The sequence below is a fragment of the Apium graveolens genome, chromosome 6 (assembly GCF_009905375.1).
Source record: "Apium graveolens cultivar Ventura chromosome 6, ASM990537v1, whole genome shotgun sequence".
NCBI classification, from domain to species: domain Eukaryota; kingdom Viridiplantae; phylum Streptophyta; class Magnoliopsida; order Apiales; family Apiaceae; genus Apium; species Apium graveolens.
Genome location: NC_133652.1, coordinates 291,635,818 through 291,703,888, shown reverse-complemented (window position 1 = coordinate 291,703,888; position 68,071 = coordinate 291,635,818). Strand labels below are relative to the sequence as shown.

Sequence of the window (68,071 nt, the reverse complement as noted above, 5' to 3'; positions counted from 1 at the left end):
TCAATATCAGTTAAACTTGTATATTATGCTAATTTACAAGTTGGGGGAGATTGTTAGATATATTTGATAATGTCATGTCTAATATGATTTGTGTTTAGTTTTCAGATCTTACTTAAACAGGACAAATCAGTACTTAACTGGAAATCGACACTTATACTGAAGTCAGAACTTAAGTTGTCAGAACTTAAGTTATCAGGAGATATATATCAGGAGATAATATCAGGACTTAAGGATACTTTCAGATAAGGAAGACGGTTGATTGAAAGGTGTTAGGAATGTATGTGCATTAGTTTGATGATATGTTTAACAAAATCCTTAAGTAGAAATTTAGTGTCTGTAGCCTCAACGGATAAGACCACTTTGGCTATCCGTTGATGGTGTAGCTTTACTTAGAAATAAGTCTAGTGTTGTAGCATATTTCAGTCTCTGTATTTAAAATGTAATTCTTGGAAGTTGAGAGAAACTATGAGTCATGTTGACTACTAGATGATATGCAGATAGGAAGGCCAATTGTAAATACTTCATGCCTTGTAATTTTGTATAAGTGAAGTGGTATCAACGGATGACTTAAAGACCTTCAACGGATGAGAAGCTAAGCTTCAACGGATGTCTCTAAAGCTTCAACGGATAAAGTCATCAACGGATAACATCCTTCAACGGATGAGTGCATCAACGGATGAAAGCTTCAACGGATAACATCCTTCAACGGATGAGTGCATCAACGGATGAAAGCTTCAACGGATGTTCTGATGATTAGCCGTTGATAAGGGGTAGTTGTACCTACAAACAGAGGCACATGGGTTGATAGAGACAACTGAGATGTGGTAGCCGAATTTCAGGAACAACAGAAAAAGCAGCCGTTCTTCTCTAGTACAAAGATGCAATAGTCAACAAAGTACTGGAGTGAACAGGAAAAGAAGCAAGTGAAGATCTTATTTTATTACTGTATTTTATATTATTCTTCACTTGTACACTTGGTAATATAAAAACCAAGTAGAAGCTAGTAATTAGATGTGAGATTTTCCAGAGCTGTTTAGAAAAATATTGAGAGAAAATTCATCTAGTTTGTACTAGGATGCAGCTGTGATCAACATTGTTTAATCACAGATTTTCTAAAATACCATCTCTGGTGGAACAACAAATCCACCAGAAAAGTTTTTAAGGTCTGTTGTGTTCTTTACATTTGTGCTTGAATATATATCTGTCTGTATTAGCTTAAAGCAATTCACACACTTGTTCTTCTTGAACACACAACTTTCATAAACTGCCCAAACTTGAAAAAGTTTTGAGATTTACATTCAACCCCCCTTCTGTAAATCTCATTGTTAGTCCACTAGGAATAACAATTGGTATCAGAGCAGGCTCTTGACATACAAAGAGTTTAAAGATCTTGGAATCTAACAAAGATGAGTAAGAAGGATATTGGAGTAAAGATCCCAGTTCTTGACAAAGACTGTTATCACCATTGGAAGGTGAAAATGCACCTTCATCTACTCTCCCAAGATGAAGGTTATGTAAACTGCATTGAGAATGGTCCTCACATTCCCCACAAAGTAGCAACAGTTGCTACAGCCACAGTTGCTGTTGGTCAATCCATTCCAAAACCTAGAGCAGAATGGACAATGGAAGACACAGAAGAAGTCCACAAGGATAAGAAGGCTATGAACATTTTGTTTAATGGTCTTAACATGGATATGTTTGATAATGTGATAAATTGCACAACTGCCAAAGAGGTTTGGGACACAGTTCAACTACTGTGTGAAGGTACAGAACAAGTGAAAGAAAACAAAATGCAGCTTCTCATTCAACAGTATGAATACTTTCATTTTGAAGAAAATGAATCTTTAAATGAAACATTCAATAGGTTCCAAAAGCTGTTGAATGGACTGAAGCTGTATGGAAGAGTGTACCAGGTGAAGGATTCAAATCTTAAATTTTTAAGATCCTTGCCAAAGGAATGGAAACCCATGACTGTCTCCTTAAGAAACTCTCAAGATTATAAGGACTTCACTCTTGAAAGATTGTATGGAATCTTGAAGACTTATGAACTAGAGCTGGAACAGGATGAGGTATTGGAGAAGGGGAGAAAGAAAGGAAGTTCAGTTGCATTGGTAGCTGAAGATGAGAGGAAATGCAGACAAGAAACTGCGAGATCTACATCAAACTCCAAAGATGGTATAAGAAATCAGGAATCAAGCAAGGGGAAAGAGCAAGTTGCTGAAAATGAAGACAACTCCAGCCAAGATGACTCAGATGGTATTGATGAGCATCTTGCATTTCTGTCCAGAAGATTTGCAAAGATGAAATTCAAGAAAAACACTAGAGCCACTAAACCTCACAAAAACACTGTGGACAAATCCAAGTTCAAGTGTTTCAATTGTGGTATAAGTGGACACTTTGCAGGTGAGTGCAGAAAGCCAACTTCTGAAAAGAAGAAATTTGAACAAGTAGATTACAAAAAGAAATATTTTGATCTACTCAAGCAAAAGGAGAGGGCTTTCATTACTCAAGAAAGGGACTGGGCAGCTAATGGAGATGAAGAGGATGAAGATGTGGAGTATGTCAACCTTGCTCTCATGGCTGATTCTGAAGAAAATGAAGTTAGTTCATCAAGCAATCAGGTAATCACTACTGACTTAACACAGCTTACTAAAGAAGAGTGCAATGATGCTTTTAATGACATGTCTACCGAATTGTATCATTTGCGTGTGTCTCTTAAATCTCTTGCTAAAGAAAATAGTAGGATTAGAGAGAACAATCTGTTTTTAAGTAATAGAAATGCTTTGTTAGAAGATAAGATGATTGACCTAGAGAAAACAAAGTTGCATTGTATATCTGTTGAAAATGAACTAGCTGAATCTGTTAAGAAAGTAGAAATACTTTCCAATCAATTAGAGAAAGAGCAAGAGGTGATTAAAGCCTGGAAGACATCTAGGGATGTAAGTGCTCAAATTGCTAAGGTCCAAGGAATTGAATCATTCTGTGAAACTGCCTGGGATAAAAATAAAAAGAAACTGGAATTAATTGATGGGCTGTCAACGGATGTGGAATCAACGGATGATGAAAGTTATCCGTTGAAGGAAGAAAAGGAGCATCCGTTGAAGGTTCCTCAATCAAAACAGGCAGATGTTGAATCTAAAGAAACTCAACAAAAAGTTTGGTTCAACTTCAAAGAACTTTGTCAAAGAAGAAGCAAGCACATCCAAAGATGTCAGTAAGGTGAATGTAGGGCACATGACCTTAGAACAGTTAAATAATAGGCTCAAGATGGTTGAGGATAAAAAGGAATCTAAAAGAAAATCCAACAGAAATGGGAAGGTAGGAGTTAATAAACACAACAATTACACACCTGATAGGTATGCTCCTAGAAAAAGCTGTGTGCATTGTAGTAGTGTTAATCATCTATCTGCTAGTTGTAAATCCATTAAGAAGACTCCCATAAATGTACCCTCTTCTATGCCTAATATGTCTGCATCACCTCTGCATGCTATGCATGTTATGTCTCAACAAAATCCTTATGCACATTTTGTAAACATGCCATATTTTAACAATCCTTATCTTGCTGCATTTAGTATGCCTCAAATGCCATACAATATGCCCATATGGAATAACATATTTGCACAATCAATGCCTAATAATTTTACAAATGTGCTAAATGATTCTGTGACTAACCCTACACCTCAACCAACTACATCTAAGACCAAGGTTGACTCAAACTTACCTAAGTCTAAAGATGCAGGAGGAATGAAGTCTAGGAGAAAGGCTAACAAGAATGGACCCAAGGAAACTTGGGTACCAAAATCAAATTGATTGATTTTATGGTGTGCAGGGAAATGGAAGAAATCTATGGTACTTGGACAGTGGTTGTTCAAGACACATGACAGGAGATTTCTCCCTGCTCACAGAGTTCAAGGAGAGAGCTGGCCCTAGCATAACCTTTGGAGATGACAGCAAAGGGTTTACTATGGGATATGGCTTGATTTCAACAAGGAATGTCATCATTAATGAAGTTGCATTAGTTGATGGTCTCAAGCACAATTTACTGAGCATCAGTCAACTATGTGATAGAGGGAATACAGTTTCCTTCAATTCTGAAGCCTGTGTTGTCACTAGTAAGAAAGACAACAAAGTGGTTCTAACTGGAGTTAGAAAAGGAAATGTGTACATAGCTGACTTCAACTCTACAGATGCAGAATCCATTACTTGTCTCTTCAGCAAAGCAAGCACAGTTGAAAGTTGGCTATGGCACAAGAAGCTATCTCACTTGAATTTCAAGACAATGAATGATCTAGTCAAAAAGGACTTAGTTAGAGGAATCCCTCTAGTTGAATTCTCAAGGGATGGTTTGTGTGATGCTTGTCAGAAAGGCAAACAAAGGAAAGCATCATTCAAAAAGAAGCTTGAAACAACAATTGATGAACCATTACAGCTGCTACATATGGATTTGTTTGGACCAGTCAATGTATTGTCTATTGCAAGAAAAAGATATTGCTTAGTGATTGTAGATGATTTCTCAAAGTTCTCATGGGTCTATTTTCTTGGATCAAAGGATGAAGCAAGTGAAATCATTATCAATCACATCAGGCAAGTCAACAATCATCCTGACTTGAAGGTTAGAAATATCAGGAGTGACAATGGAACTGAATTCAAGAATTTAACATTAAGGCTGTTCTGTGAAGAAAATGGAATCATGCATGAGTTCTCAGCTCCAAGAACACCTCAGCAAAATGGGGTTGTTGAAAGAAAGAACAGATCTTTAATTGAAGCTGCCAGAACAATGCTTGAAGAATCAAAGTTACCAACATATTTCTGGGCTGAAGCTGTTAATTGTGCCTGCTTCACTCAGAATATTTCTTTGATCAATCAAGCTAAAGGCATGACTCCTTATCAGTTGTTCAAGAGAAGAAAACCAACTCTAAACTTTCTTCATGTCTTTGGATGTAAATGCTTTATACTGAGGAATCAATCTGACCATAAAGGGAAGTTTGATGCAAAGGCTGATGAAGGGATATTTGTTGGTTACTCAGCTGGAAAATCTTATAGGGTCTACAATCTAAGAACCAACATTGTTATGAAATCTGTGCATGTTGTGTTTGATGATAAAAAGATTGATGGACTAACAGATGAGGGACATAATGAGAGACTCAAATTTGACAACATTGAGATATATTGTGATGATAGTGAAGAGGAGACTGATGGAGATGACACTTCAAAAGGGATTCAAAACATGCCCTTGGATAATGCACAAAATACTGCATCTGTTGATAGAGGCAATGCAGTATCCGTTGAAAGACATAGTGCATCATCCGTTGAAGTACAAAATGAAGCATCCATTGATCATAGTTCATCAACGGATAATCGATTTACATCATCAGTTGATAGAACTCCAAGTTCCCTGCAAAGGACCAACAACTCAGGGGGAGTTTCAACTAGTCAACACTCTGTCTCACATCATGACAATACTGAGGCCACCTCATCTAGAGCACATCTTCCACCACAAAGGAAATGGACCAAGAATCATCCCTTTGAACTGATCATTGGTGATGCATCATCTAAAGTGCAAACAAGAAAAGCCACTCAAGATGAATGTCTGTATAGTAGTTTTCTGTCTCAGGAGGAACCTAAGAAAGTGGAAGAAGCTCTATTGGATCCAGATTGGATATTAGCTATGCAGGAAGAGCTGAACCAATTTGAGAGAAACCAAGTATGGAAGCTGGTACCCAAACCAAAGAACAAGAGTCCTATTGACACAAAGTGGGTATTCAGAAACAAGATGGATGAAAATGGCATTATCATAAGGAATAAAGCCAGACTGGTTGCTAAAGGCTATTCTCAGCAAGAGGGAATAGATTTTGATGAAATATATGCTCCTGTTGCAAGACTTGAAGCCATCAGAATATTTCTAGCCCATGCAGCCCATGCCAATTTCAAAGTCTATCAAATGGATGTCAAGAGTGCATTTCTAAATGGGAAATTAGAGGAAGAAGTCTATGTAAGTCAACCTCCAGGATTTGAAGATCCAAATTTTCCAGACTATGTGTATTATCTGTTGAAAGCACTCTATGGACTGAAGCAAGCACCTAGAGCCTGGTATGAAACCTTATCAAAATTTCTTTTGGAGAATCACTTCACTAGAGGTACTGTTGATAAAACTCTCTTCTTTAGGGATGTTAATGGCTCTAGTATACTTGTTCAAATTTATGTAGATGACATAATATTTGGCTCTATAGATGATAAACTTTGCAAAAAGTTTGCTAAGCTAATGCAAAGTAATTATGAAATGAGCCTAATGGGAGAACTAACCTATTTTCTTGGTTTACAAGTTAAACAAGTTAGTGATGGGATTTTCATTAGTCAAACTAAATATATTTATGATCTTTTAAAGAAGTTTGACTTAATGGAATGTTCATCTGCAAAAACTCCCATGGCCACTGCCACCAAACTTGAATTAAATAAGACTGAAAGGTCTGTGGATATTACAAGTTATAGAGGCATGGTTGGTTCACTTTTATATTTAACTGCTAGCAGACCAGATATAATGTTTGCTACATGTCTATGTGCTAGATTCCAAGCTGATCCTAGGGAGTCTCACTTAATTGCTATCAAAAGGATTTTCAGATATCTCAAGGGTACACCAAATTTAGGTATTTGGTATCCTAGAGAATCTGGCTTTGATCTAATTGGTTATTCAGATGCAGACTATGCAGGTTGCAAAATAGATAGGAAAAGTACAACAGGCTCCTGCCAATTCCTGGGAAACAAGCTTGTATCATGGTTTAGCAAAAAGCAAAATTCAGTCTCTACTTCTACAGCTGAGGCTGAATACATTGCTGCTGGAAGTTGCTGTTCTCAAGTGTTATGGATGAGGAACCAACTCCTTGACTATGGACTTCATGTTGATAGAATTCCTATCTTTTGTGACAACACAAGTGCCATAGCCATAACAGAGAATCCTGTGCAGCACTCAAGGACCAAGCACATTGATATCAAGTACCACTTCATTAGGGAGCATGTCATGAATGGTACAGTGGAACTACATTTTGTTCCAAGTGAACAACAAATTGCTGACATATTTACCAAGCCACTTGATGAATCAACATTCACAAGATTGGTAAGTGAGCTAGGTATGCTTAATTACTCTTAAAATTCATGTCTTTATTGCAATTTGAATTGAAGCCTGAAATATATTAGTTGCTAAGAACAAATTTGACTTTTAACATAGTTTATTCCATCAACGGATGTTCCCTATCCGTTGAAAGTCAAAATTGCTCTATCAACGGATAATCATTATCCGTTGAAAGACAAATACATTTCTGGAATTTTTATCCGTCAACGGATAAAACTGAAGTACCTTTCAACGGATGACAATTTGCCTTATCCGTTGAAATGTCACATCAATCAATTCAGGTGTTTAACAGCCGTTGATTCTATTCTCTTAACCGTTGATACTCATACATACATCTGTATGTATTGGTTTTAAAGGTAGTTTTTAGAATACTTACAGTTTATTCTTAAAACGGCTGAAATTCACTAACGCATATTTATTGATAAATCTTTATTTTATATTTTTGTTTATTAATTTGAGAAAGCATATAAGTCCTTCTGATTGTTCATTTTTACTTTACGCTTTCTTAAAATTTCAAGCATTTACCATTTTCTCTCTGCAAAAACTTCAAGTTATTCTCTGCAATTTCTACTCACAACAATGGCACCAGTCGTGAAGATTATGTCTCAATCTGGGTTCATCTATGAAAAGAACAATTTCATAGCTTTGGTAGAAAAGAATGAAGCCCACTCAGACTATCACAAAATGATGGACTTCATCAAAAACTGTAAACTTAGCTATGCAATGCTGGAAGCCCCAACAATTTTCTGTGAAGTAGTTGAGGAGATTTGGACAACTGCTGAGTTCAACTCCATGGATATGACTATCTCCTTCACTCTCAAAGGTAAAACTCACTGTATTAACTGTGATGATTTACAAGTATGTTTTAAATTGCCTGAGAACAATGCCATGACACCACACACTGATAGTGATGTATCCAGCATGTTAGATTCCATAGGTTATTCTCTTAACTCTGCTAATTTAGGGAGTATTAGAAGAAAAGGCCTTAGGAAAGAATGGAGTTTCCTTGGGGATGCCTTTATAAAGGTTTTCTCTGGGAAAGTTAGTAATTTTGATGCCATAACTTCATCTCTGGTTAATATGCTCTATATGCTTGTTTCTGATAGGTATTTTAACTTTAGCAACTATGTGATGCTAGAATTAGGTACTAGATTAGGTAACAAAGCTAATAGACCTAATAACATCTATTATGCTAGATTCTTTATGTTATTGGCTAACCATGTTGCTGAAGGTTTAGTCATAATCAATGAGAATAATAAACTCAAGTGCTGGGCACAAGAGAAAAGAGTTCTTGCAGACTTGATGAGAATGGATTTTAACAGCAGTGTGTCATTGGTATATTTACCAATCATGAATGCACCTCAGGTAGGTGAGGTAATTGCTTCTACAACTCCTACTTCTTCCAACCCCTCTATTTCTTTATCTTCTAGTGTGGCCATGAAATCTGTGATGCCCCAACAGATTTCTACCAAGGTCACCAAAACTAAACTTTCAAAATCAAAGACAAAGAAATCCACCTCTGTTGTTTCTCAAAAGACAACAGTTGTAACACCAACTATTAACCCTGAGGTGAGTGAACAGGGTGTGAGTGGTGAGGGGAGGGGTGAACATCAAAGAAACCCCCAGGATAAGGAAGGAAAGTTGAGTGCTTCCCAAGCTAGCCAAGCCACAGTTTCTCAAAAAGCTGTGGTGGTTGAAAAGGTATCTAGCACATCCCTAGTAGCATCCTCCCAAAAGGATGTTACTATTGAAAATAGTTCCAAACCAGGAACACAGAACAAACGAGGGAGGGACACTAAAGCCAAACACTCACCAACAAAAGCCTTTATTAGAAGAAAGAAGGCTAGAACCCAATCTTCTACACAGGGTGCACACACTACACAGATACATCCATCTGTATCTATGCCTTCTCAAACTCAGTTTGATGTGACTCCAATAAATGTGGAGTCACAGCCCCATTCTCTCACAATAAACACACATCAATCACCAAACACTTCATCACCATCTCTGGATGTGGATATGTTATTCCCATCAATTCCTGATTCTCCCTCTTTACAACTCAGGGAGAAGCCCCACTCAAATACAGGTGATCATCATCTCTTGGATGATTTGTTGGATCACCCGCAAATTCTTTCAGATATAATTGAAGGATCTGTGTCACCACATCTCAAATCAATCTACACAGATTCAACAGTTATATCACTTTCAATTTCAACTTCTTTTCCTTCTTCAACGGATATCACTCATCCGTTGACAAGTGGTTGTTCTTCAACGGATAAGCTTAACAGCAGTTATCCGTTGATAACATCAGTTTCACCTTCAACGGATATTCCACATCCGTTGACAGTCTCTACACAAATAACTGAATTAATCCCAAGTGTAGAAGACATGAATACTGTGCAATCACTCTTAGGATTGAGGGAAGGGAGTGACAATTTGAGTGAGAGGCTGGGTTGCTCCCAGGCAAAAGGAGAGATTGAGAGCTCAAAAATGCATGCTATTTCTTCCAGCATGGCAAAAGTAAGTGACTGGAGTACCACCTTAGTAGGTGAAGGTGAGGGAGTGAGTTGTGTGAGCCAGGGGGAGCCCCTGATGCAAGAACATAGAGAAAAAGAGAGAAAAGCAGGTACAGTAGATACAAGGGTGGAACCAGCCATTGCTAATGAGTCAATGATTGTGGATGATGCTGAAAAGGAAAGACAATTTCAGCAACATTACAAAGCTGTAATTGATAACATTTCCTTGGATGCTGACACTTTTACTCATCCTGTGACAGCCTATCAACTGTTGGCTGCTCAGGGCAATGAGAAAGCAGAAAGGTCACTACATCTAGTGCACACAACAGAATCTCTTCAAAGGGATAAAGCTGCCATTAACAAAATGCCTTCTACAGCTGGTGAGCCATCTGAGGAATTTGGAGCAAATTCTGATGATGATGACTCTATTTCTTTTTATGGAAGCATGAACTTAGGGGGAGATGAAGGCCCTAGTTCAATTCCAAATCTACCTGAATGGGCCTTGACTAAGGAGTACAGATCAGGGGAATTCAATGTCTCTTTAGTCAAACAAATCAACACTATTCAACAGGCCATTCAGAATACTTCACATGCAAGTATCAAGGCTATCCTTCAAGCTCACCTGGACTCACTGCATCTCATGAAGCTGCAGCAAGTGAAGCAGAATCTGAGTATGGATGATCTCAGGAAGGATATTGCTGACTTGAAAACCTATACTTCAGAAAAATTGGATTCAGTCATGCCCTATGGTACATTGCAGGACTTGGTTTTGAGATTGAAGAAAGAATCTGTTACTGAAAAACGGTTGGCCAAGTTAGAAGACAGAGTTCAAGTTATTGAAAATTCTGTGGCCACCATTCTTCACAATCAACAATCTCAAACCAGTCTCCTAATGCAGCTGGCAAAAGCACAAGGCTTGACCCCTCTCCTTGATGATAACAAAAAGGGGGAGAGTAAAAGGGAAGGGGAAGGAGAGCCATCTACAAAAGTCAACATATCTAAAGTGCTAGTTCCTGCCATCACTACTTCTCCAATCATTCAAATCAAGGGCAAGCCTGATGGAATTGATTTGATTCAGCTAGCAGCAGCTGAAATTCAAGTGAAAGAGCAAAGGAGGAGAATTGATGAAAGGTTGCAACTGTTGTTTGGTTCTACACAAGACAAATCAACATCTGTGAAATACAGCACAAAAATTGAACCAATCAACATGGAGCTCATGCCAGTAGGGAGTCATAAGGATGGAGAAGCTTCTTCCAAAGAACTACAAGCTATAATTCTCAAGCCCAATGAAAGATCCAATAAGGACTCAACAAAGAATCCTTTAAAAGAAGTGGACTTTCCTCCTCCAAAAGCTGATGAGAACAAAATTTTAGGCAGAAGTATTGCTTATCTCAAAAAGACCATGGATGAGGCTGTAAGGAGAAATAGAGCTATTATCATTAGAGAGGGAAAGAGCATATGTGTGATGCAAGGACATCCCAAATTCTCAATAGCCAAGAAGGAAGAAGACAAGCAATTAAAGGCTGACAAAAGAGCACAAGCAAAGCTTGAACAACAGCTAAAGTCAAGTCTAGTTGAAAAAGAAAAAGGGATTGAAGTCAGGGGTGAAGACAAGACTACAAACCTATATGAGGTTTTAGGGAGTATATTTGGTGAGAGTGTGGAAGAAAGAGAGGAATGGCAGAAGGGAAACAGAAGAAAGGCCAAGGCACATAAAAGGAGTGGAGATAACACTGAAATAACCAAATCTATATCTAAACCACTACCTTCCATACCTGAACCCCTTGTTGCTGATCCCACAATAAACATCCATGGTGAACCAATCATTCCAAAAGAGGAACCTATTGATTGGGACACTATCAAATTGCCTACCTTTCTAACCACTCTTCCACTACCAAAGAAACAGAAAAGAAAACCAAAATCTACACCTCCCTTAACCTCTAAGAAATTCACTCAAAAACAAAAACCTAAGCCTAAGTCACCCATTTCTAAAGATGATTATGTTCACATCTGTGACATAAAAGAAATTTCAGACATTGAACTCTATCTGGATGAGCTGGAGGATGTAAGGGCAATAGCTGCCTACAGACAGTTACCAGAGAGATTAGTGTTCAGATATAAAGGAGCTGGGGAAAGAACATGGCCTCTCCACAGGATTCTGGATGAAGGCTACTCTACCTTGATTAGAGTCTATTCAGCTATACAAAAGGATTCTGGCTTTACCAGAACTGCCAAGACTGAAATTCTCAACAAGATAGCCAATATAAGGAAAACTTGGAGGGAGCCCAATGCTTTACCCAGGACTTTACTCATTCAAGAAAGGGAAATGAAAATTCTCAAATCACCTCATTGGTTGATGGAATTTAGAGATGATAAAGGAGTCAGAAGATTTTTCAGACTTGAAGACCAACTCAAGATTGCCAGCAATGAAACTCTCAAAGAAATGCAATCTAAGTTGGATGTCAGTGTTGAAGATGAAGCTGAATTCTTCAGACAACTCCAACTCCAAATTGAGGAAAATGACAAAAGGCTAGGAAAGAAAACCAGGGAACAAAGAAGAAAAAGATGATTTGCTCAGACTAAAGGAGTGTCCTTGGAAACACTGTAAATCTTCAATTATCTCCTAGTACATACACTTTTGCAGCATTTTTAAATTTCTACTTAGTTTCAATTCATATATCTGTTAAGTGTTTTGTTATCATCAAGTTAACCCTGAATTTATGCCTACAATTCTTATAGACATAAATAGGGGGAGATTGTTAGGAATGTATGTGCATTAGTTTGATGATATGTTTAACAAAATCCTTAAGTAGAAATTTAGTGTCTGTAGCCTCAACGGATAAGACCACTTTGGCTATCCGTTGATGGTGTAGCTTTACTTAGAAATAAGTCTAGTGTTGTAGCATATTTCAGTCTCTATATTTAAAATGTAATTCTTGGAAGTTGAGAGAAACTATGAGTCATGTTGACTACTAGATGATATGCAGATAGGAAGGCCAATTGTAAATACTTCATGCCTTGTAATTTTGTATAAGTGAAGTGGTATCAACGGATGACTTAAAGACCTTCAACGGATGAGAAGCTAAGCTTCAACGGATGTCTCTAAAGCTTCAACGGATAAAGTCATCAACGGATAACATCCTTCAACGGATGAGTGCATCAACGGATGAAAGCTTCAACGGATAACATCCTTCAACGGATGAGTGCATCAACGGATGAAAGCTTCAACGGATGTTCTGATGATTAGCCGTTGATAAGGGGTAGTTGTACCTACAAACAGAGGCACATGGGTTGATAGAGACAACTGAGATGTGGTAGCCGAATTTCAGGAACAACAGAAAAAGCAGCCGTTCTTCTCTAGTACAAAGATGCAATAGTCAACAAAGTACTGGAGTGAACAGGAAAAGAAGCAAGTGAAGATCTTATTTTATTACTGTATTTTATATTGTTCTTCACTTGTACACTTGGTAATATAAAAACCAAGTAGAAGCTAGTAATTAGATGTGAGATTTTCCAGAGCTGTTTAGAAAAATATTGAGAGAAAATTCATCTAGTTTGTACTAGGATGCAGCTGTGATCAACATTGTTTAATCACAGATTTTCTAAAATACCATCTCTGGTGGAACAACAAATCCACCAGAAAAGTTTTTAAGGTCTGTTGTGTTCTTTACATTTGTGCTTGAATATATATCTGTCTGTATTAGCTTAAAGCAATTCACACACTTGTTCTTCTTGAACACACAACTTTCATAAACTGCTCAAAACTTGAAAAAGTTTTGAGATTTACATTCAACCCCCCTTCTGTAAATCTCATTGTTAGTCCACTAGGAATAACAAAAGGAAAGAAGATCAAGACAAACACAAGAAGAGATATGCATGAAGAAAGAATTTTATGAAGAATAGAATACTTGGAAGAAAAGATAACTAGTTGATATATTTTAGGAAGCAGTATATTCCATATCAATTAGCGATTATCTTGTAACTATGTAGTCTATAAACAAAGACATAGGGTTTACACTATAAGTGTTATCATTATCAAGAATAATATTCATTGTAACCGTAGCAGCTCTCGTGATATTTTGTTCATCACTGAGAGAGGACAGCTCCATATTGTAACAGAGTTTATTAAAGTTTGTTTTCTGTTACTTGTGTTCTTTAATTCGATTTGATTGTGCTAAACACTGTATTCAACCCCCTTCTACAGTACGTGTGACCTAACAGTTCGCGAACAAGTTCAATAACAATGTTCGCGAACCAGTTCATTATTATAGTTCATGAACAGGTTTGTGAGTAATGTTTGTGAAAATGCTCGTTGATATCACTCATGAATACATATATTAATTACTAGTTACACATACTCGTAAACATGTTATAGACACACTCTTATGACATATAATTTAATGAATAATTGCATTCATATTTATCTTATCAATTTTTTATTAGCTAATACATTTTTTTATATATAGTTAAACTATAATGCATGTTAGATGATAGATTTATAACTATTTAATTAATCATTTGTTCATGTGTCGAAGTAGTGTGTATATATCTTTATTAGGATAGAAATTATGTAATTTAATCAAAATATGAATAAAACACTCAAATTCATTTGTTTGGTGTATAAGATTTTCAAATTTTTGATATGATATAATTTATTTATTTTTTAGAAAAGAAATAAATAAAAATCATACAAAACTACGGAATCGTGATAACAAATTCGTAAACTGAGTTGCTTGTGATCAAAATTTCGTAAACAATTTTCATGATTTGTTTGTTGAACTAGAGTTCGTGAGTTGTTCGTGAACATGTTCGTGAACAACCTTTTTCTTAATGAGTCGATACACGAACAAAATTTTTGGCTCGATAAAAGTTCGAGTTTGAATTCGAGTTCGATACATTTTAAGGAGTTCAAACAAGAACACGGAAGAATTCAGCTCGGTTCGGCTCAGTTACAACCCTACTCACGTCACATTAAGTGCCCATAAAAATTACAAAGTGATAAACCAACATACTTCGCACAGTTCCCGAATTTTTTTTCTGAGAATAATGGATGCTCATCTATGTCATCGATTTGTGCTTATTTAATGCAGGACATTACCATGTATTAAAAACCTATAAATTTATTACAATAAACTAAATAGTTGGATCTCGATAATTTGTTCCTATCCGATTTAACCGGTATGATATTCAATAGATTCAAAAAACCGGCATGTTCATATTTTATAATTGGACCGGTTATCCGATTTTACTCACCCCTATCAATATTAAATATTATTAGTATATTGAATTATAGAAAAATGATAATTGATTTAAAAATAAAAGAAATAACTAAATTTATGTAAATTGTATTCATAAAATATTATGGCATAAAATTAATAATAATATTAATAATAATAATAAACTTTTTTTTAATTGAGATATGTTGATGTTTTTATGTAACTGTTTTATTACAACTCCTTACTATAGATCCAACCATTGAGATGTTGATGAATGAATACTGGAAGAGTATTCATGGTGTGCATAATAATTCATTATTGTGGATTCATGAAAATGCTAAGCATTCCTTCCATGATCCGAGTCGACAAATGCCAGATTATTTCCATCAAGTTGCTGCTATGGGAGGTCAGATAATTGTTTTGTTATGGAAGTTGGGCATCAAGCCAAATTGTTTCTACAAGAGGGATCATTTTTTAGGAATCTTGAAGAAAAGTCAAGGTGTTGATGTGTATCTTGACTTGGCTAAACATGTACCTACGGGAATAGTGTATCTTGAAATTTTTGGGTTTTTTTACGAAATGATGCTTTACGTGGAGCATATTAGATTAAGGTTGATCACCCTTCTGCATGGGTTCAAAGAAATGCTTATATTTTTCTAACCTACTGACTAGTGACTATTATTTGTAACATACTGACTACAATTTCTGTTATATTGTATGATTTTTATTGTTTTATCATATATTAATATTCAAGAATGAAAACACACAATGAGAACTTATAAAACTTATTTAAGGAGTTTCAAATAAAGAAAAATGGTTGATTCTCTATTTGTAAGAATAAGTGTTTGTTGCGGTTCAATTTCCTCGTTGGTGTTGGTAAATTTTTATTAGTTTCTGGGGTTATGTTCCAAAAGTTACCGTTGCACATAAACCATATTGAGGTTCATTGTTTATTTTTAGCTAGCATTCACTATCTAATTCATGAAAATAGTATGTAATCACAAAATTATGATATAAATATAACATACAAGTAAAATATTGTTTTTTGTCGCATTTTAAAACTATTTCAAATTATGGTAGAAGCTTAAATAGTAGTAACCTCCATACTATTATAAAAAATAACAGTCTCAACTTGAGACATTTATAATTAAGAATAAACGTCAAACATCCATATCCTAACATGATGGAAGATTCAAGGGAACTCATAAAAAAATGGGAGCTCTAAAAGTTACCGATGCACTTAAACCATATTCGGGTTCAATGTTCTTTATATTTCTAGCTAACATTTACTATTTTTCTTGTTTTTTATGAGGGTAGTCAAATTATAATATTTATTTATTCTTTTCTATCCACAAGAGCTAATGTGATAGATAGATATGAACTTAGAGTTCGCTTGTGCCGCTCACCCCCATAATTTAACAACATCCATGGGGTTTGGATAGTTAGTAAAGTGGAGGGGTCTCGGTTGTCCATTAGATTACTAGTTCTAAAAAACATAAGTTCAATAAAATTCTAACTGCACTTTAAATGTGTGTCGTCATGTTTCAGTTATATGTCTATATGCAGTGTCTAGTTTCATTTTCATGCGTATCTAGGGGTTTAGTGATGTTTTATTTCTAATGGTTTATTTTTTCTTATAAGTAGTGAATTTGCCAAAAAAAAATGTTTGAATTATATTAAATACTGTGAAATTTGAAAATGCTAAGTTTTGAAAATATATGGCATAAAAAAGTTATTATTTATAACTCTTACAAAAAAAGATTTTTAACTTTGTTTTTCAAAAAAGAAATAGTTATTTTAACTATATGAAACACAAACAAATAATAAAATAAAATTTAGATTAAATAACATGTATATTGATTGTATCTGAGATTATATTTTGTAATTATTATGGATATGATAGTAGAATTATAATTTTTTTCAAGAAAACAATTATTTAGAAAGAAACATATAATGAAGTTTCAATTCAATGATTTTAAAAATGTGAAAACATATAAATAAAATAAATAAAATAAAATATAGACTAAAAAGATGAAGAATGGTGTATAAAAATTTGAATATCGGATTATCTGAATTTTAAATCTGGTATACGGTTAAAAAAACCCGTAAATTTGAATATCCAGTCAAAAAAAGCGGACGGAATATCTGGTACAATTGTTTTTTCATAAATTCAAATACGAATCAGATCACATATTTATAATAAAAAGTAAATTTATTATCTATACTAGTATATAGTCTGTACTTTGCACCGAGGCACCTGAGTTTTATGTTTAATATATTTTTAATTTATTTATGTAAAATATTTTTTAGTTCTAAAAATGGTTGTGAAATAAAGTAATAAACTCCTCGAATGATATTGAATTAACAATAATTAGACACTAGATGATATTAAAATTGCAAAGGTGGCATCTCTTATTTTAGTCCAGCTACTTTTAGAAGATAAATTATTGAATTCATTAAATGATTACATAAAAGAAAATGAAACAAATTTTAGACAATAAATCACATTAAAAATTGAAAAATATATGCTCAGATATAAATTTGGGTTTCATGTTCTCAGAAAAGGAGTGGGTTTAATATTTCAGACAATAAGATTAAAATTCTACAACTTGGTGAATTATTGAAAACTTCTTTTTACACAATAATTTTTGTACTATTTTTATTATGTAGTTATGTCGCCCAAGAGGATATGGAGAACAGGTGGTCAAGTGACACATGATAGAGCAATATAAAGCTGGCCGTGACAGAAAGTATGACTGAAAAGATACACACCAACCTTTTTAAAAGACTGGCCTTGACTTTATTAATCGTCATTGTACAATATGTTAGTGTAGGTGCCCTAGATGCAATACATTATTCTTTTATAATCTTTATGTCAGTTGATCATTCAATAAATGTATTTATTTGACCTTAATTACTGCGATATTTTGTTAGCATAATAAATGTCCTTAGAATCATGATACAAATTGTATAGTTTAAGTACATGACTTGAATTTGAGATTATATAATATATCATATTCTTAAAGGTCCCTAGTCGGGTATTATTATATAGGACAATAATAATACATAGATAGACTAGTATGTTGTTTGACAAGATAACCACATCTCATTGGTTATAAGTATGGGGATACTAAAGTCAATACATAGGTACATGTGAGAGTACATGGTACTGGACAGACCCACAATGAGATTCTTCATGTTTAATAAAGTCATAAGAAAGACTCACAGTGATAATGGTGTAACGATCCTTTGACTTGAAATCATTATATTTCTATACGAGGATTAATATACTTTGACTACATTAAAAGTTACTTTTGATCGGGTGATGATAAAAGTGGACATCGGGTATATCATGAGTCGTATGAGAAATATGAATGATAGATAAAGGATTTAACCCTCCTATAATTAGGAGAGATATTATTGGCCTCTTGATTGAGTGAGATTATAAAAGCATGGCCATGCTCAAATAATGATTTGTCTCGATAATCTACTCATGGATCAAGTAAACCCGGATTAAATGTTGAAGAGGATGACTAAATACATGCCTCGAGTTTAATCTATAATATTTATGGTTAAAGGGATTATATTACACGAAAAACATTAATCACGAAAGGTTTTATCTAATCACGATTTAATTATTGTTTAATTGGGTAACAATGATGTATTACTAGATACCGCTCATTGTTTATAATTTTATTAGAGAATAAAATTATTGCCAATTAAATAATAGCCTATAGGGTCGCACAAATAGAGCACTTAATGGAATAGATAATTTAAATTATGGATTTAAATTAATTGATGATTATTTGAATTTTATTATAATTAAGTAAGACTTAATTGAGATAATATAAATTCGAATTAAAAGGAATATTTTTTGCCCATAATAATTAAGTATGACTTAGTTATTAATTAAATAATAGAAATTCGTTTTTATTATTTAATCTAATACCTACTAGGGTTGGGTTTTGCTGTTATGGGCCTTTTTAATCAGCCATTATAAATACATAATGATAGGTTAAAGAGGCTTGTACGTTTTTGAGAAAACCCTAGCAGCAAAGAGAGGCAGAGGCAATTCAGATCGTCAAGAAGGAGGCTAGTACATCCATTCTGTAGTCAAGTTCGTGAGACGTTCTTGAAGGTGCTCGTGTGGATACCATAGAGGTGTTTTTCCGAGAGGTAGACACAAAACGTGATAGCTAGGATCTCCGTTGAGTTCGTGAAAGTTAAGCTCTTGAAAGGTATGATTCGTTATCTCCATAATCTGCCCATAATTATACATGGATCCTGTTTTTGGGTTTCGAATTTTTTGTTTTATTTACGTTTATCCGCTGCGTTTTATGCCTTCGAAACCTAACACAATATACTTGCAACGACATTCGTCTCCTCTTAAAAATTAAAGGCCACTGTGGCATTTGCTTTCATTTGATGTTAGGGTAAACCTCGGAATAATATGCATAGGTTAAATATTTTAAATGCTGAATATGCTAACTTTTATATGTGATATGATTAAATTACCCTAATATAGAGGGATCTAGTCATTGTTCCATACATCAATTTGATTGATAATTAATTCTAAAGTCATTGACAAATATCTTGGTCATATATACTTTTCTAATTGAAGTTAAGTCATATAGGTGTTGTGGTTGTTTCTGAAATTGGCGCTTCTTGTTATATATAATATTATAGTTTCAGAATTATAAATATATCAAAGATGCCCATGTACCCTTAAACAGGTAGTTTGATAACGGATAATGTGCAATATAAAGAAATGAACACCGAAAAAGGCCACTTAGGGTTCAATTAGCAAATTTAATCATAAATATTCTAATTAATATCCATAAAATATTCATTTAAACTATAAGTACTAATTTATTATTACATATTTAATGCTTATATTTATTTTAACTCATTACTAAATTATAAATTTAATCATTAATACTTTCATTATTATTTAATAAAAAAATTCCAGAAATTAGTTTTATATAAAATTTATTTTACACTTATTCTCACAATTAACACATGTATATATATATATATCTAAATCATTTTATTTGATCATAAATACATATATTTAGTGCAAATCATTTAGATTACGTTTACATTTATTTCATCTTATCATTCATTTATTAAAATTTATTTATTATTTTTTTCAAACAAAAATGCAAGACTTTCATTAAATCATCGAATCAAATAGATTAGTACTAGAGTGAATCAAGTTCGCCACCTGCATTGCTGATCTACTAGCTTTGGCTGATTTCCCGTCTGTAATTCCTTTACTACTCCAATCCATAGCAACAACATGACTTACTATCTTGTTTTCCCATACTCGCTTATTTCTAAAAAACCATATTCCCCATAAAACTTTACTAATCTTGATAACCTCATCGTCTCCTGCTTTACTAGTTTGCTGAACAAGTCAATCAGGAAAAAAGTCTACATTCCCCATATTGTATCCACCACCTGCATAATGCCAACATTGTCGCGCAAAAGAGCAATCAAAGAATACATGTAACGGGATTTCAGCATCATGATCACACATGGGACAGTTTGTTAGAATAATAATACCTTTTGAATCCAACCTGCTCCTCATCGGGATGTTGTTTCTACAAAAACGCCAAAGGAAGATCTTGATTTTATAAGGGATAGAGAGTTTTTCAGATCATGTTCCAACCTTTTGACTGCAAGATATTTGCATAGCCCACATTCTTCTCAAGCCACAAGTGATAACCAATTTTGACATTGTACTGGCCATTCGTAGTCTTGGTCCAAGAAATCATGTCTCTCACTTCATGTTATGGGATTCGAATGGTCATAATTGCGCTACTATCCTCTTATTGTATTGATATTAGTTATATTTGTTGTTGTCAATCGTAACGAAAAGTATTGTACTATCGAGGGGAGTGTTAAAGGGTATGAGATAAGCAATGTCATTTTCGAAAATTTAAAAAAAATGAAAATCTTGTATGAAAAGAGTTGGAACCTATAATTTCGAAAATTCTACTAGTTGAAATTTTGATAAATATAAAGTACAATTATTATTCTATAATTTATATTTTAAATATATTTTTTAACAACGATAACTTAACTACATCAATTTTTTAAAAGTTGGAAAGAAAAGTTAGCCAATATTTTGATAATTTGAAAATTAGACCATTATTTTAAAAAAACAGTGTAAATTACAGACATCACTCTGTGATTTACTCTTTAAAAATATAATTACAATGAACTTCCGATAAATTTATCTAGAATCAAATGTTTTTTTGCATGCTTAAGAATAGTACAGGCTTAAGAATAGTATAGTAAAAGTAGATGTATGTAATTACACACGCACACAATTATTAATTAGCAAAAAAAAAGTAGATATATGTATTTTCGTTATCTTAACATGTGAAAAAATTAAATTATTCACGCTCAAATACGTCAAATAATTCTCTTTTTCTTTACGGCCTTGTGAAAACGTGACGAGAGATGCTCGACTTAAATTTATATTTTCTGGGCTCTAATTTCCGTTTTTTTTAAAGTCAAAATTTGAATTGAAAAAAATTCGAACATATAATTTCAAAAATTACAGTAGTTGAAATCTTGTGGTCAATATGCAGAATCAGGCTGAGGCGGATAGAGAAATGGTAAAATCTAATTGCTACGAATTACAGATTTTACATTCCGGTTAAATTTATTTGACAAGAACTCCAATATTATAACAATTAAATAAATATTTTATTCCGTTTATTTCTTTGTGAAATTAACGATTCTTATAAACTATATTGAGAAAAAACCATGCTTATAAATTTACAGGTTAATTTAGTAAATTAAAATTGCACATGCTTTCTAAGGATTGTAAATTTGAGAGTCCCTCAAAATATCATATTACTGTAAATGGACATGTAATTCGTGTTAAACATACAAATGAAACTAGAATGTTTGAGATCTAAATCTGGATTCTGAACTACCAGTATATCTCTCTACATACACTATAACAGGGAGGTGGGAGAGAGGGAGGGAAAGAGAGAGACGGGGGGAGAGAGGGAGGGAGGGAGAGAGAGAGAGAGAGAGAGAGATAGAGAGAGAGAGAGAGGGAGGGGGAGAGAGCAAGGGGGAGAGAGGGGGAGAGAGAGGGCTATCTCAAAATCTAATGGAGTCAGTGAGTAAGTCTCAAAAAGGTGGCCTCATCACAAGGCAGAACAATGCCTCTATCTCCACGAAATCCATATTCCTCAGCAGCCTTATCAAGCAGCTCTCTAAAACAAGGTTTGTTCAAATAAAAAGTAGGAACAACAAATCTCTTATAATGTTCCCCTACATACACCACAAAATGCCCTTTAGGTGCCGTTTCCCTCCTTTCCATTGCACGTACCTTTGCCATTATATGTCAAATTACTCAGGTGGAGAAAGACCCTTATCAGGATCTTATCACTATAGAAATAACAAATATGGTTGTATACAGAAAGATGAATGTGGTTTATGTCCTTTATATGAAAAAGTTTTGGGGAGCTTATCTATGAGAGTTTTGAATGGTTATCATCATCCTTTATACTATGCTAGAAGGACACAGAATTAACGTACATGATAAGAGAAAATTGTGTTCAAAACGTGCACCTGTTGAAAATGCTTGGTTTTAGAGCCGCACATGCATGCATCAATTATTAATCTACCTGTTTCATTTCTGGAACAGTAGTAGTTACTAGACATTCAAGGTATTTTGCTCGTTTAAGAAATCCGTATAGCCGCGTAAGAGTTTATATATATCAAAATATACTGTAAAAGCAGGCAGCATGACGGTTGGTTCATGTTAGGTATATATTTATATTATTAAACATACTCACATATTAATCCCGGTCTTCACTAGTAAATAACTTTTCATCCAAGATGACCGTTAATTTTAACGGAAGCAGAATTGAAACCGAAAAAAATAAGAGTAACTTGCATTTTATAACCCATTTTTTTGGGCATTTTTCCAATTCGGTTCTATATTACATTTATCTTGCAAGTTACACCTTTAACTTTGAATTTTGATTTATTTTACACCCCTGGACCGTTTTTAATTTTTATATCAGGGGTAAGATCGGAAAATTTTGGTCTCAAAAAATAAATCACCGAATCCTTCGATTTCGCAATCCAGACCTACAAATAAATACATAAATCAATCGCAAACAATAAGAAAAAGTTATATGTAATATCAAATTTTATGAAAAATGCCCGAAAATCAAACGCCCAATTCGAAATAAGAATCTAAGAATCGAGTTTAATTTTTTTTTTTGCGGATATGAATTGACATATTAAATAATCGATCTAGGATTCGATCCGATAAAAATATCCAATTATAAATGGAGCGAATATTTAATAGGCTGAAGCATATTCGCTAAAATAAAAAATTATACTCGATACTAGGATTATTATTTCGAATTGAGGTTTATATTTATGCATATTTCATGAAATTTTATATTACCGATACCTGTTGCTTGTTATTTACAAATGTGGCTGATCATTCGGTCGGTTCGGTCGAATAGCCCAAAAAATCGAATTATTATTTTTTATTGGACTGAACCAGACTGAAATTGTATTATGGACCGGACCGAACCGAACCGAAATAGTTCGGTTTGTTCCGATTTTGGACCGAACGGACCGGATTTTTTTAAAAAAAATAAAATTGTATTAAAAATTTCAAACCACAAAATATGAAATCTAAAATATAATTATAGTAAGGTGATATGTAGAGTTCTAAGAGTGTAATATATATATAATTACAAATTAATAATTATGATTATAATTTTTAAGATATATGTAAAATATATAATCTAAAATTATAGTATTTATGATTTGGTCTATTCGGTTTATTCGGTTCGGACCGAAATATTTTTTGGGCCGGGAAATCTAAGGATCCGGCGATTTGCAATTGATTCATGTATTTATTTGTTGGTTTGGACTGAGAAATCTAAGGATCCGGCGATTTGTTCTTGGATACCAGATATTTCCGATTTTACCCCTGATATAAAAGTTAAAAACGGTCCATTGGGTGCGCAAAACAAAGTGAAATTCAAAGTTAAAGGTGCAAATTGAAAGTAAACATAATATAGACCCGAATTGCAAAACGTCCAAAGAAATGAGTTACAAAGTGTCAATTACTCTTATTTTCTTCTGTTTTAATTAGTAATTTACTGAAGTGTCTCCGCTTCCGTTAATTGACAGTCATCTTGGATAAAAAGTCGTCAATGGGATGCAAATAGAAGCGAAATTAATTTTATGAGGTGTAAGTTGACAGAGAAAATAATGTAGACCCAAATCGCAATAATGAAAATAAAAGTGGATTACAAACTGCCAATTACTCTTATAAATAATTATATTAATATTTATTGTTGGCGGGATTCGAACATAAAACTTGAACAACATATAAACTTGAATAGCATATAAATAATAATATAGATACTCCCTCTGTCCCATTAAATTATCTACATCACTTTTTGGCACGTTTTTCAATGTTCTCTTAAAGTATAACTCCATTATATTTTTTTTAATTTTTTTATGTATAAAAGTTTTATATTTAAACTTTTATTAAAAAAAATTAAAAAAAATATTATGAAACTATATTTTATAAAAGTCTCGAAATGCGTGCAAATAGTAAACGTATCGAAATTAACGGGATGGAGGGAGTATTTGTTATTGGCGGGATTCGAATCTTGAAGTTTGAGTATTGTAAAATAATAATATAGATGTTTGTTATTGGCGGGAATCGAACTTTCAAACTTGAGAAGTGTATATTATTTTAATATTTGAATCTAACGGTTCTCATCACTTGATTAAAAAGATCCGGCAATTATAAATGGGGATAAACAAATCAATAAAAAAGATATATCAAAATATATTATAATATAATATAGATTCGAAAAATGTGGGTATCCCGTATCCTAAATTGTCTCCCAAAATCGTGTTCACAAATGGTTACCTGTAACATTCCACGTAGAACTAGAACGAGTGTTTAATTTAAAATTTGAAATAATAATATTTCAAATCATAGACATCTCATAGACAAAATAAGCGAAAAGGTAACACCGACTAAGAACAGGAGGTCACTGGTGATTGCTTACTATTTTCTTAATGACCTTTTTAAAGCAATTTAACATGTAATTAAACTGTCTAAAACAAAAATGGTTCTTGTGCAAAAACGGAAATTAAAGTTTCTTTTATACAAGTTTTAAAACCCTTAATTAGCTAAAGAGAAATTAGAATTTAGCTAGAAGAAGTTTTCAAACACTTCTACTTCCTAGGCACGCTGTTTTTTGGGATAAACACAAGATTGTCAAAAATAAAATTGCATTTTACATTTACTTAAAGGCACATTATTGAGGGGTGTATAAACAAAATGATTAGGTTGTCCATAATTTTAGTTATAAAAAAACATCCTGGCGTGGGAAATAAAACTTTACGAATCATATTATTTTTGACTTAATGTCACATAATTTTAGTTAAAAAGAAAATATACTTAGAGCATCTCCGAGATTAATAAAATATAAGACATGACTTTTCTTTATATTATTGATATTATTTTATTAAAGTTATTGGGATGTCATCAGGTCCCATCTTAATATACCAAAAGTTGGTATCAGATAAATTAGGGTATGAACTACATTTATGACTCTACTGAGGCAGAAAATTTCATTTTTTAATTTATTTAAATTAGGTAATTTTTTGTTAAATTAATGAAGTTGGTTTATTGGGATGTCAATTATTATTTTAATATTTTTAGAAAATAATTTGAAAAGAGGAAAAGATACTACCTCCATCTCAAAAAAATTCAAGTTCGTTTGATTTTTTACGCGTATTTTAAGGTGAATATGAAGGATAATTTCATAAATTATTTTTCAATTTGTTTTTTTTAAATAAAAATATACATATTAAATTTTAATTTAAGAAAAGAAATTTAAAAAAAATACACAAAGTTATAATTTTATAGAGCTTAAAGTATGGTAAAAATCAAAAAAACTTATATTTTGAGCAGAAGCTAGTCACAAATAATTTTAATTACGTGTTAAAGTTTCTTATTAACAAGCCTACACGCATGTGACTGCACATATGTTGATCACGTATGGCGTTCAATTATCAGCATAAGTAAAACGGATATATCATAAGTGGAACATGAATATGACACAACATGCATGCTTGTTGAAGTAAAACATGAATGATAAGAAATCATAAACAGTTTGCACTTTGTCACTTGCTAGGATACACACACATTTACTGGTCAATTCTGTATTAATAACTCACATGCATTCATATATAATTGGCGACTTCGGATTAATCTCGAAACAGGTCACTGTGGGAACTGGGAACCATATCGGAGGTTTATATTAGTAAGTAATTGATCGTACCAAAATTTTATGGTGGTAGACGAAGATCCGAACAGGATTTTAATATTTCTATCAATCGTATGATGCTTTCCGTACCAATTAATAACAATAAATATAACCGATATCAATATACCAACAATAAATATTAAATTAAATAAATTGGGGTGAGAGGATTGAAACTCAAATCTCGAATCTCTCCCTAAACCGAGTTCTGATATCATATTAAATAATCAGTTTATCTAAAATTTTAAGGTTATAGAAAAAGCTCCAAACAGGATCTTATATTCATTAACATATATGTCATCAGGTCATACTCGGATCGGATTTTTCAATTTTTTTCCAGAAAGGATCATACTCGAATCGAAACATACTGTTTTTGATTTTTAGATATTTTTTTAAATATAGATAATTCACAGCCGCTACCTTTCGGATACGCACTAGCTAAATCCTGTGGGCTCACGTAATCTTGCCTTATCTTCCAAACTCTCAGCCCGGTAAAAAACACCTACAAATTGTATACCAGGGCGGAGACAGAGATTTCTTATGCATCCAATATGAATCATTAATCCGGGCGATATTTGGTACTACTGCTATAACTTGGTTGCAGAACATCTACCTCGAAATCGAAATTTTCACCAAACAAGATGTCAAAAATGTCATGCTAGACTAGATTGAAATGACTGCAAACATGCTGTCACGGTCAATGGTTGAGGCTGATCTAACTTTATTACTTGATTGGACACTTCAATGGAGGCAGAACCAGCTATAACCCTCTAAGATATTGCATGTGATATATTGTAAAACATCAATCAAATATAAGTGAAAGAGATCGTCAATGCAAGTGGTTGCATTTAGTGAGTTCAATCTTGCGGAGATCTTACGAAATTAATGGCGTTCATACAAGAAGAAATACATAAAAACAACTTTGACAAGAGATTTTTTTTATTAGTTTTAAGGCTTAGGAGCTATTTTTCCGGGGGTTTGATAAAATATTATTATTATTAAAAATATGTTTTGCAACTTTTAATTATTATAAATTATATTGCACTTCGTAACTCTTAAGTTTGACAAAAAAAATATGTAAGTATTGATACTAAAGTTAGTAGCAGAGGGCCCTTTAATTTAGGAATCAACTTCAGTTAAAAACAATTCCGTCAATTCATTCTGTTATCGTTAATTTAATTTTTAGTACAAGGATATTTTTGTAATTGTATAATATAATTTTTTATTTTAATCAAAAAAAATATATAATAATTTGATTTAATTACCTAAAATATTTTTTTATTCAAATATTAAACTTTCAAAAACCAAATATAAATTTTGAGTAGAAAAGATTTGAGAGAAAAGTAGAAAAGTGAAGAGAAATATAAGATTTATGGTTCTTGTTCCCTGACAATCATGTGTCAGGAAACCCTTAACCAACACATTGTTTCATGGCCGTTGGATGAACAATTCAACGACCAGGATTTAAAAAAAATATTTATGTGGTCCGCGGTTTTTTTCGGCAGAAGGGAGTGGCCTCCGCGTTTATTATGCGCGAAACGGGTAAGGACATAATTAACCTTAATTACATTCCGCTGATAATATACGCGTAAAGACGGGTTCTCAGTTTTACCCGAAAAATGAACCCGTTTTACAGTATAATCACATAATCATCCAACTGAGTTTGAAACATAGGCGATTGATGCGATTTTCAGGCGATTACAACCCAATTCCATCCTTTTTCGTTGATTTCTCGTTCCAGGTTCGTAATTTCATTGTAATTAGGGATGATTTCGGGTTTTTAGGGTTAGGGTTCATGAACTGTAATTAGGGATGATTTCGTTGTATAGTTCCGTTTTGTGTGTATTATAATTCATTTTGTATGTATAATGAACTGTAATTGGTTCGTTTTGTATGTATAATCACATACGTTTATGTGTATAATCAGTTCCGTTGTGTAGTTCCGTTTTTATGTGATTGATTTATTTGTGCGAAAAAACGATTATAACGATTTGTGTGTATTCTGATTGTTTACAGTTGATCGTATACATATATTTTTGTGTGTATTCTGATTTGTTCCAGTTTATGTGTAATGGTTGATCGTGATTGTTTCCAGTTGATCGTGATTTGTTCCAGTTTATGTGTAATTTTTGTGTAAATATGTTATCGTTGATTGTTTCCAGTTGATCATGATTAGTTAACCGTAATGGTTGCGTTTTGTCGAATGTTGATGGTTGTGGTTGTGTAGGAACACGTAATGTGAGAATGTCTTGGTTGCGTTTTGTTGAATGTTGTTGATTGTGGTTGTGTCGGAATACGTAATGTGAGAATGTCTTGGTTCCGTTCATTGATATTAACTTTAGGATCCCTCATGTTGATTGATATGCGTTGGTTGAGATTTGAATTAACAAGGCCTAAATTTTGAATTTTGGTACATGTGAATGTGATTATACGGTCAATTTTAAATGTGGAAGTATCTAACGTTAAATTGTATGTATATTGTTTCAGGATGGATAACATATTGTCGGGTCCAGTTAGTCATTATCTTTGATAGCGAGTATCATGTGAGTTTGCATGTTTGGGAGGGACATGAGCGGGTCCTTTGGAGTGTTATTGTGGGAACAGGAACATGCGTATGTGGGTTTTGTATGATGCACAGAAGGACTTGTTGCATAGCATTGGTTTTGGTGTGTGGTTTTGCATAATGATGCGAGGCTTGTCACGACACTTGTGGAGAGGTGGCGTCCCGAGACCAACACCTTCTTCATGAGACAGGGGGGAAATGACAATGACTTTGGAGGATGTTGGCTATATCTTAGGTTTACCGGTTGCTGGACATGCGTTAGTTGGTGACGGCCTGGACAATGGTTTGGCATATTTTTCGAGACAGTGGTTTGAGCCGTTGGATGAAGAGGAGGTGAAGGTGGCATGGGCCATAGCCGACATAAAGTATACTTGGTTGTATCAGAGATATGGGAGGGCTGATCCGGGTCCTGATCCGAGGAGGATTGCTATCCACACAAAGGCATACTTGCTCATGGTCGTTGGTTCTGTTCTATTTCCTACCAGTAGTAGGAATGTGGTTCACCCAAAGTACATTGGGCACCTCCGCTATCTTACGGGTGTGCAAAGATGGTCTTGGGGTTCTACGGTTCTTTCATATCTATATAGGGGGCTTGAGCATGCAGCACAGAAAGGGGCCAAGAGGATTGCTTGTTGTATGTGGTTATTGCAGTTGTGGGCATATAAGCGGTTCTTGATTGGGAGACCTTTTCCTGATCCTATCTGGGATTCATAACCAGTAGCTGAGTTCTGGGCTAGGCTGGTAGATGAGGTGGTATAACTGAGGAGGAGGAGGAGGAGGAGGAGGAGGAGGAGGAGGAGGACCCAAGGGGAAGAAGGGGAAGGAGGTAAAATGGAAGCAGGGGAAGGAGGTTAGGGGGAAGAAGGTGACGGAGGTCAAGGAGGTTAGGGGTAAGGGTAGGGGAAAGGGAGGGAAGGGTAAGGTGCAAGATGATGTTGTTCCTGATGATCCTATGGATGAGGATGTTCCTGGCACTGGGATTGTTGTTAATAGGAAACGGGTTATAGGTAGGCGTGATAGTAGATTGGCGGCTCATCATAGTTTGCCACATTATAGAGGCGAGTTTGATGGAGTTGTAGCTGATATTGTGGCGTGGACGCCATATGCCCACTTTCACGAGGTGGAGGAGTATTTAGATTGGGATCATGACATATCGACTGAGGACTGGGAGGCTCATTACTTTCCAGGATTCCAGTGCTATGATATGATGTTGTAGAGTATCAACATTCTGATAGGGTGATGAGACAGTTCGGGTTCAGACAGGGTATCCCACGATAACCTGTTAACATGAAAGAGTATAAAAAAACCTATGATTCCTTTTAATCCCTATGACTGGCGGGGTATATGGTTTGCTGAGATTGGCGAGTGGAGCCGTTTTAGTTAGCACCCCGAGGTTGTAGTGGCTTATCAGCCAGACTCGATGAATGACACAGGCTACATGCAGTGGTACTCCCTATGACTGGCGGGGTATATGGTTTGCTGAGATTGGCGAGTGGACCCGTTTTAGTTAGCACCTCGAGGTTGTAGTGGCTCATCATCCAGACTCAGTGGATGACTCAGGCTACATGCAGTGGTACTCAGGTATTGCACGGATGCGTGTTAGGAAGCCACAACCATTGTCAGAACCATAGTACTGCACCCGGGAGTTGTTTAACAACTCTCAGGCATTTGACCTTATAAGTTTGTTATAATTGTTTCCCCCATATTTTTTTAAAAATATTTTCCCGAGGCGATGAGGCTTACAGTTGGAGAGACTCGAGAGGCCGATGTCATTGACATGACACAGCCGTCTTAGCAGGTGTCATAGGCCCCTACACAGGCATCTGTATTTGCATCAAAGTCGTCTTCGAGGGCTGAGAAGATGGATATCCACCGCCCTGTGGAAGAGAAATGGGAGATAAATAAGAGACTAAAGTGGGAGAGGATGGATGTTATTAGGAGGGATTGAGGATGGGGAGGTTTGCCCGGGAGTGGTCCTATTAAACACGATCTTATGTGGACCTTGGACACAGATGTTATGCAGAGTTTAGAACCCAAAGGATGGTTAGATGATAGGATCATATATGCCTACATGGTATAATCTTTGACCTTCTTTCATTTATGTTGTTCTTTTTATTTCATTTATGGTATAACCTGTTTCTTGTAGTGGTTGTTGCGTGATCGTAAGGAGGCCATAGCTGCCGCGGGGGTGTATCCGAGGATGCCATCATACTACTACATGGATCCACTTTTTATGGAGTTGGCGAAGAAAGTGGACTACTCACATCCCTATTCTACAAAGACCATGCAATTCTTTCTTACTTGGGCGAGTTGTGGGGTAGGTCCATCAATTAACTAGGTGGACTACATATTTGTTCCCGCGAACATGAACCAGAACCATTGGATTCTCATGGTATTTTCTGTGAAGGAATGGGGCGTGATGGTACTTGATCCCATGAACTACAACGCTAAATATCCCGAAGAGGAAGAGTGCGTGGTAATAGTTACTCGACGACACCTTATACTGTAATTTCTAAATCTTTCCTTATTACTTCCGTGAACTGATGTTGTTTTTTGTTGTGTGTTAGGTTAGAGTTGTTAATGGCATGCTTCATTATGTTGGAAAGAATAGAAATGCCCCAGATGAAGAGCCTTTAGTTCATGTTTGCGATGCAATGCCTAAACAAGATAACTACTCAGATTGCGGTATGTACGTGTGCAAATATATGTGTTAGTGTTTATGCCCTAGAGACAAGACTATGATGTTTTAGTTTAAGACATTAGGATTATTAATGTTTATGTTCTATCGATTATTCACTTTATAATTTATTAATTCTTAATTTACAGCGATATAAATGTTAGATTAATAAATGTCCTTGGAATATGATATGCAATTCTATATCTTTAAGTACGTGACTTAGAAATGAGATTATGAGAATAGTATCAATATTCCTAAAATTCCTTAGTCGAGTATTATTATTAAGGGACAATAATAATGCATTAAGACTGGTGTGTTTGTTGACTGATGATCACATCTCATTAATCATAGGTATGATGATACTAAAGTCAAAAACACATGCAGATGTATATGTACATGGTGCTGGACATACCCAATGTGAGATTCTATATGTATGTTGTATCATAAGTAATTCTCACAGTAATAATGATGTAATGGTCCTTAGACCTGTAGTCATTATATTTCTATACGAGAATTAATATACATTGATTCCATTAAAAGTTATCCTTGACCGGGTAATGATAAAAGTGGACATTGGGTATATTATGAATCGTATGAGAAATATGAATGATCTAGATGGGATTTAACCCTCCTATTTTAGGAGTGATATTATTGGCCTCTTGTGTGAGCTAGACTATGAAATGCGTGGGCACGCTCAAATGTTGATTTGATATGACAGTCTACTCATTGATTAAGGAAACTTGGATTAAACTATGATGAGGATGACACATTATATGCCTCTAGTTTAATCTATAATATTTGGTTAAAGGGATTATATTACATTGTACATTATTCACGAAAGGTTTAATCGATCACCGATTCAATTATTATTACTTGGGTAGCAATGATGTATTAATAGATGTCGCTCATTGTTTACGATTTTAAATTAGATTTAAAATTCGTTGTCAACGTAATAATAATCTATAGAGTCACGCACTAAGAATGCTTGGATGATTATTTAATTTAAATTGGATTTAAATTATATTAAAGTAATTCAAATTATTTATAATATTAATTAAGCATGACTTAATTAATTAGATAAATATTGATATTCGAATTTGCTAATATTAATTATGAAATTCATTTGTTAAATAATTAAGTGTGACTTAATTATTATACAAATAGGAATTTCGAATTAATAATAACTTCTAATTAGTTAAGAGTTATAATTCTTATTGTACTATCTATATAATATCTCTTGTGTGGCTGATTTTGGATGCAAGACTTTTACTAAAACCCTAGCCACCAAGGGAGAAGATGGAGAGAGCAAGAAAAAACGAGTTTGTGCTAGTACACATTCAATCCTTGCGTTCAAGCATTCGTGTGGATACCGATAGAGCGTAGATCGCGAGAGCGGGATGCGTGGTGATTGAACAAGCTTTAGATCTCCATTAGTCAACCAATTTGTAAAGATTCTTAAGGTAAACAATCTGATCTACGAATTAAATATCTATTTTTCGCATGGATCCTGTGGGGGGTTTCGAAAAATCTGATTTTTCACAATTTTAATTACTGTTTCCGTTGCGTTTATGTGCTCAAAACCCTTCAATATGGACTACACCTTGCAGGGATATTACCTCGCTAAAGTGTGTTGGGATGCCTCAGACGTGGAGATCTTTTGTTATAGGATTGCGAAGGAGCTTCAAAGATGGATGACTAAACCCGTACCAACACATCGCATGAGGCAAAGAATGGAGAGGGTAGCCGGAAAGAGTAGTGGTTAGGTCATTCGTCTAGTTGTATAGTTTTGTTGAACTTGTGACTTAATCTTATGCTTGTGTAGTGTAGTTGAACTTGTTTCGTTACATTCGAACATCATCGCATACCCTTTATTTGGTTAATGATAATTGACACTTATTTCGTTTATATCAATCGTTTATCGACTGTGTCCCTTTGATCCCGTCCCCTTTTTAGTTTTTTTGTTTCTGTTTTTTATTGATTTGTTTATATAATGGCCCCATGAACTTGTGTGCAAATTTTAAAAGGTTTGGAGAACTTTCAAAATTTGAGGTTTTGTAAATTTGGAGGGGTGCCTAAATTTGGAGATTTTTTTTTACATTTTACAGGTTGTTGTTGTTTGACTGTGCATATACTGCTGACTGTGTGGTTGGTATCCTGTAAAACAGGTGGGATTGTGCCTTTACAAAAGGCACATTTCAAAAAAACTTTCTGGTCCTTCTGCGAAAAATAAGCGCGGAATGGTTAGTGCCTTTCGCCGTTATTTTCCGCGGAAAGGACAGAAAGATTTTAAAAATTTAAACCCCTTTTTTATTTGAAATCTGTAAAATAATGAAGTATTTTAACTATATGAACAACATTATGCAATAAAATTTTGATTAGAACATCGTTTCTTATGACTTCCAAAATTTAATAATACCTGAGTTGTCATACCTCTATAGCTTGTCATTATACCTGAGTTGTCATACCTCTATAGCTTGTCATTATACCTGAGTTGCACTGATCAAGCTCTATAGCTTGTCATTATACATGAGTTGCACTGATCAAGCTCTAGTGGTTTTTGTTGGTAATTATAATGTTTTGAAAGTTATTTTCCGCGGAAAGGACAGAAAGATTTTAAAAATTTTAATAACTTTTGTTAGTAGACCAACATATAACATTATCATTATATCACTGCACATATAAAATAATATGTTTGTGCCTAGTGATACGAGAGTTATTAATATGACAACTCTACTATTTCAGATTTAACTACAACTTCAGTTAGAGTGTCATACCATGTCCTTGACGATTGCTTGAGTAGTATACTAGTTCATACCAACCTGAAGTGAGTTTGTGAAGAAGAGATATACATTGACTTCCTCTTTTGACTCACCAACTAGGAGTGCACTTGTACACATCTACTAGAGTCCAATTCCAAGTATAATGTGCATCATGTGTCTGATATGTCGTAATATCCTCAAGTCTCGTCACTGGTGCTATCTGTTAGATACTACTTTCTGATAATAACCTAGCATCCAGTTTGGCCTTGTCCCTCGTAACAATGTCATTGTCGTCCAGTTTGACTTCTGGTTATCCTTGTACCAATTACAATATTGTCATTTGGTTTGGATACCAGCTTCCTTACAATCTGCTTGCTGACTGATTGAGTTCATCTTGCTTTGCAATCACCCAATCAATCTGGATCTATCAGAGCTTCTATAACTTTCTTAGTTTCTTCTTCAGATAGAAAACTAGAGAGATACTCATTCATACTCACTAGCCCTGCTAATCATTACTCCACCATCTGGATCACTTAAGAACTAGACTCTGGGAATAGGCTTGACATCAAACCCTTTATCTCAGCATATATGCTCTTGTTGTGTCCTCTCAATTTTTAATGTGGTGTTGTGTCTGACTAGTTGATCCTTCTATTGTTCCCCCTAAGCTGTTGCTGGGATTTACTGAAAATCCTTACCCTTGCTGACTGGCTTCATTGAAATAATTAGTTATATTATACATTGCCATTCCACTGCTTGGATATGAATCATCAATACCATCAATTTCTCCTTTAACAGCTTGGAGCATTGAGTTGTTAAACTGTGCACTTAGACTTTCAATCATCTTCTGTTGATCAACCATAAATACCCTGTAGGTTGTAAACTCCACTGAGTAGCCATGAAAAATATCCTAACAAGTCTTAGCTGCAAATGCCAAGATCTTCAAACAACTGAAAACATTTCATTGTTTGCTTCTATAGAACATTCTCTTCAAACACTTTGAGGTTATCCAGTGTTTGCTTCTGTTGGCTATTAACTCATTAGTGGTTTTGATGTATACATCTTGATCAAGGCTTGATCTTACTTGTAGCAAACTGTATTGACTGCTCCAGCCCTTTGGTATTTAGAAAGTCTTGATTAGCTTGATATTTCCCTTGTAGCTTTATTCAAGTTCCGGTTCTTCCTTTGTACCACTCCATTCTGACACGGAGCTCCCAGTGCTGAATATGTCTCTACAGTTGCTTCCGGTTTGATCTCCTGATATGATCCATCACCATCTGTGATGTCTTGTCTTGAGAATGCACGAACAACAAATTTGTTTCACAAGAGTAGTCAACCACCATCACTAAGTATATCTTTACTTGATGTGATGTTGTCTTTGACTTCTCTTTTCGACATGCCTCACATTTATTGTCTTCAGAATTCCAGATGAGGCAGTCCTCTCACAAACTCCTTTTCACAAAAGAGTTCCTTGAGTTGAAGTTCAAGGTGAGAGCTTCTAATGCCATAGCTAAACTTTTGACAGATGAAGCTTTACAGTAGAAACCATTGACTTCACATTTCCTGAGATTCCAGTTTAGATACGAGCATATCCTTTCCTTACTCTAAGAAGTTCAAGCTTCTCAATCTTCCTGCTTCAGATGAGACACTAATCCTTCATTGAATTGACATTTTGTCTTTGATACAGAACTGTCTGATAAGATGATTTGTGCCTTGATTCTCCAGCAAGAAGTTTCTTCAACTGTTATCAGTGATTCCAATGATTAGTTGTAATCAGTGATATCAATTGTTGAATCCATGATGACATCCCTTTTCTGCATAACTTGTCTCGTAATGAAAACCTTTGTTGTCATCTTCAAAGATTACTGATGGAATAGCTTTTGTTAATCACATTTGATTGTGAGGCTCTTTCTTTGATCATATGCCTTGAGTAAGAATTACCAGGAATACATATGAATCAATTAACCTGTTATATCCTGCACTCACAAGTGGATTAACAGTTCTTGGTACCCAACTTATCAGTTTGGGTCCAGATGGATTAGAGATATTATTATAAATAGAGATAACAACATATGCAACCATATCATGCTAATTATTGTCTTTGACTGCCCATTTTCTCCATTTTAAATACCCTTGACATATTGTCTCTAGGCTAGGGGAAATTGGTTCCAACCTTAAATAAGGAGGACTAGCAGTCTTTGCCCTATTGTAATCCTAAATGGGAATACATGACATTCATTCAGAAATATTACACATAAGAATTAAGCAAGACATGCATGATATGGAACAAACAGAATTAACAAATAAATCACTAATTCTATCTTGTCCAATTCTGTTGATAAATCTCATCTAGCTATCTCAATCCAATTATAACTAACACATCTTAACAAACAATTCAGATTAAATGAGCAAATCATATTGTAACAAGATACAGAAGATAAGCATAGACAAAGGTCTTATATGCTGGAAAAACATATACCTCACTAAAGCAAATAATCATGTTCAACAAATATTCAAACAATTATTTAAGATCATCTAAAGTAACATGCACAAGTAAACATCAATTCTAATTACCAGAAAAATAGTCTAGTGAACTAGTTCAACATTATCTATGTGTGATGCTATCATGCTTGTGCGAGTGTTAAACATTTAAACACTAAGATCTTATCATGCATTAAATATTGAGAACAAGATATTGCGGTGGTTCAAGAAATTGAAACCTGAGATATGTGAGTTGGATCATCTTCAGAGATTGCTATAAAAGCAAGGTATTCATGATTCTCGTCATCTGATCCATCCCAACTCTTTCCCGTGCACTATAAGTTTTGACTGGATGCTTCCCTAAGAAAACAATCCACCTTTGTCTCAACTTATCAACTGAATCCCTATTTATCCTTGTTTGTTAAGCTTCCTGTTCTGTTGCAGCAAAATCCCTGATAGTTACTTGACACATATTGCTTGTCAAACCTGTATCTATCAAATTTTGTTTATGTCCCATTCTCAGTCTTGTAATCACCCCTTGAACTGAATATGTAAGAATCCCTGCTTCGGAATGGATAGGCTTGATCTTTGGATATAGCATATGTACTCCTTGTGAATCTGATTCGACTAAACTTTTCTGACAAGTGAAACACTACCCTGACGTCCAGTCCCTCAAGTACTTCTACCTGAGCTCCCTTTGATTCAGCTATCAGTAACTCTTACATTCTGTCCCGAGTTTCCAACTTTACCCGTGATTCTCTCTGACCTCCACAATTCCTATTCTCTTTGACCTCCACAACTCTTGTTCTCCATGAACTCCACAACTCCTGCCTGTATGATCTCATTGATTCCCGGATAAATATAGCATTGGTACAAACCATTGTGTGACTGTATAATCTGGAATCATAGAGTTGTCTTAAAATCTCCGAGAAAATCTGTACCCGTAGAAATTTCATTTATTCCCTGTGTCTGAAAACCCAGTGGTATCCTATGGAGTAAGCCTTTGAGGAAGTTCCACCATTTTCGTATGTAGGTCTTGAAATCAATTCCATTGGAGTAAGAAAACCATTATCTATAATTTCTGTGTTCGGGAATTTTCCGTCTGAATAGCACATGGTCTTCATTTTCTTCAAAATATTAAAATCCACTTTAAAAAGGCCGGAGGAATCCTGAGTCTACCGATCCTTGAGTACCCTTAATTTATTATTTAAGAAAAATTTAAATTTCCAATATTTTTAATTTTCTTAGAAAATAAATTAATCAAAAATAAATATTTACGTAAAATTTAATTTTCAAGAATTTCGATTTTCTTAAAAATTAAATAAAATGTAAATTATTATTTAAGAAAAATTTAAATTTAAGAATTTTAAATTTAATGAAAAAATAAATAAATCAGAACTAAAAAATCATGAAGTTACAGAAATTGTTAAGTGTTCCTGTGGCGATCAAAATCACATGTCCTGTACAAGCCTATGGCGACAAGGAGGTTAACAGGAGGGCTGAGGCGACATCTCGGCTGTGCGGCGACATGAAGCCAGGAGGAGGTCGCAACAGGGTTACTTAACCAACAAAATTCTGTGGCGATCTCTGTGCCGCGACGGACAGCAGGAGATGCGCGTGAAGTTGTTGTCCGCGTGACTACTCAGCCTTCTGTTTTGTTTTCTTGATTAGCTTATCAAATCAAAATAAACTGGCAGCTATTGTACACTTTCCGCGCGTGAAATCAACTCCCGCGTACAAGAGGCTCAACAGCGCGTGTACAATTCCCGTGCGTGTGGCTCACAAACAGGCTGCCAATTTCGCTCCTTTAATTTGAGGGTCGTATAATACTGAAAAAGAACCACAGGCAGTCTTGTTTGATTATATGTCAACCTGATGTTTAAAATCAAGGTGACAAATGCCAAATTGTACAAGCTCGAGTTTTATCCACCAAAAATATTATCAACCAAGGCAGTGACTTCAAACAAGAAGAAATGGCAGCTAATAAACAAAACGGGACTTCTGAAATTGGCAGAAAAAAAATCGGAAAGAAAAAAAATAACTTTAAATTAAAAACATTTATTTTCTAAAATTTAAGTTGTAAATAAATTTAGTTAAATTTATAAAATAAATTTATTTAAATTTATAAAATAAATTTATTTAAATTAAGTTCATAATAAACTTATTTAAATTAAATTTATAAAATAAATTTTCTAAATCAAATTTACAAAGTAAATTTATGTAAATGAAAAATTAATAAAATAAATTATTTTTAAGGATCCTGATTTGTATATCAATCAGTCAGCTCTGATACCAATTGTTAGGTCCCGAATTATCTAGAAGGAGGGGTTGAATACGATAATCACTAAATTAAAAATTATTTCAAATCTTTAGCGGATAAAATATTTAGTGCCCGGTTAGTGGTTTCGTGTTTTTGAGAGGAATAGTGTTTGGAACGATAAAAATGAGGAACATAAGATATTCGGGGAAGTATATATTCGTATATAAATCCTCGAGGGTGTTGCTACACTCCGGTAAATAAATTAACCGGCTACAATCTAAGAACAATAAAGTTCCTAGCTTCTAAAAAGATTTACAAATCAAATCCTATACAATAATCTAGCTTTTGTTTGTACTAGGATTTAATTACCGGGTAACGATTATAATGCCCCTGAGAATATACAAGAATTGAATCGGGCATTATAACGTTACTCCGGTGAGAAGTTGAACGGATATTCAAGTAGCTTGAACTCCTCTGTAAACCTCCGCTTCTTATTTTATCAGCTCTCTTTTTATTGGAGAAGAAGATAAACAGTCCTACTCAGATCTGTTGTAAAGTGTAGACTTTATCAATAAATTGTGTGGCTGAGATTGAGTGCTTCTGTGGTGACCAATCCATTTCTGTGGCGACAAGGGAACACAGGAGGGAGTAAATATGATTTGTATGGCGACAGGGGTATGTGTGCAATCCTGTGGCGACATCCAAGTACATGTACTTAACCAAAAAAACAAAACAAAACCTAACATGTGGCGACGAATGTCACCCAGGTAACCTTTTTCCTTTATTTGATTTTGATTTTGTTTTTTATTTCTTTTTCTTTTTTCTCTTTTTTTGTTTTCTTTTTCTTTTTCCTTTTTCTCTTTTTTTTTGTTTTTTTTTCTTTTTAATTTTAAATTGTAATTAAACTAATTTATAAAATAAAATTAAATATAACTTATATAAATAAACTAATTTAGATTTATAAAATAAACTTATTTAAAGTTTATAAGATAAATCATTTTAATTTTATTAAATAAATTATATTAAAGTCCATTAAATAATTTATTTAATTTAACAATTAAACTTTGAACTTCGCCAGTCCCCTGAGCTGTTTAGCTGTATACCCCGCGCACCTCTTCTCGTACTTTAACAGATAACTGTTCAATCCAAGTACGTTCCTCAACTTAACAATTCTTCTATAAATAATACTCATATTCCTTTCACGAGCTGTTGACGCCTAGTGCAACTGGTCTGGTTCATAGACGACTAACCCCGATTCAGATCTTCGTATTATAGCCTTGATTACATTGTTAAGCTTGCCTCAACTTTATTGCTTCAGACACTGACTGTCAATAAACAACTGTACTTTCACTGGAATCCATTGTGGTACTTTAAACAACTTTTTCATTAAACTTTGTCTATACCCTGTCTTCAATTCTTCAGATTCCTATGCTTCGAACACTGTCTATCTTTAATCAATGCAAATACACTGAAATCTTCCGGTAGCATTTATATACTGAATCTTCAATATTTCTGAAACCCTGTAAGTCTTTAACCTTTGTTCTTCACTGAGGCATGATCATATTAATGAACTTCTTTCAGTGACCTGTAGACAGACTTCAGGCTTTCTTGTAATCTTTTGATTCTTTGTATTTGCCTTTTCTTCATTCTTCCTGATTTCTTGTGTAGACGTAATATTACTAACTTGTCTTGTTCTAGTGTTGTTATCATGTTGAGTTATCACGTAACTGTTCATACAGCTACACAGTCTCACCAACAGTATCAAATTCATTCCAAACACCTTCCACCCCATGAACAGACATTTTCTCAATAATTTCGGTCTCTCGATTAATAACTCTCACGGCATACTCATAACGTTCCTTCGACGCCATGCAACTATGACTAAACCCCATAGTGAGTAAAGTCATGTGATTAAATCTTTCCGTTTGAGTCAAATCATGGGATGAGGCATCATCTTCGGGCATGTGATATGGAAACACACCACCAACTCTATTGGCATCCCTAGTCCACCCCCGTTTCATAAAATGTTCCGTTAATTCGGCCACACACCTCTTTGTCAACACGACAATAATATGACGACACGGCATGCTCGAATGCTCAAACATTCTACATATGCAAGAACCCCGAAATGACAACTTGTTGAAGGTAACGAGATAAGTGGTTCTCTTAGACTCAACCATTAATGGTTGATAACATTTGTAGTACATATCCTCCACATAATCTAAGAAACGGTCTCTATCCTTTTCCACAAAGTACTTTGCGGCCTCAACCAATTGGTCTTGAAATTTTTTGAACATCTCTTTCGTATAAATGGAAGCGGCATGGTGCTCCAAGGCGTTCTTCATTTGCATGCAACGAATTTTGTGACGTGTATTATAATCCTCTTCTTTCTCACGCATAAATTATCTTTCTTAAGCTTTTTGTGCACCCTCAACAAATTCTTTCAACCCCGTGCAAGACCCTACATAAGCATCAAAAATGCATTCATTCCTTCGCTTCTTGAAGTTGTTTTTTGACCTGCGGAAAAAATGTTACGTGTATAAGCATCGATCCACTTATGCTTCAAATTATACAAGCCTTGCAACCATGTATTATCCTCCAACTTGTATTTCAAGATCAATGCTTTCCACCTATCCTCAAAAATTTCTTTGGTGAACGAGTGATATATGCAATTGTTGAAGTCACCTTTAAATTCCTCCTTTGCATAGTAGGTTGAGAGCTTCTCCGAAAATTTGTTACTAATGTGTCACGAACACAAAAAATGTGTCGTGTTTGGTAGTTGAGATTGAATTGCCCCCGCCATCGCTTGATCCTGATCGGTGATAATAGCCAAAGGTGTTTTTTCTTCAACGGCCTCTAACCAAGTACCTAAAACCCACTCAAATATAGTCTTCAATTCATCACGCATTAGTGCAAATCTAAAGAGAACCGATTGATACAGATGATTCACCCCGGTGAACGGTACAAACGACATAGCATACCTATTTGTTCGATATGTTGTATCAAATGCAACCACATCACCAAAATTTTTGTAGGCCAACAACGACCGAGGGTCAACCCATAAAAGACACTTCAATCTTCCTTCTTCATCAGTTAGAGTCCGAATAAAAAAAATTCCTCCACTTTCCTCTTCTAACCTATGTAATAAATCCAATCCCGCTTGCGCATCATTCACACCAAAATTATCTTTTCTAAAATCACACACGACATTTCTCAAGTGTTGGGCATGAAACCCTACTTGCTCCTCTCCTTCGTGCATTTTTCCAAATATATTCATTTGCTGTTTAGGCGCAATACCCGAAACATGAAAACTCTTAATTAAATTCTTTTGGGCGGCGGTTATATGTCGCTCCCTTTTAATCAAATTCATCTTAGAAGGCGACACAACATCGTGATTGTGATTTAACTCCAACGATGTTATCTCCCAATGCCTTGTATTTCTCCTATTAATCACATAAATCCTAAATTTACATCCACTTCTAGGAAGTTTATCTCTACGCCTTTTCTTCTTCTCACTATCGACACTTCCTATCAAAACTTCTTCATCCTCTACTGGTTCTTTATCGCGGTTTTCTCCCGCTAAATTACAAACATAAGTATGGGCATATATTATTTTGTCCACATGCCTTTGTGTATTTTGGATTTTAATTGTAAATCCATTTTTCAAAGCGTAGACCCTAATTACATTTTCGGCGGCTACCATATTAGGGAAATTTTGACTCGAAAGGAATTACAATATCTTCTTCCCCAACAACACTCTTATCCCTACTCTCACCACTATCATGCATAAACTCACTATTTTCATGTAAATCTTCATTTTCAAATCTATGTTCACTAACATAAATATCTTCATCACAATCATCAAAAAGGTTAACATAATTTACATTATCATTACGTAAGCAACTACCACTAATATCAACAACCTCACTATTTACAACATTATCACTTTTTTTCAAAACTTTTCTACCTTTAAATCTAGCAAACATCTTATCCATAACTACAACAAGAAAAAATTAAGAAATTGAGTTTAACAAATGTAATTAGTGAGAAAGGATGAACAAAACTAAGAATTTCCCCAAATTTCCTCTCCAAATTGACAAATGTTGCAGAAAAAGGAAAGTGTGATCTTTTTAGGGTTATAAACTGCAAGTACAGTCCTTCCGCTATTATTATTCGCGGAAGGGAAAGAGGATCCACGTAAAATAAGCACGAAAGGGCAGCTTTCCGCGGAAAAAAGCGCGAAACGAGGAATATTTTTTTCTAAATCCTGGCCGTAATAATCCAACGGCCAGAAAACAGTGTGTTGGTTAAGGGTTTCCTGACACATGATTTTCAGGTAACAGTACCCAAGATTTATTAGTCACGTATACATATCTATATATAAGCAAAGTTGTTCAAGCCTCAAGAATTTGGTCAAAAATCATTCAAATCTCATAAACTCTGCTCATTCCTTTAACTGCGCAGAAAATCATAAATCATAATTTTCATCCCAATAAAAAATAGACCGACAATCGGTCTGTTTTACTATCGGACTTAGCTAACATGAAGGTCAACGGGTAGTCAATAATCATTGACTTTACTATATAATATTTTGTTTTAACTGATCTAATCATTTTTTTCTTTTAATTTTAATTTTGCTATATATTGGATCAATTGTTTTTAGCGCCAATAAATAGTATATAATGATTTTTATTAATTTGACACTATTATTCTGACTAACGAATAAACTATAGTTTCATTCAATAAAATTGTATATATATTATAAAAATAAAAAAGTCCCGTAAAAAAGCAAGTAAAATTGAAAACATCGTACATGAATACTGATTATCAAATTTTTATTGTTTCGGCTATCACCGGACATTTCCAGCTATCCCACTCATTTTTAAGTCTACCAACGAGCTAGGTACACTTTAATTTATTTTATCATTCATCAAGTTTAAATTTAATTTTATTTCAGCGCAAATGAATATAATAAATTATTCAGTACTAGCCTCATGCTCATTATATCAAACAGTTCTGGCTAATTATATTTAGTTTATTTTTAATTTTAATTTTGTCCGGAATGAATATTATTTTGTTTTGGAATGTCCAAATAGTAGGTATTACTTTGTTTGAGGCCGTTGTCATTATTTCTACTAACAAATTATCTTTTAAATTTTAATTTTATTTTAGTTCCGTTCAATAGTATAAGTTTTTTAGCGGGATCATTAGTATTTTTTATTTTATTTTAGTACGAGATAACAAATTCAACTAAATATATACAGTTTTTTTCAATATTCGACACGTATTTTAAGGTGATTATAAAGTATACTTCCATACTTTATTTTTGAATTTTTCTTTCTTTTGTATTAAACTTTAAACAACAAATTATTATTCAGGAGAAAAAAAATTAAAAAAAATATACGAAATTATACTTTAAAAGAATCTTAAAATATGAGCCCCTTCCGGGAAAAAAAATATGAGCCCCCTCCCCAATTTATACTACTTCGGAGGGGCAAAAGGAGTATCCCCGATATATACTACATAGGGACATAGGGAGTAAAAGTTTTTCCTTGAGATGATGGAAGAAAAATGTTTCAAGCCTAGTCAGGGAGTGTATGAAATGGTTTTGCAGCAGTTGACAAAAGCAGCACAGATAAACAAGCATGAAGAATTGGTTGAGAAAATGTGTTTGATCGGTTGTTCAGTAACCAAGTTTTATAATCTTGTTATGGGGTATTCTCAGGAACATATTTATTTCAAGGGGTCTTACTCCATTGAGAACCTTCTTTTGGTGAGATATGAGATCTAATTTCAACCATAAAAATTTAAATATATTTTTAATCTAAACCATTCATTTTAAATCTCATCATCTTCTTCAACCATTATCTCTTCTATCAGCTTCTTTCTACTTAACAACCACTATTACCTCCAACCAGCGCCATCCACCATTTCCGGCCACCACCACCTCCTCCTCTAGTGACCACCACTATCTCCGGTGATCACCAGAAAATCACCACCGACAAACATAAAATCATCACCGGCAAACATAAAATCACCACCGGAATACAAAAAATCACCACCAGAAACTGAAAAATCACCGACGGAAAAGGAAAATCACCACATATAGCCAGGATTTTTGTCCACCAGATCCGGCCACCTGCTCTATTTATCAACTCCGAAGAACATTGTTATGCCCAAATGTTGGTATAAACAATATTCAGATTAAGATTGATAAAATAGGTAAAATTGAAGGAGAAACGCCTAAAAACTAGGAAAAGATAAGATTAACTTTCCATAAACAGATGGCACGCCCTAAGAACGCGCTGCATTGGTTAAACAGTTGAGTGGCCCGTGATCGTTTTGCCTTAAAAGCGCGCCCTTGAACATGACGAGGCGCGTCCAATCGTTGAAAAAAGATAGATGAGTGGCTTAATTGGAGTCTGTCCTATAGTGAGCCTTAGGGCGCGCCCTAGGTAAGGAAGGCTCCTTGGGTGGATTATTTGGACATGATTACTTCGACATGTCCATACTGTGGCTTGGGCAGAATTATGGTCAGCCCCAAAGATGAATAGTTTAGGGCGCGCCTTATGATGTAAAATGGTATGAGAAACCAAAAGCTGGTGATACAGGGCGGCGCCAACATACAGAGATGTTAGGGCGTGCCTTGAATTTCTACTTGGACATAAGTATAGCTTTTATGTGCTGATTAGGTGGATTCTCTAGAAGGCTCAAGGAAGATGGAGATTATTATTACTAACCTACTTGATGCAGGTACTCTATTGAGGAACTCCTTCCTGTAGCATATCTACAGGAAAGGCGGTGTCCGTGGTCAGAGACCTCCAGGGGTATGCCTGGACTGAAGGCCTCCTCCTGTAGTCAATGGGTGTCCTCATTGGGGATGTGGGGTGAAATCTGGTGTGTGCTTTGGGAGCTCTGTCTCTGTAGTCAACGGGTGTCCTCGTTGGGAGACTTCGGAGTATCCTGCACTTTGCACCCAAAAGCTTGGGATCACTTGTCCTGCAATCTGGTAGGGGCTCCTTATCGGGGGACAAGGATGCGTCCAACATTTGGGGTGAACCACGGCTATACCTGCGTCCACGGACTAGAGAAACAGCTGGTAGCGGAGGGTTATCCTTGGCCAGGGAGATGCCTTATCCGTGAAGTCTCGAAGCCGCGGACGAGCCTTGGGCCTTTGTGGTTGGGCCTCATCGGCGGACATTCCTAAAGCTAGTAGAAGACGGTTTCCAGTAGGTTTCCTATTGGGCCTCGGGATAAGAAATCTAAGCCCGTTAGGTTTCCTGTTCCCCAAGAACTACGTGGGCTTGATCCCCTATAAATAGGGGTACGTAGGCACATTGTAAGGGGTCAGAAGCGAGAGCGCAAAGGAGCCACCACTAACCCTAAGCAATCTCAGCCCCCAATAATCACCACCACCAAACACTGTTCATCTTTTCCGACGAATACTGTTCATCGGATCCACCGACTACTGCTCACGTTTCCGATAAAGAACCGCCATCACAGATCTTATTTCCGGCTACTAACCTCAAGTTTTGTTGTTCCCAAATTCCTCCGTCAACAAATTGGCGCTAGAAGGAGGGCCTAACAAGATCTACATCTGGGAGGAAGGATGTCTCAATATCACGATGGAGGTTTTTACGATGGAAGTTCTGAAGAAGATTCCGATCATGGCTATGAATATGAACCCTACGTTCCGCCAATGACTGACCGTCCCACACCGGACGTTGGAGGACAGCCGCCTGTGCTCATCAGCAATACTGACTTGTTGGAACAACTGTATCGCATGGGCGATGCTTTGAATGGTTTCGATTTAAGGTTAAGAACCGTGGAACAACGCAAGGGCAGGAGAGGTCTTCGCCACAACCGAGTGGCTCAGGCGCCTGGAAAAGCACCCATGACAGACAGGGATGTCTCGGCCGGCCATGGCCACACTGAAAGAGGGCACGTGCCGATAACCCCGCGACGCCTGAACTATTCTAATGACATGTCCCCGATCGTTGAGCTAGTGGAAGAAGATGCTGATGGACGGGAAATTCTGCGAACAGATAACCGGGGAGCCACCCATCCACACCGTTCTGGACGTAGTCTCGAGGAACGCCGGCAGGCGGAATCAAAACCGGAGAATCAGCCACGAGGCTTCGCAGCTCTGAAAGATCGCTTGGGGATTCGCTTGGGCGATGACGATTTGAGAATGGTGTTACTTGAATGGCAGAGAGAAGCTGATCACGGAGATGTGACGCCCCATGATACAACGCGTGTGCCCCTGAATTCCCAGGAAAATCGGGAGCGGCACCGCGATCCAACGCGTGTGCCCCTGAATTCCCAGGATAATCGGGAGCGGCACCGCGATCCAACGTGTGTGCCCCTGAATTCCCAGGATAATCGGGAGCGGCACCGTGATCCAACGCGTGTGCCCCCGAATCCCCAAGAAAATCGGGAGCGGCACCGTGATCATGGACGTGGGTATGGAAACGATCGATGGAGAAGGCCTCAATGGAGGGGAAGAGGTGGAGGCCGAGGCAGATATTTAGACGGATACCGTCGTGACAATTACCGCAGACACCTCGATTCCCGCTGGAATAACCAAGCAGATGGCTATGATTATGTGGAACATGATGACCCCAGGAATATAGAAAACTATGACCGCGGTACAGTTCGAGGCCGCGGCCAAGGTGGAGAAGAGAATCAAGGGGGAAATCAGGGACGAAATCCTGAAATAATTGTAATACCTGAAGATGCACAGAATACAAACCAGCAGCAAGCCCCTCCCGGAGGGAATCAAGTGGAAATACCTCCATTGCAACCCCAAGGTTCACAGACTCAAATGCAGACCATTCCCGGCGTGGGAACTTTCAATGTAGGAGATCTGAAAAGGCTACTTAACCATCTCGAAGGCAGGGTGGCGGCTACAGCTGAAATCTCGTCCCCATTCTCGGCAGCAGTAAGGGATGCGCAATTGCCATCCGGGTATCGCAACACTACCAGCGAACTCCGCTTCCATGGAAACTCAGATCCGGTGGAATTCCTGGGTCGTTTTAATATAGAGATGGATGTGTACCAAGTCTCGGACTTGGCTCGATGTCGTCTCTTAGCGGCAACCTTTAGAGAAAGCGCCCAGCAGTGGTTTCAAAAGCTCGGGCCAGGAGTGATCACCTCGTGGGATCAGATGAAGAATTTGTTCTTAACTAAGTTCCAAGCCGCGGTGAGATACGCTCCCTCTGTCACAACTCTTGCCAATGTTAGGCAAAGAGAAAATGAAAGTTTAACATCGTACTTCAAAAGGTTCAACGCCGAGTCTACTAGCGTGAGGGGGGCCTCAGACGAAGCCCTAAAAAGTTTCCTGATCGCAGGATTAAGGGTTGGTTCAGATTTTTGGAAGCACTTGCAAGGGAAAGATCCGGCCACTCTCGCAGATGTCTTCGCTTTGGCAGAATCCTTTAAAGCTATAGAACAATCTTTGGCAGATGTACAACCAACCTCACAGTCGAGTCAAAGAAACAAAGGAAGGAAGAGGGATAGGTCACCAAGCCCGAGATACCGAAGGAATAGTCGAAGCCCAGACCGGATAAATACAACAAGCACAAGGAGGGGATGGAGCCCTCCCTCAAACTATGACTACAAGACAAGCCGGTACACACCTTTGGTCGCATCTATCGACCATATCTATGAGGTAAACAGAAATAAACGGCTATTTAGGAAACCTGAAGCTTTATCATCATGGCAAAGCAAAGACAAGAAAAAATATTATGAATACCATGAATCATCTGGACATAACACGCACGAGTGCCGACATTTAAAAGACGAAATCGAAGCGCTTATCAAGGAAGGATACCTCGGAGAATGGGTAGTCAAGGAAGTAAGGAAGCACAAGGATGACAGGACAAGGGAAGAGGAAAGACGAGCCCCACGCGGGACAAACAATAATACCCCGGAGGAAAATAATTTTATCAGAGATGGCAGTATCCGAACAATCTACGGGGGAGATCCCGGAATGGAATGCAACAACCGAGCCTTGGCAAAATACGCTAGGGAAGCCCGGTTTAGGCCTCTCACAGATATTCATAGGGTGGAAACCCGGCCACCCAAAGTGTTTAAAGGGGAGTCCATGGATATCACTTTCAGAGAAACAGATGCCCGATGGGTACATCACCCACACAATGATGCGTTGGTTATTTCCATCCAAATCGGTACAAAGAATGTCCATAGAGCCTTCGTGGACAATGGAAGCTCCGCAAACATCCTCTATTACAGCACCTTCAAGAAGATGGGACTGCCTGATCAGGATATGTCGGGGGAAGACTCGTGGGTCTATGGTTTTTCAGGTGCAGGAGTTAGAGTCATGGGGTCAATTCAGCTCCCATGCACACTAGGGGAAAGCCCACTATCGGTAACAAAGATGCTCGAATTTAAGGTTCTGAATCAGGAATCATCCCACAACGTGTTATTGGGACGACCTTTTCTACGGGAGATGAGAGTCATCACTTCAATTCATCACCTAACAATCAAATTTCCAACGCCAAATGGAGTGGGAAATATCAGGGGTTCCCAATATGATTCACGAGAGTGCTACAGGCAAGCAATGAAAGGGTTCAGAAAAGACTCCCACGCCGATGATACTCCGGACGTGGATCGAGAGAAAAGCATTGAGCAACCAACCGAGGAAATCCGAGTCCACTATTATGTTGAGCAAGAAGAAGAACATCCCTCTGAGTTGCCCTCGACAATGTTGTACCTGGAAGACACAATCAGAATTGAGATGTTGGAAGAAGAAGAGGAGGCGATGTATGCCATAGTCCAAGCAGATTTCCATGGGGAACGTTTAGAAGGAAGATTCGGTGTCTTGCAAAGCCTCGAACAGGGTGACGTCATTCCTCTTGCAGAAGCACCCCCGCCCGTAAAATATACTGAAAAAATTGATAACTCTACTACGCAAGGCACACCTCCTGAAGGGAATGCACCCTCTCTACAAGATCAGGAGATCTATAATCCCCTTGACTTGGATCCCCGGATACCAATGCCGACGGAAAAGATGGGGCCAGCAGAAGATACGATCGAGATCCCCGTTGATGAAAAAGACCCGAGTAAGGTTCTGAGAATAGGGTCCCAATTGACCCCAAGGTTAAAGGAAGGTCTGTCAATATTTCTGTTAGAAAACCTTGATGTATTTGCATGGAGCCATTCTGATATGGTGGGGATTGATCCAGAAATAATGTGCCATCGATTGAATATCGACCCCAAGCATAAAGGGGTTCGACAAAAACGAAGGGCCGTAAGTGGAGAAAGAGCTATAGCCCTAGCAGAAGAAGTAGAAAGGCTCCTAGACGTCGGACTAATTCGAGAATCTTTTTACCCAGAATGGCTAGCAAATCCGGTATTGGTAAAAAAGCCCAACGGCAAATGGAGAACGTGCGTGGACTTCACCGACCTAAATAAAGCATTCCCAAAAGATAGTTTTCCCCTACCAAGAATTGATCAGTTGGTCGACGCCACGGCGGGGTATGCCCTGCTCAGCTTCATGGACGCATATTCCGGGTATAACCAGATCCTTATGTATGAGCCTGACCAGGAGCACACCTCTTTCATCACTGATAGAGGGCTCTACTGCTATATTGGAATGCCATTTGGTCTGATCAACGCCGGTGCCACTTACCAAAGGTTAGTAAACAAAATGTTCAAGAAGCAGATTGGGAAGACTATGGAAGTGTATGTGGATGACATGCTCGTGAAATCGAAAAGGGCGGAAGACCACGTCGCCGACTTAACTGAAATGTTCCATATCTTGAGAAAATATAGGATGAAACTAAACCCGCAGAAATGCGTGTTCGGCGTAGAATCGGGAAAATTCTTGGGATTCATGGTCAATAACCGGGGGATTGAGGCCAACCTAGCAAAAATAAAAGCTCTGCTAGACATGAAATCCCCCACCAGTGTCAAACAGGTACAGAGTCTAACAGGAAGGATTACGGCCCTGAATCGATTTGTGTCGAAGTCGTCGGATAGGTGCAAAGAATTCTTCAAAGCAATCAAAGGGAGAGGGAAGGATTTTCTGTGGACCCCTAATTGTGAAGAAGCTTTTCTGAAAATCAAAGAACAACTGGGAAATCCGCCGATGTTGACCAAGCCAGAAGACGGAGAAACATTAATTCTATATTTGGCGGTGTCAGAATATTCCGTCAGTGTCGTCTTGGTAAAGGAAGAAGCAAGCTACCAGTGGCCTGTATACTATGTAAGCAAAAGATTGTTGGATGCAGAAACTAGATATACCAACATGGAAAAATTAGTGTACGCTCTTATTCTTGCGGCACGAAAGCTAAGACCGTATTTTCAGGCTCACCGAATAGAAGTTCGCACCGCTTATCCGCTCCGGCAAATTTTACATAAACCCGAATCGTCGAGAAGAATGTTAAAATGGGCCATAGAGCTAGGGCAATTCGATTTGGAATATTGTCCACGCACGGCAATCAAAGGACAAGCGCTGGCCGATTTCATACTTGAGTTTGATGAAGAAATTGATGATAAGGCCATAGTACCGGCAGAACCAACCTCGCAAGAAAGTCATCAGGACGAAAAGAAGCAGGAACTCCCCCACCCGTGGTGGACATTACATGTGGACGGGGCCGTAAACAACAGCGGGTCCGGTGCCGGGATAATCCTGATCACTCCGGAGGGGCACCGCTTGATGAGTGCTATTCATCTCAAATTTTATGCTACCAACAATGATGCTGAGTATGAAGCTTTGATTAACGGTCTGAAGTTAGCTCTGGAGGTAGGGGCCGTGAATTTGATAGTTCGAAGTGATTCCGAATTAGTTGTCAATCAAGTCAACGGAGGATTCCAAGCACGAGGACCGCGGACAGAGCTGTATATGAGATGTGCAAGACGCCTACTGGGAAAATTTTCAAGTGCCAGACTGGAAAGTGTGCCACGAGAAGAGAATAGTAATGCGGACGCTTTGGCCAAGATGGGGTCGCAGATGGACAGCGTCCAACTTGGACAAATCCCCTTGGGAATCCAGGAAGTTCCAAGTATCCCAGAGGTTGAGGTGTGTCAAATGCAAAAAACCCCAAAAGAAAGCTGGATGACCCCCATCCATAACTATATTCAATCAGGGGCTGTACCGGAGGATAAACTACAGGCTCGATGTCTTCGGTACCAAGCTGCAAAGTATGTCGAGTACGACGGGGTACTATACAAGAGAGGATTTAACCAGCCACTGTTACGTTGTGTGGACAGGGAAGAAGGAAATTATATTCTCAGAGAGGTGCATGAAGGGATTTGTGGCAATCACTCGGGGGGTGGTTCCTTAACATTTAAAGTGCTCAGACAAGGGTACTACTGGCCGACTATGAGGGAAGATGCTTTCAATTTTGTCCGGGCCTGTGATCGCTGCCAACGGTTTGCCAACTATTCCAACATCCCGACAACCACCATTACCTCATTAACAAGTCCCTGGCCTTTTGCCATGTGGGGGATTGATCTCATTGGAGAGTTACCCAAAGCAAAGGGGGGTGTGAAATACGCTATGGTGGCTGTGGACTACTTCACCAAATGGGCAGAGGCCATGCCATTAGCCACGATCACGGCAAAAAAGATAAGGGATTTTGTGTTCAACTCCATAGTATGCAGGTTTGGTATTCCTTACAAGCTCATTTCAGACAATGGGAAACAATTTGATAGTAAGAAGTTAAGGAAGCTCTGTGAAGACCTAAAGATTAAAAAAGACTTCGATGCGGTTTATCATCCGCAGAGTAATGGTCAGACAGAAGCCATAAACAAAATCATAAAGCATACCTTGAAGGCTAAGTTGGAAGAAAAGAAGGGAGACTGGCCAGAAGAAATGCCCATGATCCTCTGGTCTTACAATACGACTCCTAGAACGACTACAGGGGAAACCCCATTTCTACTAACTTATGGATATGAGGCCATGGTTCCCGTGGAGGTAGGAGCTGGATCCCTCCGGAGAGATGTCTTTATTGAGGAAGATGCAGAAGTTAACCAGAGGCTTCACTTGGATTTGTTAGATGAAGCCAGAACGAACTCTCAATTAAAGCTTGCTGCATACCAGCAGAGGGTCGCAAGGTATTTCAATAAAAGGGTTAAATCTGTACCATTCAAGGTTGGGGATCTTGTGTTGCGAAAGATTATGCCTAATACTAAGATAGCTCAACACAGGGTGCTTGGGGCTAATTGGGAAGGACCGTACAAGGTCAAAGCTATACTCTGGAAGGGAACCTATCGCCTAGAAGACCTGGATGGTAAACTTATTCCTCGAGCATGGAATGCAGAACATCTACGAAAGTATTATCAGTAGGGTGTTGTTGTGCCCCCTTATTTTCTTATATGATTCTCATGTAATAGGCTAGTAGCAAATAAATTCCTTCTAGCCTAGGGGGGTAGTACATGTGACTGCGAACCCTGGAACTAGCAGAAAAAAAAATTCAAATAACTTCCCCATAGAGCATAGTAGCCATGGGACCGGTGTAATTTGAACACTAGAGCGCATTATCAATCAAAAAGAAAAGTTACTTTAAATTGTTTTATCTGCCTAACATGAAATTACTCATTTGAAAAACATCCGAGGCGCGCCCTATACTGAGGCGCGCCCTGTCTAGTAATTGTTGATTCATAATCAAGATTAAATACAGTGTACGAGGGTGAAAGGAATAAGTGTTCATGGCCATCAAAATAAGCTAAGCTCCCTAGGTTAAGGCGCGCCCATGGACTAATACTTGAGTAAAATATCGCAAAGGGATTACAAATAGGTGTTATTTGCAAATTCAAGAAATAAGGCGCACCCTATAGTCACAAAATCCATGGGAACGTAAAAAGGCCAAGTGAAAAATCGAAATGCCTTAACAAAGTTTTTATAAAAAAGATATTAAGCCATGCAGAAAGTCACGATGCAAAAAGGAAAAGTAGCAAAAAAACAAGTCATACAACTTTGCACAGCATCAAAAGAGGGCTGGCTCCTCATAAGTATCTGAAATTTAAAGACTATAAATGATTAAGGCGCGCCTTGGGACTGGTCTGTTGGAGGAATAGATTGGAGGGGGACAGTTGGATCAACTTCAGGCGCGTCCTTGGAGAATTCCTCTTGAGGCACGCCCTCCCTCTCTTCTTCTTCTTCTTCTAATCCAAGCTCTATCCTCCTTGCCTTGATTTCAGCAGCATGCTCTTTTTTGAATTCCACCATCTCAGCAACAGTCTCCTCCCCAAATTTCTCAAAGGAATAGTCAGGATCATTGGCCACAAAGCCCACCCTGTAAAAATGAAAACCATTGGCAAATGCTTCATCAGTCATTTCCCTCTTCTCATCAGGCCAGCCTATTTTCTGTTGCTCTTCGAGGTACTCTATCCTCAAGTTGGCACCAACAAGCTCAGTATGGAGAGAGGTAGCCTTCTTGTTGGCAATCTCTAATTGAGAAGTGAGATTGGCCACCTCATCCTTGAGGAAAGAGATCTCAAAATCCTTAGCTTTGATGTCTTTGGCATGCAAGAATTTTTTGTCTGTGAGGGTATTCTTCAGAGTGTTGTTATCATCCTACAGCCTCTCTAGGCGCGCCTTCTCCTCAAGTAATTTGTCCACCACTTGGGTGGAGTGGATGAACAGTTGGCAAGAAGCTTTTATAGAAGCACGAGCAGCATCTCCCAAATCCATAGCATGCCACTGTTCCACTTCTTCATCTGAAACATGAAGGGCACCCATGGGGCCAAGAGCGCTGAAAGCAGCAGAAGAACCAGAAGGCGCGCCATCTGTTCTATGTCTCTTGGGCGCGCCCTATTTTTCTGTAAGGTCAATTACGGACCGTTTTTGAACAGGTGTTGTTTGAGGAATGGGAGCTGAAGTGGGGACGGATGTCTGTGCTGCAGGAACATCTTTCTTCGACTTCGGCCTAGGCTTATCACCAGGGCGCGCCCCAAAGGATTTAGGGATTCTTGGAGGGGCCATTTCTGCACAAAACATGGGACATATTAGTTAAGCATGGCAGTTAAATATAATAATAATAATATTGACAAACATGTATAAAATGTTATGCCTAAGATGCAAAGGGCGCGCCCTGGAAGGTGGAGCTTAAATAAACAAAAATTTACATCTAGTATGATTATTAAAGATGACAGAAGAAAAGGACGCGTCAATAGGATAAGGGCGCGCCTCTATATCCTACGGTTAGTTAACCTGAAGGATCCGGGCCTTGTAAAGAACCGTCCTCTGTTTCTTCTTCTTCTTCTTCTTCAGCTTCTTCGCTACCTAAGTCGATAACACGGGAAACAGGAGCACCTTTCCTAAATTTTACGTATTTGCACTTCACTCCTACTTGGTCAGAAAGAATCCCTACTCGCATCAAGTTGGATCGAGTAACTAAGGATTTTAAGTTCCACCTGTCAGAAGCCACTCTAAGGAGGGCTTCAGCTCGTTTTTTGGGCTCGCCTTTAAGTAGTTTTGAAGATGGTATGTCTGGAAAAGTATAAGAATGAGAAAAGAAAGAAAAAATGTAAAAATAACATAAGGGAAAAGATACAAAGGCGCGTCCTTACTTGGTGACTTGTTGAATCTTATTCTTATCCTGGGAACGTCATACAGGTAAAAAAAGTTCTTTTTCCAACCTTTCTCGTGGCTAAGCTTGCCAGAGGAGAAACCCTTCTTGTTATGCTCCTTATCCACCACCAAATAATAGTACCCGTGGTCAGACTTTCTTAGATTGAAAAAATAAGCAACTTCGGCCATGGACGGTTGGGAAAAACCCAAGTCCGTATAGAGGATGAACAAGGCCAGGACGAACTTGTAGCTGTTGGGAGAAAGTTTGAGTGGAGCTACGTCGTAGAATTTTATCACTTTCCTAAGGAAGGGATGTAATGGCGCGCCTATACCTAAAGACACCAGCTTGGGGCTGGTCACCATTCTGGGAATTTTAAAGTTTCTCCCATAATTGAAGATATGGGGCCGCATCATGCTCAAAGGGCGCGCCCATATGCCTTCCATGTCATAAAACTCCATGAGCCATCCAAATTGTTCGTCTGAACAAGCCGAAGACAGGCCCACGCAGAAAAGCTTCCCATGTTCCTTCCTGAAACGTTTCTTTACAGCTTCATTACACGATTCGAATTCGTCCCAATCAAAATCCAATTCGCTGTCAGAAATTTCCCAATATTGGAAGGGAATTGGAGAAGGCTCAGGAGAGGTGGAAAATTGAAAGGAGTCTTCATCAAAGAAGTTTTCTTCATCACGGAGTGGTGATACATTTGCTTCAGGCGCGCCCTCGTGAGTAGGAGAGGTAGGCGCGCCCTTTGGTCGCTGAGGAGATAGACTTGGGGAAACAGCCTTGTAAAAAACCTAGGAAGGCCCAGCGTCTAAATTAACCCCCCTTTCAACACCCCTATACCTGTCGGCATTTAAGCTCTCAAACCAATCATCATCGTCTAGCTCTGTACTAGTTGGGGCTGGAGACCTCTCTTTTTGGACTAATTTTTGTTTTCCGTGTCTACGAGATAAGGGAATATTGTCCGTGGACGAGCTATCTGAAAAATCTGCCATTAAGGAACCCTTTTTGGAGTCTTGAAGAAGGCGCGCCACCCGGTTCAGGAATTCGGGAGTATGGTGAGCGTTTGGAAGCTGGGGGTCCAAGTAAGCGTTTGGAGGAGAATAGATTCCCAAGTTGGTAAGGAAATCCTTGAAGGGGTGAAAAGGAGAAGACGCGCCCTCGTCTTCCAGCTGCCAAGAAAACCAAAAATGTTGAGGGCGCGCCCAATACGAAAGAACGAGATACAAAAATATGAAGGAAACAGAAAAGGTAGGGATAGACTTAAAGGAAGGGTGAGGTGAGTCATACACTATGAAGGCGCGCCCTATTCTGTCCTAAAATCTATAAAAGACTGGAAGATTGGATGACATTGGCGTGGCTTAAAGTAAAAGGAACGCGCCTCGCATCGATAAAGAGGCGCGCCTTATCATGGGACGTATATTTTTAATTTTGAGGATAAAACGGTTGGGATTCCTAGAAACATAAAATTAAAAGCTAGACCCCATGATTTCAGATCTAGAGCAACAAAATTTGAAAGTATAAGATATACATACACAGATACATACATCGTTTTGTGTTTATCATCAAGAACAATTAAGGAAGTTGAAGAAACAATGTAGCATGCAGTATTATTTGTGTGATGAAATCCCGAGAAGAAAGAAGATTTACATACCTTTTCAAATGGAGAAGACGTTGACTGAAAGAAATTGAGAATACGGTGACGGAGAAGGCCGATTCTGAGCAAGAGTTCGTCGCCGGAGTTGAAGTCTTTGGTGAAGAAAGAGAAAATGAAAAGGAAGGGGAAAGTGAAAGTAAAAATGAAAATGACTGACGGTGACTTGTATTTATAGGTGAAATTGACAGCTGTTAAAATAAATCACACCAATCATGTCAGGCACGATTTTCGAATAAACAGGGGAACCGTTTTAAAAATAATTCAAATTGAAGGACGCGCCCTCTTGAAGACGCGCCTCGTATAAATTAACTCAGTAATCCTGAATGCAAAATCTGAAACTTTAGGAATGCACACCCTTTTTAAGGCGCGCCTCATAAGTGTGATATTTGGGATGCGCGAAAATGGGAACTCTGAACAGATCAAGCCCTGTTGAGGGCGCGCCCCAGTAAGTAGTACTAGGGAATTGTATATACAGATTTTGTTAAAGATAAAGAGAAATTCCAATCCCATTCTCAAATGACATATGGAATTTGGGGGGTAGTTGTTATGCCCAAATGTTGGTATAAACAATATTCAGATTAAGATTGATAAAATAGGTAAAATTGAAGGAAAAACGCCTAAAAACTAGGAAAAGATAAGATTAACTTTCCATAAACAGATGGCACGCCCTAAGAACGCGCTGCATTGGTTAAACAGTTGAGTGGCCCGTGACCGTTTTGCCTTAAAGGCGCGCCCTTGAACATGACGAGGCGCGTCCAATCGTTGAAAAAAGATAGATGAGTGGCTTAATTGGAGTCTGTCCTATAGTGAGCCTTAGGGCGCGCCCTAGGTAAGGAAGGCTCCTTGGGTGGATTATTTGGACATGATTACTTCGACATGTCCATACTGTGGCTTGGGCAGAATTAAAGTCAGCCCCAAAGATGAATAGTTTAGGGCGCGCCTTATGATGTAAAATGGTATGAGAAACCAAAAGCTGGTGATACAGGGCGGCGCCAACATACAGAGATGTTAGGGCGCGCCTTGAATTTCTACTTGGACATAAGTATAGCTTTTATGTGCTGATTAGGTGGATTCTCTAGAAGGCTCAAGGAAGATGGAGATTATTATTACTAACCTACTTGATGCAGGTACTCTATTGAGGAACTCCTTCCTGTAGCATATCTACAGGAAAGGCGGTGTCCGTGGTCAGAGACCTCCAGGGGTATGCCTGGACTGAAGGCCTCCTCCTGTAGTCAATGGGTGTCCTCATTGGGGATGTGGGGTGAAATCTGGTGTGTGCTTTGGGAGCTCTGTCTCTGTAGTCAACGGGTGTCCTCGTTGGGAGACTTCGGAGTATCCTGCACTTTGCACCCAAAAGCTTGGGATCACTTGTCCTGCAATCTGGTAGGGGCTCCTTATCGGGGGACAAGGATGCGTCCAACATTTGGGGTGAACCACGGCTATACCTGCGTCCAAGGACTAGAGAAACAGCTGGTAGCGGAGGGTTATCCTTGGCCAGGGAGATGCCTTATCCGTGAAGTCTCGAAGCCGCGGACGAGCCTTGGGCCTTTGTGGTTGGGCCTCATCGGCGGACATTCCTAAAGCTAGTAGAAGACGGTTTCCAGTAGGTTTTCTATTGGGCCTCGGGATAAGAAATCTAAGCCCATTAGGTTTCTTGTTCCCAAAGAACTACGTGGGCTTGATCCCCTATAAATAGGGGTACGTAGGCACATTGTAAGGGGTCAGAAGCGAGAGCGCAAAGGAGCCACCACTAACCCTAAGCAATCTCAGCCCCCAATAATCACCACCACCAAACACTGTTCATCTTTTCCGACGAATACTGTTCATTGGATCCACCGACTACTGCTCACGTTTCCGATAAAGAACCGCCATCACAGATCTTGTTTCCGGCTACTAACCTCAAGTTTTGTTGTTCCCAAATTCCTCCGTCAACAAACATCATCAAAACAAAAATTCACCAACAGAAAATGAAAATTACCACATTCAAAAATTGTTTCAGGGCACAACAAATGTTCACAACTTCCTTTATTAACAGTGTCCACCAAAATCAAAACAAAAATCACCAAATTTAAATCTGAATCATAACAGTAATCACTATTCACAACCACCACATCACCACCACCATTACCATCGTCTACATACCATTAACACCATTTACAAACCCTCCAGATCCGAAAATAAACACCAATTACACAACAAAATTACTGAAAATGAACTGAATAACATGCTACATGATTTGGAATCGAAATTATCCTTCGGGGAAGGAACAAAATACAACTCAATCGCCGGAAAAATAATGGGGCTCCGACTAGCGATCGCTTTAGAGAGAGAGGGGGAGGGAGGGAGAGGATCTGATTTTTCCAGTTTCGGCAATGACGGTTGGGGGCGATGGCAGCTGGTGGTGATGGGTGGTGGATGGCTGATGTGTGTGTGATGTGTGTGTTGGGTAGAAAGGTGGATGAAATGGATGAAGTTTAAAATTAAAATTAAAATATGTGGTTGTGATTAGATTTATGGATAAAAATGAGTGGCTGAGATTAGATCTCATTTCTCAAAATAATTGGAGTTCTCATTTGAGCAACTCCCCTATTTCAAGTAGTAGGATTCTTGTTCAGGATCCTTGATGTACATTATTTTCGAAGTATCAGCTTTCTAGTCCAGGATCCTTAATATAAATGCAGTATGCTATGGCAGAGCAGTCACTTAAGCGACTCGAGCATTATAAAGTGAACAAAGCTAAGAAACCAAACTGTATCAATCAACGCCTCCCTGCCTACTCTGAATTTGGGAATCATCAGCAAACATGCTTGTTTAGAAAACAAAGGTTCACAGTCGTTTACAAGTGAAAAGAAACTGAAGGGAGTGACAACCACTGCCTACCACAACAAAAAACTTTAGACAGTAGTCCTAAACATCAGTTTCTTTTCTGGCAATATATACAGTGCAAGTCATCAATGGCCTTGCATATCAAGCATCTCATCCAAGCGCTTTAATCTCTCTAGTCCATCACTGATTAAGAAACGTACCCTCTGCTTGTCATTGCAATTTCGTTGACTCTCAAACTCTTGTCTAATTATATTTCTCAATTCCGCTGAAAGGACAAATGAAAATAAAAAGAATACAATTAGACATGCAGCATCAGAGTCTAACATGTACAGTAATATTTTTAGGTACTTTAATAACAGGTACTCGACAACATTATGGAGAAGTTTGAGCACAGTTTACTTTTAGATACGAGTAAATGGGAAAAGATATATATAAAAATTACCTTTACTGTCACATGGTGCCCTTTTTGTGATTTTCAGTGCTTGTCTATACAGCTTGAGCACTCGAGCACGAACAATGAAACTTCGGAAATCCAACGACTGAACCATAGCTGCTGGCATAGACAGAAATGTTGGTCTCAGAATCTTTACTAAGATAAAAGTAAAGTTACTGGAAGCTACATCTCTTCTGAATTGGTGTGATCATGATGCTTAATGCTGGGAAACTGTAATGTTTACTGCCAGGTAGTGGCGGATGAAGAATATCTATAAGAATGTTCTATCGCAATTTGTAGGATCGGATCAGTTTCTTTGTCTTTCTTTTTATCTATTTATTAATTTTTAATTTTTCATATGTACACTAGGCTCCAGACCATATAAATACAAACATTGCAGGGGCACCTAACTTTTTTTGTGGGAGTACTTGATAAAATATACATATTTATATAATAAATTTCTAATAAGAAATTGTTCAAAAAAATTTCTCAGCGGGCACGTGTCCCCGTAGGCCTCTACTTAGATCCGCCCTTGCTGCTAGGAAATTATATTCTGCTTAATCAATCTTATCTAGCAAGTATAATATCAAAAAGTGATGCCAAATGTGACCAAAATGATGACCTTGAGATTAGGAACAATTTACGGGCATCAAATAAAGGCTAACAGAAATTATTGGTTCGTTTAGCACTTTGTACGGTAAAAATTGATGAGAGAAAGTCCAATGGTGGTGCTATTGCTATAATATAGCACCCAAGCAAAATAACCAACTCCAATGGGATGCCAAACTTAGATGCAAAATAGCAAAATGCTATATTTGGTGCTAAATATAGAACCAAGTATAGATGTTTCTATAATTGCCACCTAAGCATGCAAGTGCCAAAATGAACTAAAGTTGGCTAATTAATCACACAAGTTGATCCCTTGCAAAGCACAGACCAAAATTAAAATATTAATATTAAAAAAATTAAATTTTAAATTACTTAAGATAAATATAACTCATAGTACTATTTAAATATGTAGTTCTAGAGAATTAAAGTTGAAACTAGGATGAAAGTCTATAACAAATGAATACTATTTAATTTTGTAGTTATAGAAACAAAAGAATTTAAATTAAATAAATAACTTATTATAATTCGGGAATCTAACTTGAGTTTAAAGTGAAACTTACTAATTAAATTATAATAGAGTTCAGATTGCAATTTGTCACTGTGAGTATAGAAAATTCCAACACTGCACGTGTTTGTATCAAGGAACCGGTCACTCTAAAACCTTAAAGTGTTAGAGAAAGGCCCTCATCACGATCTAATATTAACATTCTATAACTCCCCTCATTCGAAAGCCCATTTATGGGTCGAAGAGTGGATCAGTTGATAACATGTGAAGGAGCTAACCGCTCTAAAACCTCAAGGTGTTAAAATGAAGGTCCTTACCGGATCTTTTCTTAATATTCTTACAGTATGTCCTTTTCACATTTTAAGAATTTCTTGCCAAAAAATAACATGATTCAAAACATTGTCCTGAAAAGAAATACCACACAAGACCCTCATGTGTGAAATGCTAGTGTCTGAGAAAAAAATAGCCCGCACGTTGTGCAAGTCTCACACAATTCTCATTACCATAATTTGCAACTCCCCGCGACAAATCCACGCCCTATTTCCTCCCTATCCGATGATAAGCATTATTGAAATGCATAGTCAATGTGGTAAAAAGGGCACTGTTTTCAGTTATTTTGATCCAAACTTAACTGGAAAATGTACTTTGGCTGGTTAAAAGCAGCTGGAAACTCAAAAAATGTAAATATTCAAAGGTCAATATATCTTACATATCGGTGTACTGTAAAAAAGCAGCATAATGTAATGAAAAGCAAATCCAGAAATCGTAAAAAAAGTTACTCCCCTCATTACAATGAAACTTACAAGGGATTTTTGTTTTATCACATTTTGCAGTAAGCATAAATCTACTGTAAACATAATTTTGCAGTAAACATAAATCTACTCTTGCTATCGAGAACCAAATTAGCAAGCAATTTCAGATCAGGCCTCTAGCTTAAGGCCTTACACGACTTTAAATCTAGATTATGGTCACATAAAAATCTAAGTTGCAAATGGCAATACTTTAGAGCAACTCCAATAGAATGCTAGTTCATTCCTTATATTTAATATAAAATATTGGATCTTAGTAATTTAGAACATTGATAAGGACTTTGAGTTCCAACAATATTCCTTTTATTGGTTCCTTATTTGATATTATATTATTTAAAGTACTTTTCATACACTATATAATAGAGAGAGAAAGAAAGTGTTCTAATATTATATTATTAAATGAAAGTTAGCACTTGCTAAGAAGAAGGGGTATGTTAGTTATTTTAGAGCTACTCCAACAAGTTATCTATTTAAGATCCTAAACTAAAATTTAAGGAATCTTGTATAAAATAGAGCTCCAACAACATCCTAGTGTTTTCTTAAAAAGTTAGCATCCTCCGCCCATGCCTTATTTATAACCATTGAAGTAAGTCCAGCAGCTTCCTTAAATGGGCTCTTAAGTTCAAATATAAGGAATTTGGCTTAAATTGGCACTCCAACAGTGTCTTAGTGGTTTATTAAATCACTAATACATCACCTTTAAGAAACAACTACTCCTCCCTTATATCATTTTTATTAATAGAATATTAATTTCTTACTCTTTTTTCCACTTTTTTCTTTCTCTTTCTTCCGGTTTTTGTTCATATCTTTTCAAATTTATTATTATAATAATAATAAGGAATTGATTTAGAGATCATTGTTGGAGTTAAAATATAAAATAATGTCCTAACTTACTAAGAGTTATTATTTTATAGTATTTATAAGGAAGCTACTAGCACACTTTTGGACTTAACTCTTAGTGATTCTTTAGCTTCATTTTAATAATAAAAAAATAATTTCTCTCTCGTTCTTCATATCAAATGCATAACTAGAGTTTAAATATAATAATAAAATATTACTAGGATACACTTATAAGGATTGTTGTCGGAGTTGACATACAATTAAAAATCCTAAAACACTAGGATTCATTTTTATAATAATATTTTTAGGGAACATGTTAGTACTCTATTTGAGTTCCTTTTATAAGAGGAAAGATCTTGATGAAATAAGGACTAACTAGGATTCCGTTGGAGCATATTTTTTACCCTCATTTTTTAAATTACACCTTACGTTATTCCTATATTTATAATGAAGACATTAGCTGATGCACATATATAATTCATCATAACACATTTAAAAATGAAAAATGAACAATACTTACCGAAGTTTGAAAATCCAACACTAGCAAAACCGAAGAGATTGTGGATGAATCGCAAAGTGAACTAAGGATTTGTATCTGATGTGATAATTGCTGTCGAAGCTAGAGAGAGAGAGATATTGTATTAGAGGGGGGAAGAGATAAGAGAGAGAGAGAGAGAGAGATTGTATTAGAGGGGGAGAGAGAGAGAAGAGAGAGAGATTGTATTAGAGAGAGAGATTGCTGTTACACAGAGATGGTAATAAAATAGGGGAGAATGGTTTCACTGTTAGACTACACCACTACGTATTCTTTTCCCAAACTTATTTTTACCTTACTTTTCCAGTAAAAAATCGATACCGGTTTAAAATCGGTGCGACGCGCCGGCTCTATTAATATGTAATAATTTATTTTTTACAGATATATTAATTTTATATGAAATATATTTAATTCATGTTAATTAGCTTTTTAAAAAACTCTGGTACAAATAATTTATATTGATCAATATATATATATATATATTTTCTTTTAACTTTTGCTAATTAGCTTTCAAAATAAAATTGATCCTATAGCTTATATTTGTTAAATATATATTTACGAGATTATAATATTATTAATGTATTATTAAGTAATAATATATAATAATTATTTGACAAATAATATGAAAATGAATTATTAAATATATATTTATTTCATCATTCACCTTCTTCCGGATTTTGAAAACATACCTAAAATACACTACTTTTTAATTTAAACTATAAAAAATATCAATTGATGGGAGTGTCCGGGAAAATTGCCTACAAATTCATCTTTAATTTAAATATTTAACCCTATTCACACGACTACCATGTGTGTATAGAGAAAACAAAAACAAAATACACATTTCAGTGATGCGTGTTTTTTATTAAAATTTTAAAAAATAAATACGTATTCTATAAATGTGTATTTTGGTCTGATACTCAATATTTTGATCACTAGCTCCCAAAATAATTGGTTTTTTTAATTTTTTACCCCTTACTTTTCTCATTTTTGTAATATTTAAACTTTTTTAGTAATCCGTATAATTTATTTGTTAAGATCAAGAGTCATTCACATATTTTTTAAAAGGCCTTTTTGTTTTAAATTTTTTAGTAATTCATCTATATTTTTACTAAATAATTCGTGTATTTTTATCTGTTAACATCAATTAGACATTTATATAATTTTTTAGAAGGCTTTTTTTGTTTTAAATTTTTTAGTAAAGTTTGAACAATTCTCATCGATTAATTTATTACCGGTACTTTTAAGATACCTCGTTGATTTAATATTTTAGATGTCATTCAGTTTTATGAGCTTTTCTTCATTAATATATTCATAATACATTAAAAACTAGTAATAAGTAATTCTAATTTTTATGATATTTGTAAAGTAATATATTTTAATTAACAATTAACTAATTAATTGAAATTATTTTAAAAAAATAAAATTGAATAAATCCCAATATTATTATTACAATAAATCATCGCTTGATTTTCGATCAATCCTAAATCGATATCAACCATTAAAATTCAATTTCCAAATTTTATCCCAATAAATTTTATAATTTTATAAGAAATAGTTCAATATCACAGGTAAGGGTGGCAAAAAATTTCATAATCGTCCAAACCAGCCATTTCAAACCGAAAATTTTATCGTTTTGTAACGGTTTGGATCGATTATGCTTTCATTTTTCAAAACCCGAAAAATAACAGTTTAGTTTGGATTTATCTTTTATACCACCCTTTAGATCCAAACCACCCGAATATATTACAATACTATAATTATATATTTGAGGATACATATATTATATGAATTATTAATATTTATAAGTAGTTTAATTAATATTATGTTAAGTACACTTGGATATTAAATATTAAAGTTAAAATATTTAAATTATTATATAATGAACTTGTTTAATTGATAATTTATTAATTTATTAATTTTTTTACCTAATATATATATGCACATATTTTTTTTAACGGTTTAAACGGAAATCGCCCAACCCGAACCGTTATAATTTAGGCGGTAATTATAAAGTAAAATGTAAAACCGTTAAATTTGGTTTAGATTATTACGAACTCCAAATCTGTCCATTTCACCCGATACTCACCCCTAATCACCGGTAACAAAATAGGTAAGTGATCTCATAAATTATCCATTTTTTAAAAAATTAAATTAAATCTTAATCTTAATCTTGATTTTTACTATTAACATAAAAAATATACAAAAATTTTGAAAAATTATAATAATTCTAGTTATTTTTAGGACTTAATGATTTTAAGTACGTACTCAACTAACTTAGGACGATATAAAAGAATTTTTAATATAAATGTATAGAAATATTTTTGTAATTACATATGTTAATTAAAAATTTAAATTGTTGCCACTAAAAATATATTACATACTCGTGTAACTTTCTGAACTTTCCTAACTCTCTTACACATATTTAGGACATTTTTTTTCTTTTTTAAATTTTAAAAATGATAAAATTACTTTGAGGAGAAATGTTAAGTTTCAAAAATTTTCCACAAAAAATCCCAAAATGCTTATATATGTCTTATACTCTATTTATTTACACTTTAATTTTTGGGATGTTCATTCAAATTATTTACATTTCAAAAAATTTCAAAAATAGTAAACTTTTTATAATATAAAAAGTAATTGCATTCACTATTTTTCTCAATTATACCCACTTTATACATATAATATTAATAAGTATCATTACTTTAGTAATATTTACTACTTTACTCACTTTTTAACTTTTCTCCGTTATTTTTATAATTTTTCTTAATATGCCTATCCAACCCAAATATTAGTAAATATGAGAGACATAAGGAGTAGTAGATAACAACTTTTCTAAACATAATACAAAACCCGGAGTGTGAGATGCACTACTTTTATACCCGTGCTATGCACTCGATAATTTATTATAATTTTTTACACAAACTTGTTCATTTTATTTAATATTTTTAAAATTTTATATCAATTTATTATTTTACTCCGATTATATATAGGACATGTCCACGTGTGTCACACGTCATTTTTTTGGGAACACGGCACTGCTCTACTTTGATTTTCAACAGTGTCTGAATACTATGTTAATCTAGCCAAGCCTCTAAAGAAAAGAGACAAGACAGACAGGATGGAGAGGAGACAAGAAGTAGAATCAAACGAAAGATGGAACGCAGCGATGGCAAATATAAATGGCATGTCTAATAATCTTCAATCTCTTCAGAACTTACTTCTCAACAAAGCTGTTTATGTTGATGATGATACTTTCTTTAAAGCCTCTCTCACTTCTCAACAAGCTAGAACTATCAAGGTACCTCTCTTTTTTTAAAAAAAATAAATTATATTTTTGTTGTTTTGGTTGAAATTGAGATGTGGGTTTTGATTTTTAAGGGTTGGATTTTAGTGGGTTGTGGTTGAATTGGATGATCTTGGGTTGGTTTTGAATTTGAGTTTGTTTTTGTTGATATTGATGTGTGTTTGATGATAATTATGGGTGGGGTTTTGGTGGGTTAAGGTTAAATTGGGTTGGATTGATTGTGAATTTATGTTTGTTTTTGTGGAAATTGAGATGTGTTTGATGATCATTAAGGGTTGAATTTTGGTGGATTGGATGTGAATATTAGACTGTGAATTTTTGATCATGATCTTGGATTGATTGTAGATTTGTGTTTGTTTTTGACTAAATTGAGCTGTGTTTGATGATTTTTGAAAGGGTTCAATTTTTGTGGGTTGTGGTTAGGATTGGGTTGGATGTAAATATTAGACTGTGATTAATATATTAAATATTAAATTTGTTGTATATTTGAGCTTGTTTTTGTCGAAATTGAGCTGTGTTTGATGGTCATATCAAATTTGTATGGGTTGTGGATGGATGGGGTTGGATGTAAATATTGGACTGGGAATTAATTGATTATATTGGGCTTGTTTTGTCGAAATTGAACTGTTTGTTGATCATTAAGGGTTAAATTTGTAGGTCGTGGGTGGTTATTTTCGGACAGTCTTAGATCATGGTTTTATTCATCATAAATTTGTGATTACTTTTTCCAAATTGAGTTGTGTTTGGTTGATTAAGAAGGTTAAATTTTGGTGGGTCATGGTTTAATCAGTGTGGATTCAATATTAGATTGAGGTTTTATTGATTCGAGCTCAAAAGAATCAGGGGTCATAAATGGAGTTGTTCAGCTACACGATCTAATTTTAAATTTTTATTAGAAATATTCAGTTAAAGACTAGTGCGCTTAAAAGATTATATCTTGTTGGTTCTTGATTGTTGGTAGGCAAGGGGGCATTTGCGAATCAGTAATTACTTGCCAAGGGTTAGTAACTATAAATTCATAAATTGCAATTTATTGCATATTCGTATTAAAATCACAGTGTTCAATTGAAAA

General features: G+C 36.2%; 5 protein-coding genes across 9 annotated transcripts in view; 2 read left to right on the top strand and 3 right to left on the bottom strand.

Annotated features, from left to right (window-relative positions):
• Positions 1–21,718: 21,718 nt before the first annotated feature.
• Positions 21,719–22,336, bottom strand: LOC141663574 (auxin-responsive protein SAUR50-like). The gene has a single exon (XM_074469355.1). It carries the CDS (start codon positions 22,219–22,221, stop codon positions 21,997–21,999), a length of 225 nt encoding a protein of 74 aa, XP_074325456.1. The 5' UTR covers positions 22,222–22,336; the 3' UTR covers positions 21,719–21,996.
• Positions 22,337–41,686: 19,350 nt separating this feature from the next.
• On the bottom strand, positions 41,687–42,643 carry LOC141666217 (protein FAR1-RELATED SEQUENCE 5-like). The gene has a single exon (XM_074472212.1). It carries the CDS (start codon positions 42,641–42,643, stop codon positions 41,687–41,689), a length of 957 nt encoding a protein of 318 aa, XP_074328313.1.
• Positions 42,644–46,549: 3,906 nt separating this feature from the next.
• Positions 46,550–53,251, top strand: LOC141666216 (uncharacterized). The gene is made up of 3 exons (XM_074472211.1): positions 46,550–47,195; positions 47,370–52,155; positions 52,264–53,251. The coding sequence occupies exons 1-3, from the start codon at positions 46,550–46,552 to the stop codon at positions 53,249–53,251; spliced, it is 6,420 nt and encodes a 2,139-aa protein (XP_074328312.1).
• Positions 53,252–59,854: 6,603 nt separating this feature from the next.
• On the bottom strand, positions 59,855–63,910 carry LOC141664105 (uncharacterized). Of its 5 annotated transcripts, none has more exons than XM_074469998.1 (4): positions 63,678–63,910; positions 62,012–62,171; positions 60,404–60,514; positions 59,855–60,226 (listed from the first exon to the last, which is right to left on the bottom strand). In XM_074469998.1, the coding sequence occupies exons 3-4, from the start codon at positions 60,507–60,509 to the stop codon at positions 60,087–60,089; spliced, it is 246 nt and encodes an 81-aa protein (XP_074326099.1). In that variant the 5' UTR covers positions 60,510–60,514; positions 62,012–62,171; positions 63,678–63,910; the 3' UTR covers positions 59,855–60,086. The 5 variants fall into 5 exon arrangements, with proteins under 5 accessions (XP_074326099.1, XP_074326100.1, XP_074326101.1 ...); XM_074469999.1 differs by having other exon boundaries at positions 60,404–60,511; XM_074470000.1 differs by having other exon boundaries at positions 62,012–62,139.
• A 2,804-nt stretch (positions 63,911–66,714) lies between these two features.
• Positions 66,715–68,071, top strand: part of LOC141668987 (uncharacterized) — a 4,235-nt gene continuing 2,878 nt past the window's right edge. Inside the window, exon 1 of the mRNA XM_074476049.1 lies at positions 66,715–66,993. Within this exon, the coding sequence (XP_074332150.1) occupies positions 66,814–66,993 (180 nt within the window). The 5' untranslated portion in view covers positions 66,715–66,813. The remainder of the gene's footprint in view (positions 66,994–68,071) is intronic.

Excerpts from the sequence above, each read along its gene's own strand:
- LOC141663574 (XM_074469355.1), bottom strand. The coding sequence starts at position 22,221 with ATGGCAAAGGTACGTGCAATGGAAAGGAGGGAAACGGCACCTAAAGGG.
- LOC141666217 (XM_074472212.1), bottom strand. The coding sequence starts at position 42,643 with ATGGTAGCCGCCGAAAATGTAATTAGGGTCTACGCTTTGAAAAATGGA.
- LOC141666216 (XM_074472211.1), top strand. The coding sequence starts at position 46,550 with ATGTCTCAATATCACGATGGAGGTTTTTACGATGGAAGTTCTGAAGAA. Across the intron at positions 47,196-47,369 it reads GACGCCCCATGATACAACGC|AAAATCGGGAGCGGCACCGT; the intron begins GTGTGCCCCTGA and ends CGAATCCCCAAG. Across the intron at positions 52,156-52,263 it reads AGAGGATTTAACCAGCCACT|ACAAGGGTACTACTGGCCGA; the intron begins GTTACGTTGTGT and ends TAAAGTGCTCAG.
- LOC141664105 (XM_074469998.1), bottom strand. The coding sequence starts at position 60,509 with ATGGTTCAGTCGTTGGATTTCCGAAGTTTCATTGTTCGTGCTCGAGTG. Across the intron at positions 60,227-60,403 it reads GGCACCATGTGACAGTAAAG|CGGAATTGAGAAATATAATT; the intron begins GTAATTTTTATA and ends TTGTCCTTTCAG.